The sequence below is a fragment of the Rhododendron vialii genome, chromosome 5a (assembly GCF_030253575.1).
Source record: "Rhododendron vialii isolate Sample 1 chromosome 5a, ASM3025357v1".
In the NCBI taxonomy this organism is placed as follows: Eukaryota; Viridiplantae; Streptophyta; class Magnoliopsida; order Ericales; family Ericaceae; genus Rhododendron; species Rhododendron vialii.
Window position 1 is genome coordinate 29759629 of NC_080561.1, and position 72089 is coordinate 29831717.

Here is a 72089-nt window from a genome sequence, read left to right on the forward strand (position 1 = left end):
TTTCTCCAGTATTAGAAGCATGATTCAGATTAGGGTTTCTTTTGCTTCTCGTTTAATAATGAGTGAGTAGTTGTATAGGTAGGGTTGCGGGGTGATTAGCACACCGTAGCCAGTCCAGGTACTGCTTCTATTTTCAAACAATGAAAAAGATAATTTTAGATTGGAAAAATACTTCCCGCAGATAAACCCGGGCATTGTCGGAGCCCGTGTGAACAGAGAAATGGGGGTCCAAGACTTATTCTCCGCTGTGCATGGGTATACGGCGACCCTAAGGTTTCGCATCTTGCAGGGTATCTTTTCAACCCAAAATTGAACGTTTTTAAGAACACCAAATGGAGCATGTTGATCTGGACTGGTTACGAGTGCTACGAACCCTACGACCATACCTTCTTTTAATTATCTAAAAAGTTCAATTATTTCGTAAGTTTAGTTAATCTCAGCATCAAACTACAAGGGGTGGCTACCTAAGAGCCCGTTTAAATAATAACTACCCAAGTTTTTGTTCATCACACATTACCGTCCTTAGTGGATTCGACTCCGGTCTTACTGAATATTGTGCTGCATCGGTTTCCGTCCTACGCTTGGGGCAACCCATTATTTTAGGATTAGGAAATCGCCAAGCAAAAACAAACTACATATTTCATTGCATTGCATTAGTGTACAAAAGTACAATGCATTACCAAAAGTACAATGCATTACAAAAATTCATGGCAGGTACAACATCCTCTTAGAGGTGGATTTCCAATTAGCCAGCCAAACTACCAAGAGTAAGCCTATGACTACCATACAAAATACATTGTATTTCCACATCATTTCATTTGTCTTCTTCAATTCATGGTTCATTATCCACAAATTGTATATCTTCTTCATCATTTTTTCCTTGTCCATTTCTGAAAATTCATTGAACCTCTTCAGATCCTCCTCCTTCCCTTGCTGGTCTTTGACCTTGTTTTGTAGTTTTCTACCATACTCTAGTCCTTTAGGACAAGTAGGATGATCAACCCATATGAAAAAATTGCATACATTCTTCTCCTACAAACCCATTATAAAACTAGAAATTAGGGCAAAGATTTCAGAAAAAAATGAAATTAGGGTAACAAATTCATATATATTTTTTGATTATTGTATGCATTAACCCAACTTGTAGTTCACACAGCCTAAGAATCTTCTTTCGGGGTTGGCATTTGTTTTTGAAGTCCTCGATGGGGCTTTTTCTCCACAACCGCAATAAGCATCATCCTAGTTCTGGGTTTGGCTGTAGCTGTGGTTGTTGGTATTGTTGCTATGGCGGCTGTTGTTGCTGCTATTGACAGATGCCATTGTTGGAGAGAGAGAGAGAGGGAGAGAGAGAAAGGATCATTGGGTTTTTCTGAGGAACAAGATGGATATAGTACTGAAGAAGGGCATTTATGTCCAAAAAAGGCTCATGTGACTGACATGTGGTCATCCAACTAACGATTCTGGGACGGAAGAGTGTCACATGGGTAACGGGAGTAGTTGAGGGGTCTCCATGGGTGCTTTTAAATATGAGAGGGTGTTCACGAGAAAGAGTGATAGTTGAGGGAGTGTTTATGTACTTTCATCCCCGAACAACTCATATTGACAAAGTGAAAAAAATACTACAGTATATCCCGGTGAAAAAATATGGATAATCTATTTTATTTCACGACCGTGACTACTCTAGATGCAAGAAATCTCATCTAGTAAAAGAAATGAAAAGACATTTGCGTCGGAGTGCACGTATTGCTTTTAAAATTTTATTAGCATTTGAAACTCAAGTGTCAAAAATCGAATTGTAGACCATACAAACCGAATTGAAGGTGTAATTTCCTTTTTGTTAGAAGTGTCATATACAGTTTATTATTGAGTTAGGCTGCGTTCTCATAAACTTAACTTAAATCTGAAAGTTTTATTTTTATTTAAATTTTTTTTCACATTTGTTAGTTTTGTGTTAAACTTTTGTTGGTTATTGAGACTGCGTTTTTATGAACTTAACTTAAATCTGAAAATTTTATCCTTATTTGAAATTTTTTTTTTGCATTTGTTAGTTGTGCACCAAATTTTTGTGGGTTATTGATTCGTCTCGACGAATCGGAAATGTAATTTTTTTTTTACTTTTACCCTAGTAATTTGAGAAATAACCACTTTTTAGCACAAAAAGTGACTTTTTTTTTTGCTAAAAAGTAGTTATTTCTCAAAGTACTTGGGTAAAAGTAAAAAAAAATTACTTTTCCGATTCCTCTCGCCTAGACAAATCAATAACCCACAAATGCTTGGCGCAAAACTAACAAATGCAAAAAAATTCAATAAGGACAAAATTTTTAAATTTAAGTTAAGTTTAAGTAAAGTTCATAAGAACGCAACCTGATTCGTCTTGATGGGAGGAATCGAAAAAGTAAAATTTACGCAAGTATTTTGAGAAATAACTATTTTTTAAGCAAAAAATTGAACAAGGGCAAAAAAATGAAAAAGTCTAAAAATCTTATTGAAACTTAGTCTAACAGAAGAGAAGAAGTTTCTGGTCGGATATGTGTGCAAGAAGCACCGAGACTTAAACGTCTCGGTCAAACTCATAAATTAATTGAAGCACATCTTGGATATTTTTAGATTATTTAGCGTCTTAAGCACTGTCATGTAATATCTCACGCGTCTTAAAAAACCACATGCGTTGATGTAGATTATTCTCCATGGGTGTCACAAATCTCTATGCGTTTTCTATAACTTGGGATCTAGGCAAAGTCGTCAAAACTTCTTGGAAATTCTATATCATCTAATTAAAAGTATTCATTGACCCAGGTCGTTGAAAAGCATAAGACAAAAAAAGTACTCGTACAAAACGAGGGAAAGTTGTTGAAATTATTCATTGACGACTCAAATATTGACTTCATATACTATGTCTTCTCCGATTAATGTTTAAATTGGAGAGAGAGAGAGAGAGAGAGAGAGAGAGAGAGAGAGAGAGAGGAATTAGCGACAAAAGGGGCTTAGGAATGCATGCAAACGTAAGACGAGTGACGGACCCAGTGGACAGTCAATACGTTAACTTGATTCTTGTAGAGGTGCGTTTGGAACTGTTGAGATTAAAGACACATGCAAATTAAGAGAAATTTTAATTCAAGCAGTTGTATCCTTTCTTTGATTTTTCAATTAAAAGTGCAAAGTTCTTGGGAGTTCATTGGGGAGTTCATACTTAGGTGGAGTGCATCTGATCGTCTGGGTATTTGGTGTCTTTTGTCCTTAATTTTGCACTTTTTCTTGTTTGAGACTCCTAATTAGATATTAGGCAGTTTAAAAGTGTTGCTATTACGCCAGGTTATGTCTGGGTTAGAACGAAAAACATCGATTGCCTTGTGATTTACTTGTTTTCTATTTGTTAGACGATTAGTTTGGCTTTGTTCAAGTTCTTTGTAATGATCTCTGTTTTGTAAGTGCCGTTGGGCGTTTATCAATACAATCTTCTCACTTTTGACAAAAAAAAAAAAAAAAAAAACTACAAACGAGCGGAGAAAAGGAAAATGCGAAATAATTTTTTCCTTGGTTGTTTTTTAAAGACAAACTATGAAAATACTTAAAAATCTGGAATTAAAAATCCAAGGAGAGAGACTCATTATCACACGGTTTTAATATTCAATTTATAGGGTACATATATACCTTAAACACCTAAATATGGGAAGGGTATTGTAAATCTCTTCTGCGCCATTTTCCTCCGCTTTGTATGGCCTAGACAAACAAAATATCTCATATTTATCTTAGTCTCTAATGCATGCATGTGCAAAACCCAGAATTATGCTTTTTGGTTAGCAACTTTGGGTATATATGATGAGTACTGTAGATTGTATAATATTCTTGTACCAAAATAAGTCCTTTCACTTAAAAACCAACGGGCATGACTTACTATGCGGAGGCACCATATATGTGATTATTAATGTTAGTGATTGATAACGATTAAGTACACTTATTATAGTTCTTATAAATTACAAGACCTGCTCGTTTTGAAAATTAAGCTTGTTTTAATCTCTAACGACGAGCATGGTACTCGTGCTCTGCACGAGGCAGCCCACCTAGTAACACATAAGGAAGAGTTTTTGACTTAATAGACTCACAAAATCACTTTTGGAGGCTTCCTACGGTTGTTATTGATTGGATTTTACACCAATGCTAGGATGAGTTCTCTATTTCTACCCTTTCCCCCTGAAAAATGTCAAGCCTGACCCATCACCCGTTCAGACGTGTTTTGTGTTAATGGACCCGATTTTGGGAATCCTTCACGCTCATACCAAATGTTGGTGGGAGAAAAATTAGAATTTCACACAAATTTAAACACTCTTTATATATAAAATTACAAACAATACAAATCACTCAACCCTCAAACACTCACACACATGACACAGACCCCTCTCTCTCGCTCCCAAAACCTTTACAACACTAATTCAATACCAATATAACCATTAATCAAACACATTCATAACATCTGATCACCCACTAACTCGTAAGCACCTCACTCATTTCTTATCTGTCTTCTCTCATCACTACCACAATCAATCTTATATTTCCTACAAATGCAAATCATGTTAATAAAAGGGCTGATCACTTCGCTTGCCAAAAATTCCAGGACCATACGTCGACGATATGAGATCCACAAGGAGGGGAAATTGGAGTGACACGAAAGACGTGACTGGTAAACTGGCTAATGCGGCCACCGGAATAAGTATCCACAACTTATCATGCCCAAATGCAAGATAGAGTGTGGCACTAAAGGCCACAATCATGGTTGTTATGGATAAGAACAAAGTAAACAGACCAATTATCAATCTCTTGGGAAGAACATGGAGAAAATCTGATTCAGCATAGCGAGAAGTAAGGATGGACAAGAACATCAACAGAGAAGTGGTGGACGTGAAGAGAGAGATTGCATCTGAAACCGCAAAGGCAATGAATGCTGTCTTTTTAGAGAAAATGGAGAGCCCGGTGTCATAGTTGCCGCCGGGAACAGTGATTGCGGCTGCAAACACAATAGTGACGATGAGTGCTGCCGCAATTGTGCATGAGTTTGCAGTGTCTTTCATCCATTTCTGTCCTGCCACTATTAAATCCCTGTGCTCTCTAGTGAAGACCATTGCAGCTGTTTCTTCAGCATTGTTTCGCACCTCTATGTAATTAGGCGGTAGTAGTTTTTTCACTTCCTACATGATAGCACATAAACTACAAAGTAATACAAACATATATGAATGACTAATCCATCAAAGAAAGAACATATAGACATATTAAAACTTTAATTACACAACCCATTTGGGTATCACCTGTACTTAAGTATATACATATATAGGTGTGTACGGTATACAGTCTGGATTAAGTTAGGATCTCCCCTTTTCCGATCAAATTTTGATGATCTGAGCAACTCAATGTGTTCAGAACGTGATTTTCAGGGTACTCGTTTGAAATTGGAAAAAAAAATGACCAGGAAGGGCTTGAGTTGAACAGTTTTTTATTGAACCGTTCAATAAAAAATTATTGGGATGAAGCCTTTCCGGTCATTTTTTTTTTTGCCAATTTCTCGCGGTACCCTTAAAATCACGTTCTGATCACATTGAGCGGCTCGGATCATCAAAATTTGATCAGAAAAGGGAAGGTCCTGACCGTAAGAGGTCATTACTTGAACTGGATTGTAGGCACATATATATGTATGTAAATGTATGGATGTATAAGAGTTATAGTTAAAATTGTTGGGCTTGGACCCGGAGTGCCTTCGTTGGTAACTTGGTAACATAATGTCCTTTTTTGCGACCGCACTAAAAATAGACTTGCAATTGCAATGTTGAATGCCATAAAATACTTGATTCATAATAGATTTGACCAACTGCCTATCTCATCTCCTCTACATTATTGGTAGTTAGAGTCTGTAACTTGCATGTTTTAGTCATCTTCCCCCTTAAATGATCGGAGATACCGCCGATATTCATGTACTAGTCAGATCATACTATTCAACTGATGTGGGATTAGGTTCGAAAAGGACTATTCACGTGGATGGTAATAGCAGATGCATATCACAATGATTACCATCAAACAATCTGCAATTTTGGCTCAAGGGAGCGTCAATCAAATCAACGATGAAAGAGTCTAGCCCAAAACCTTTTCCAACCTAGCTCTGTTATCAAAATAAACAAAACATCTAAGCCAAATGCGATTGACAAAAATGAAAGGAAGACTGTCTAACATCAAATACTAGTTTTACTCGTGTTGTTTAGCTAAGCAGGACGAGCAATTTCTTAGAATGCTCCATTGATACGACATGCTATTTTTTCCATTCATTCCTCTTCAGGATCAGTCGTGATGGTCTCAATTCGTACACGCACAGCTCTACAGACACACACATGTATGTATGTTTGGCTCATAACGGTTACGCATGCATGCATGTTGAAAGGATTAAAGGAATATTATTTTGTAAACACTCCTTAGAAAGTAAGATGCCGCACCTCAAACCATTGTAACTCACGTTGCATCCGCAAAGCTGCACCAGGAACAAGATCGAGTTTTCTTCGAGGTGCCAATATTCCGGCTAAGTGCAAAATAGTGTCCTCATGATTGTCTCATAAACTTTGTAACCCATTTTTTTTGATCAGTCATTTGATATAAGAGGTTGAACACATTTTCATGGCGATCTAAAACTTCTCGTTGAAATAAGTTATGATTGTTATTGTCCCTCGTCCAAATTAACTCGGGATATGAATCCACGATCTCTTCTATAACCTCGTGAATCCCTAACCTTGTTGCAAGAATAACTGCATCTTCGGCAAATTTGTAAGCGTTAGGGTCATTTGAAGATCTAATTTCCTCGCATACACATTTGAGTAGTGTAAGTGCTTCAAGATGCATTTGTTTTTGCTCTTGGATGTGTTTGACTGGAGGCACTGCAATTGAGAAAAGCCATAGATGTGATAATTCTTGAATGAGTTATAGTTTAAACACAAAAACAAATAAGGATTAACTGCTTAATAGTTGTGTGTTAAATTAATTGGCACTACTTGCATTACCCATAAATTTAAACACTTTCCAGAGCATGATCTGCAATTGTTGGCTTCCTGTACATCCAAAAGTTACGTCGTTTAATTGAAATAAACATAAAGAAGATGCTAGTGCGAAAGACATCCGAAATAAATTGAATACTCAACAGATAAGAGAAAAGAAAGCATAACACCCGACTCATTGTGGGAGTCTACATATACTATGCCAAAAATAGCCTTTATTGGCGGTTTTTTTTTTTTACCTGTGATAATAAATCCGTCGGTAAAGGGCGCAATTACCAGGGATAAAGACAAACCACCGTACAATAAAATCGCCGGTAATGGTGACTATTAACGACAACAATATGAAACCACAGGTAAAAGTACTATGTACAGCTGTAAGCCAAAAACCGTGGTAATAATGTTGTTGTATAGTAGAAATATTATAATTTTCGTAATAAACACATATTTTTGTGTAGCTGAGTGGTTAAGTGCTTGGGTACTATCCAAAGGGTTGTGGGTTCAAATCTCATTTAACTTTTTTTTTGGAAAAACCTTTAGCGGCAATGGTAAGACTGCAGTTAATAGTATGGAGCTTTTACCGATGGTCATTTATTGTTGTTTCGTTAAAAAACGGCTAAGTATTGGGAGCTGGGATTGGATCACGAAATTGGCCAGGCAGCCCTGAGTTGGCTCGGGCAAAACGGAGGCAGATCGACTTGAGTTGGCTCAGGCAAAACGGTTATTGACGGTTAACAGCATTCTGCACATGTTGCTGGAAGCATGGGACAGGTGTCCAAGGTAGAAACGGGTTGCACATGTTGCTGGCAGCATGGGACATGTGTCCAAGGTAGAAATGGACAGTTATCGGCAGTTATCTCCAGGCAGTTTCATATTTCAGTGTGCTGGCAGATTTTGGCAAAGCCAACACAACCCTAGGGCAGTTGGTGGTGTCAACTGCAAGATCATGGGTTGGCCCACGATCTCATGTACTTAGTGGCCACGTTTTTATGAATGTAAGCCTATATAGGCAAGACATTTTAGTAGCCTAAGGCAGAGGGATGTTCTGTCTAGACTCTTGAGTGTATTCTTTTGTAAGTCGGTGCTTAATAAAGGTTGGGAGGATTACCGTAACTCTTATGTGTGTTCTAGAGTAACAACTGACTCGTTTTACTCAATAAAATAGCACAAGATTTATGGAATTGTTGCATTTCATTTGATATCAAATAGAAGTAATGCTATCATTTATTCAAGTTTGGCTAAAATAAATAGAAGGATATGTAAATGACAACCGGAAATGGAGAAGTCCTTCAAAATTTGAGCCCAAATACTCCAATTGTACTTCTGCCCAATCAATGCTTGAGATCTTCTGTTGCTAACAGCTGGATTCTCAAGGTCGCCTCTACTGGGGGGATATTTGATGGGGTTCATCTCCAATTTCACGGGAACATCTTCCAAGGGAAAAACATTTGTAAATATAAGCTATTATTAAAAAAAGAGAGAGTTGGGATTACTAGAAACTTACAACAATAGATAACGCGTTGCCAAAAGTTCAGGTGACTACCACTGGGGAATGCGGATCCCTTTCTAGCTATGCATTGCAAGAAACACTCATTGTGGTCGTCTTTTGATTTAGCTAATTGGGGATAATGTTGCACCAGATTGAGGGCTACATCTGTTTGGTCACGGACAAAAAGATACAATAAGTGAAAATAAAAACACAGTAGACAAGTAGGAGTATTTCTCATTTATACTTGTTATAGATTAATTTTAAGTATGTACTTGTCATTCTCGTGATTTTTTATTTAGCATGGGCGACTTACCATAGAATCCGGAGGAGATTGCCAAATTGACAAGCCGAACAACATTTTTATTTGAGAAGGGCCTAGACACGTGATCATCCTTGGTAACGGTCAATAAGAACAAAAGGGTGTCTTTACATGCATATAGAGCAGCACAATGGAGCGGTAATAGGTCAAGATAGCCGTGAATGTAGAGTAAATCGGGATTTTTTTGCACCAACACAACAGCGGCCCTCATATTGCCAACCACAGCAGCCACATGAAGGGCGGTATAACCAACACTGTCACGCAATGTCAAGGCCTCCATTGGCATCAACTCCACCAACTTCTCCATAAAATGTATAGCCCTTTCTCCAGTCCCGACTGCTATGTGGAGCGCTGTCTCAGAAAAGCTAGTGATTGGGGCTGTGATCGCATTTGCATCTTGGTCAAAGAATCTTTTTGCTGCATCCCAGTCGCCTCTGAGTGCAGTTTTATTTAGTGGTATGTATCTCCAGTATTCATTCTTCACACCCTCCAAGTTGTTGTTTTGATCTGCAATAAGTCGAATAATATTGGATATCTAACAATGACAAAAACATCCATCACTACTACTAGCTAGTCGTTAATTAGTTTCTGATCCTGTGTGAATGACGCAACATTGATTTCTCCAAATTATTTATTTTTCAGCAAAGCTACATATCCACAACCCAAGGATTTAAATATCTAGTCACGGTACAAAAATTGTAGCGACAATATTAGGAGAATTGAACGATATGTTAACTCAGTTTTGACGAGAAAATAATATTTTTAAAAGTTCCTAATTAACACACCCTTAACGATCAACTATCGACTATAACGGCCATGAACCTGTACAGTAGAAACTTATGTCCAATTTCGTAACGATGAGAAATATGCAATTCTGGTCGGGATTTTAAGTTGGTCGTGTACAAGTACTCAGGTGTTGAGAGGTTTTAGGTTTGAGTTGATGGAACAATAACCAAATCTCTTGTGGTAATGTACTTAATTAACCACCATACAACTTCGTCTTGTCTGGCAGGAAAAAAAAGAGATAAAACTTGCAATGTTTAAAAACCAAATCCAAACAAAGACTATATAGATATTTGAAAATAATTGTGGTTGTTTGTTCTCAAAATTTCCAAAAGCTCATTAAAATGATCAATACATCACTAAAATAGAACGTGATGTTGAAAATAGGTGAATTGAAAATTGACTCCAAAATTATACCATTTGATTTGGTTGTAATTTATTTGTCCTGCGATGGATAAATAAATATAGAGTAATAGAAATTGTTTGGTTTCCGCCGAAACAGGCCATGCGTGGCAGTGGGGGTTCATAAAATTCCAAAGCTTAAAGTTTAGTGGGAACTTGTAATTAATTTAATTAGTTACTTCATCCTTTAAAAGCTTTTTGAATTGATTTTAGTGTTGGTTCATAAACCAACATGTGGCAAGCTACACCAATGGGTGCCAATGCTTCATTTACCTTGGCAACATGAAGTGTCTCTTCATTTGGAACGTGGGAATTTAATTAAGTGTTGGTTCGGCCAAGATGATTTCGGACAATGGTGTCTCTTCGGCTGATACCATTCTGAACATTTGCGTCTTTTTCCTTGCACTATTTTGAATAGTCATCGTCCCTCCTCGTTGGGATGCCTACTTCTCTATAAATAGGACCCATCTCCTCCCATTTTAGTTATGAAATTTTTTGCACTTATAGCATACATATTCTGAGAGAATTCTGCACAGTTTTTTGGTTCGCCCGCTGAACAGATTGGAGTGTAACTTCCGTTCTTCGAAAATCGGGTAATCCTGGGAGGCAAACGTTTAAGAGACCTGTGGGCTACCCGCCCGGAAGGCTTCGGTTTTGAAAAATAGAAAGAGTCACCACCCGGATTTGAGATTTGCCACCTGAGAAAACGTTTTGGTTGAAAATGATTCCAGAGATTGTTTTGGGTTTGGAAGCCATGTTACGAGAGGGGAAGGGTTTTACGGCACCTCTCTCGCTTGACACAGGGTCAATCTCTACTCAATGTTTGTGGGGTTTATCGAAAACATTTTGTTTCATAAAAGCAGCTAGTAGGTATCCACAGGTATATTAAATAAAGGGTACATGCATGTGCCAGTGTACATATATGATAATGAAATGAAGCAAAGTGAAAAATGACAGAAAATCAACTACTGTCACTGGAACCACTCTTGAGCGCTCGGGACTGCACTCCTGAGCGCTTAGGAGCTCTGCTGAGCCACCCTGCAAACCTTGGTTAGAACAGATGCAATATGAAACTTAAAACAGAAACACATAACTACTAATATGCACCAGTGCTCAGTAAAGGGCTTAAACAGTTAAGAACTGGTCCTAATCATCTGAGCATTTCTTCCTTGCAACTGAAAATAAAACTAATTGGGCTCTGGAAGGACCAGTGCGCACCTAGTATTTACTGAAATACAGCAAAAGCAATATTTAGTGACAAAACAAGATTTTGATGACAGCAGCACTCTTGAGCGCTCAAGAATGGTCCTAAGCACTCGGGAGTGAACACAGTGCCTAGAAAAAGTTTTATTTCTTTGTGCTCTTCTTGCTCTTCTTGCTTAAACTAAGATCAAATGAGCTCACAACCAGTATGAGAAACTGGTATGGGCCCTTGATTCCCCTCAGAAGTTTGAAAATAATAGATTTTGAAGTATAAAGTGAGCTTTTACACCTTTGCTTGACTTGAACTTGGCTCCTTGGACTGATTTGGATGCTTGAAAATGGGTAGAAAACAGTAGAAAAATGGAGTTCTAGACAGACTAGAGATTTGAACAACCTTTGAGATCTTTTGAGTACGTGGAGATTGTTTGAAATTTTTCTTAGAAAACACAAGTTTTGGAAAACATTTGAGGGAGGTTTAGAGACTGAAACTTTCAGAAACTAGCAGAGGGAGAGAGTGATTTTTCGTGTCCCTTTGAAAGGTAGAACATGGGTGTATTTATAGGGGAGGTTTGAAATTTGAAAATAAAATGGGAAAATAGTTTTGGGGGAAAAAAGGCATGATGACATTCCTGCTAGTCTTTTGAGACGTGCAGGCTTAAATTGCAAGTTGAATGAACAGAAAACTCTAAAAAGGCCATGGTCAAAGGTCAAGTTCATCATCCATTTGCTTGTCAGAGTTACCGAGCGTTCAAGAGTGGAGTCCTAAGCGCTCACGAGTGCCACTCCTGAGCGTTCAAGAGTGGTACTCCCGAGCGTTCAAGAGTGGCTGCCCAACTTCAGAGGGCCGCCACGGACACTCCCGAACTCGGATTTAGGTGTTTCTTGAAGTGTTGGAAAGCTAGATGAGTCCTCTTTCTAACCTAGTTGGTTTCATTCAAAGATATTTTATACATTAAAATGTGTGACCATTTTACCCTCAGGGTGTTGAGAAAAAAAATGCGTTTTAGTTTTGAAAAAGACCAAGAAGCATTGTTCAAGCTTTAGCCGAATCCTATTTTGATTCCGTTTCATCATCGGGAAGCCTTGAGGGCACAAATTAAGGATAATTAATATGTTCAGATTGGGTGTTCTACAAGACCTAAGAGCACCAGCATGGGGGACGAATTTGCTTTGAGGATATATTATTAGTCATAAAAATACTAGCCTCGATTGCCAATTTTCGAACGCCTGCAATTGGTCCAGTAAATTTCTAATATGATTTACTTTTTGGTGTGTAGCAATTTTTCAACGAATCCCAGTTCCAACATGTGATTCCATTCCCATTTGAAATGGAATCTATAAGCTCTGTTTCTCTGATTCCCTATACTTCATCTGGAAACAAACAAGTAACAATATGTGAATTCAGTAGAAACTTTAGATTTTTTTATAAAACTTCCACTAGGTAGCTACAACATAAGCCAAAAAGGATCAGAATCAACTGATATGGACAAGATTGTCAGAAGTCGATCAAGCCTTGAATGGAATTTCGGGATAAATATATATAAAGGCAACGTACTCCACTCATGGAAGGAATCACACATCATTGTTTGTTTCCCTAATTTGAGTGACATTATTCGAAGTTATATGTCTAAATGCCAGATCATGCATGAAAGAAATAACCAGAAATTTCAAGTGGTTTTCATTAGGTGGTTTGAATAATTACCTGGTTCCATGGTGTCTGCAGCCACATTATTTTGCTTTTCGGAAGAAGAATTCCGGGACAGTTGTTGGTCCATAACTACTGCTCTCCTCTTGAGTATGATGTGAGAGAGAGAGAGAGAGAGAGAGAGAGAGAGAGAGAGAGAGAGAGGTACTCCTTAGTTCTCCTTGGAGATCTATATTCTATATATAGGGGTGTTTCCACTATTTTTTGAACGACATTTCTATTTTTATTTTATTTTATGGCTGGAGTGTTTCCACTAGTCCACAACTTTTGGGTTTTGTCTTTACTCAATTCTTTTTTTGTATTTGTTAGTTTTGCGCCGAATATTTATATATTATTGGTTTATCTCGATGAAAGGAATCAGAAAAGTAAAAGATTATGACTTTTACATAAGTATTTTTTGAAATATCCAATAAAAATGTATTTCTCAAAATACTTGTGTAAAGTCATAATTTTTTACTTGTCCGATTCTTCTCATCAAAATGAACAATTATTACATAAAAGTTTGGCACAAAACTAACAAACGAGAAAAAATTATAACTTTACATTGAAAAGTTGTAAGACATGTTTGTCTAAAGTTGTAAGATATGCAAATTCAAGCAGAACAATAGAGTACAAATTCACTATTTATTCCCGATGCTCGCCAAATCTGAAAATCCCTGTAGGTTATTTGTTTTCTGCGAAAACCCTTGCCCACATCATCATTTAATATTTATTGGCCCATGATTGCCCAAACCACTTGGGCATTAGGCGCATTGTGAGTAGAATCGCTTAACCATGCATCATAGTTGGAAAAACGAGCACCATGAAAATACATGCCACTCAGCCAAAGAAAGATGATGGAGAGTTGACCAAAATGGGCACTAAATACTTTTCACAAGATCTCCAAATCACTGGTATGGCTATCAAAATCGTGAGCATTAGCATGTAGGTTCCAGATCCAAGTGGTAGTATCCGGGTCTTTAGCTATTGTTCTTGAGAAATGGTTTGGTCTGGCCTATTCTTTTTTCTTGTTTGTTAGTTTTGCGTAAAAATATTGGTATAAAAGTTAGTGACTCAGTGCATGAAAGAAGGGAATAAGAATCTAAACAAGCAAGGAAGTACTGTGTAAAAGTCAGTTTTTTGGCAGTAAGGAATTTCTATTGGCATGGGATTCCTCCTTAATGGAAATCACTTCCAAATCAAACACCACCCTTAGTGGATTCCCATGACAATAGAAATTCCTTGCTGCCCAATATTCACGTAGGAAAATTATCCGACGTGGGTGAAGCACAACTGTAAAATATGAAGAGAAGTTAAAATATGAAGAGAAGTTTTATTGACTTCGATATATAAAACCTTATAATGAGCCCTCTATTTATATACGAGAGAGAGCCTAATTATGGAATGAAATCATACTAATTAACTATGGAAGAAAATCATCCTAATTACAATCAAATCACAATCTCAAGATCACGATTTTATTTGTTATATATATATATCTATTTATTCTAACATCCCCCCTCAAACTCAAGTAGATATACTAATTTGAGTTTGAAAAAAGTAGAAATCAGGAGCACTGAAGCCAAAAAGAAACCAGGAACAACCAAGCCAAGCCAAGAGAACCAAGAGAGCCAAAAGGACAGCCATAAGTGAGAACCAGGAGCAGCCACGCCAAGCCAAGCCAAACTCAAGTAAGTCTACCAACTTGAGTTTGAAAGAAAAGAAATGAAGAATTCATGAATCAGAAAGCCACGAGTGCTAGTGGTGAAGAGGCACGGTGGGTGAAGTAAACTATGAGTGCTTGGCGGATGACAGTAAGGCTTAGGCCGCCCGCCAGGAGCAAAAATTCCATAGGGCCTAAATCTTATAGCTCTGATACCATGTGAAATATGAAGAGAATTTTATTGAATTTGATATATAAAACCTTACAATGAGCCATCTATTTATATAGGAGAGGGAGCCTAATTATGGAACGAAATCATACAAATTAACTATGGAAGAAAATTATCCTAATTACAATCAAATCACAATCTCAAGATCACGATTTTATTTATTATATATCTATTTATTATAACAACAACAATTATGCTTATCTTGATGCTTCTCCTTATGTCTCAAGAAGAAGCCCCTGATGCTTGTTATTTTGTATCTAGACTTGTTTGAAATAATAAAACCTGTGTGCTTCTTTCATAGATCGTTATTCCCTTCCTACTTTGTGTTTGTACCTACTTTGTGTTTGCATTTGTGCAAAAGAAATTACGAGGCCATCGTAAGTCAGATCATTGCTATATTTGCAAGAAAAATGGTTACTATGCAAAGCAATGTCCACAAAAGTCTACAAGAGACAAAATGGTGAACTCGCTGGCCCTTGTAGTGATGACTTTGCTCAATGACAAGGTTTGGAGGTAAAGGATCTATTGCCCCAAGGGTAGGTTTGCCAATCCCATAGGTATGAATGGAACTTGTGCATGAAATATTTAGAGAGTTAGTCCATAGTATATTCTGTGCATGAAATATTTTTGAACTTGATTACATGGTGTCAATGTAGGGATGGATGAGATCCACGAGGGTAGGGAATGCCATTTTAATTTATGGCTTAACCAGCAAGGTCATCTGCAGCCTCATGTGGCAGCGGTAGTGCAAATGGCATGTGGTTCACTAATTCTGGGCTGCCTTATTTCTAAATAGCTTGGTTTGGTTTGTGAACTGGTGCAATGGCTTAGTTCTGGAATTATATGTTATGCTTCATTTGTGGCTTGGTTTGTGTAAGAGTCTTAGTAGCATGAAGTGGGGGCGGGTGCCCGAGAGGGTTTGGGGGAGCAGAGGCACCTAGAAGCTCGATCTTAAGAAAAAGTGATATTGAAAACTTTTCCAATCTTAAAGTGTAATTATTGGAAGTTAAAGATTCTCAATTTGCAAAACTTCTTAACTAATATGATTCTCATATTCTTATTTTCAAAATAGCATAACTCCCTTAAAAGTAAGAGAATAATTGCCTTAACGGCCCGATAAGCTCCCATCTTAGTTAGGAGCAAGCCCCTGTCAAACTGCCATCTTGGTAGCACCGATTCGAGCTCCCATCTAATGATCGCACCCATTTTAGAAAGATCCTATAACTAAGGTAAGAGTTATGATGCCATCATTCATTGTTCTTGAATCTTTGTAACAATTTAAAAAATTATGAAATTTCTTTGCTGTTCAAAAAAGATGTATAAGAGTTATAATTAAAATTGTTGGGCACGTACTTGGAGTGCCTTAGTTGGTAACATAATGTCACTCTTTGCAACTGCTTTCAAAATAGACTTGTGGTTGCAATGTCGAATGACAAAATACTTAATTGATACTCCACCTAACACTAATATATTGGTCTTAGGAGAGATGTGGAAAAGCGATTCGATGAAATTTCACTGATCTATAATAGATTTGAGTCATTTGCCAACTGCCCATCTCATCTCCTCTACATTATTGCTAGTTAGAGTCTGCAAGTGGCAAGTTTCGATCATCTTCCCTATTAAATGACCGGAGATGCTGCCCATATTCATGTACGAGTCAGTTAGTCTAAGTACTATTTAATTGCCCGTCCACTACAAAATGACGTGCAATTTTGGCTGTGATGAAACAAAACAGGTCTGAAAAAGACTATTCATGTGGATCGTAATAGTAGATGCATATCACAAGGATTACCATCAAACGACTTGCAATTTTGGCTCCAGGGAGTGTCAATCAAATCAACGATGAAAGAGTCACACAGATTGAACCTTTTCAAACCTAGCTCCGTTGCTCCGTTACCAAAATAAACAAAACATCTATCCCAAATGCGATTGAAAATATGAAAGGAAGACCGTCCAACATCAAATATATACTAATTTTAGCTGTGTCGTTTAGCTAAGTGGGACAAGCTATTATCAATATGTCCATATGAGCACGGCTTGCAAACACACACACACACATGTATGTCTGGCTCATAATTGCATGTTACACATGTATGCATGTTGAAAGGAATGTGTATTTTTGTAAACAATCCTTAGAAAATTAGAAAGTAAGATGCCGCACCTGAAACCATTGTAACTCACGCTGCATCTGTAAAGCTGCATAGGAATGAGATTGAGTTTTCTTTAGGGTGCCAATCTTCCTGCTAAGTGCCAAATAGTGTCCCTACGACCTTGATACTCATGAACCCGATCACCCATTTGATATAAGAGGTTGAATACATTTTCATTGCAATTTATAACTGCTCGTTCAAATAAAGTAAAATTGTCATTGTCCGTCGTCCAAATTGTCTCAGGAAATGAATCCACAATCTCTTCTATAACCTTGTGAATCCCTAACTTTGTTGCGCTAATAACTGGATCTTTGGTACATGAACTAAAAGTGCCTGAGTCATTTAAAGATCTAACTTCCTCGCATACAAATTTGAGTAGTGTAAGTGCTTCAAGATGCATTTGTTTTTGCTATTGGATGTGTTTGATGAGAGGCACTCCAATTGGGAAAAGCCATAAATATGATGATTCTCCAATTAGCCATAGTTTAGACACACACACACCAAAAAAAAAAAGGCGCAAAAAAAGAGAGGGTTATTTACCTAAACACCCCTTAATGTTTACCCGTTTTTCACGGACACCTCCTCCACGAATTCTCGCTACGGCCAGACCCCCTCATTAAAGTTTTTTTTTCCCGTCGACCCCTTCTGTTAGCCTTCCATCCGAAATCGTTACTTTTTTCACCAAATACTGGTACAATGTTCCGATATTGCCCTCAATTGGCCATCCTTAACCCTAACCCTAATTTTCCCCCCCAAAACCCTCCTCCTGCATTTCTTTTCCCCCCAAAACTGTGAAAACCTCCCCAATATCACTATCTGTCACTATCACTCCCTCAAAACTGTAAAAACCCTCCCCTCCTCTCCATTTCTTCTCCATTCATTCCATTCCCCTCTCTCTATTTCTTCACTCTCCTCCTACAACTCTCCCTGCAATGTCTTCTTCTTCTTCTTCTCCTTCTCCCCATCCCAGGTCTTCTTCCACCACTCTGAGCAATGCACGAAGTAGTACACCAAAACATTTCAATGTTCTGTATGGGTGCGGATTAAGGGCTCCTCTACGAACAGATCTGACTAAACCGAATGTGGGTAGGAGATTTCTAGGATGTCTAAACTACAAGGTACTACTTTTATCCTTTACCCTTTATGATATGCTCTATGAGTCGATTTTATGTATTAATAAGTCCATTTTATTTGAGAAATTTAATTTGTAGGGTGACAATCCTTGCAAGTTCTTTGATTGGGTTGACCCCCCAACACGTGACAGAGGGAAGGAGTTTGGGAACTCGATAGTGAAAAAGAACATGGATTTGCTTAAGGATGTTGAAGACCTGCACAAACAGATTATTGATTTGAAAAAGACAGAAATAGAATTGAAGGCAGAAATACGAGATTTGAAACAGAGGGAAAATGGGTTTGGACTGGAGATTGAACAGTGGCAAAAGAGGGAGGAATGGTTTAAAGTGAAGATCAATTGTATGACCAAAAAATTGAAGGAGATGGAAGATGGGTTTACACTGAAGATGGAAGAGTGGAAGATGAAGAAGGATTGGAATGCATTGGAGATGGAAGACCTTGAAGCAAAGAATAAGGAGTTGATGCTGAGGATAGAAGAGGTTGAAGTAAAGAATGAGGAGTTGAGGCTGAAGATAGAAGATATGGAAGCAAAAAATGTGATTTTCAGAGGTAGGATCAAATTAATGAAAGAGAAGATTGAGTTAGCTAATTTGCAGGTGAAATGGTTGATTGCAATTGTGGTGATTTTAATTGGCATAGGGATTGTTTATTTTGGTGGTAAAGGATGGTTGAAGAAGAAGATGTTGGCATTACCTTAGTTGTACTTAATCCATTGTACTTATCGGAATGGTGATGGCAATGTCAATGGTAATGCCCTTTTTTTATTTTGGTAATGGAAATGATTTCAATGGTTATGTGTTTAAGATTTTTGTGTTTAAAAGACCATGACCATATATAACTCAAAACCTGGCCATTTTACTCAAGACTTGGCATTTACACTTGTGCAACAATTAGCCAATGTATTAACTCAAAACCTAGCATATAGAAAACCTGTGCAATAAAGCCAACAGAAGCAGCATAAAATTCAGCAACAACAACAGCAGTAATTACAACTTGTTCAACCTAATTTCCAAAAGAACCAGTAGCATTATCCCATTACAAACCAAAAACCTGTGCATTTGCAATCCAAAAAGAAGGCCATTTACAAACCCAAAATAAGGCCACATCCTAATGTATCAGAAGAGTCATAAGTGTCCATAATCTATCTTCACATAACCTAATGCCACATCCTAAAGTAGTGTTCAAAGTTTAAAGTCTTAGTCATTAGCCATTATCTATTACAACTTGCTCAAATTGTCCACATCCAAAAGACTTAACAGTGGACAAGCATGTCATTAGTCTCATTAGTCACTATCCTTAACCATTATTTACTGGGTTGATCCCTTAGTGGATCCTTTTGTGGTTTGTGATGAGAATACACCATCTCCAATTCTTTCTATCTTCCAGCCCTGTTGACTTTGGTGACTCTTCAAGTAAATTTTTTTCCCATGCCTAATCATGGTACCAACTTCAATAGTCTTTGCACCACCACTTGTTCCACCTATTCTTGTAGCACCATCTCTATCACTCCTTGCACCACTAGCTTGAACAGACCTGACACCACCAAATGTTGTACTACGTGTGGTTCTTGCACCACCAGTCCCCACAACACTTGCACCACCAATTGTTGCACTAACTGTGACAAGGTTTCAATTGAAATACAATTATAATATGGCCAGTGTAATGGATAGTTGTTATTGAAGTACATAAATAAGGCCAATAATAGAGAATTGTAATGACAAGTTATGTCATTACCTGCTAATCCTCTTGCCACTCCCCTCGCTCTTGACACACCTGTTCCCACAGTCTTTGGAGCACCAATTGTACCTATGACAAGGATACAATAGCAGAAGATACAATCAGGTTACAATATAGATTGTACAATTGAAATACAATTCATAAGGATACAATTGAAATACATTTTTAGAAAGATACAATTGAAATAGTGTCCATTACCTCTTTGTCCTCTCCCACTTGCCACTCCTCTTGCAACTCCCATTTCAACATTTTCTAATCCTCTTATAACTACCCTTTGAGTAGTACCAATACTAGATGGAATCCCTCTTGCCACTCCTCTTGCAACTCCCCTTTGAGCATTTGCTAATCCTCTTGTAACTACCCTTTCAGTAGTACCAACACTAGTTGCCCCTCTTGCCACTCCCCTTTGAGCAGTTTTCAATCCTCTTGCAATACTTCTTTGTAGTCCCCTCCTTTTTGGCACTCCCCTACCTCTTGGCATTCTTTCACCAATTGGAATCAAAGGACAAGGTGATGTTTCTCTTATCTGAAGCTGCAGTATGAAAACCAATTACAAATTCAAGTGAATAGGTTATATAAATCAAACAACAAAAAGTACAAAATAAAGTACATTATATAAGTTGACCAACCTCAAGACTTGTAGAAGATTGACGGACCTCAAATTTGCATGACCTAGCATTATGGTCAGGTTGGTTGCATTTTCTACACTTGGGCACAACACCCTTGTTAATTTGGATAGCTAAAGACTCCTCTGCACTGCACCTTTCCTCCTTGCCTTTTTGGGTCTGCCAGACTTCCTTCTATATGGTGGGGGCATAATGTCATCATATTCTATACGAACCCACATGGATTTATCTGGGATTGGGTTTATGAGATAGGCATAACAGTTCCTAAAAGTTTCAGTCAGGTAGTATAGGGAAATGAAGTCCTTGGGTTTTCTCCTATCCTTGATCATTGCTGCACAAGCATGCCTACATGGTACCCCAGACACATCCCATTTTCTACATGTGCATGTGTACAAATCAATGTCCACTATCCAAAACTTGTAAGGTGAGCTTATTTCAGACTTCGTTGTAGAACATTACATGACAGAATATCCCTTTGCATTAGCCTTTTCCATCTCTAATTTCTTGGATATGTTAGGGCATATGTTGGTCTTAAAAGTGTTACAAAACTTGGTTCTCTCAACATACCTCTGCATAACAGACCTCCTAAAACCTTCCATCATGGTTAGAATGGGTTGGTCTCTCACCTTTTTAATGGCATTGTTGAAGGACTCACTCAAGTTGTTAACCATTCTATTGGTCTTGGTCCTTGGACTGTAAAAACACCTTGCCCAATATTTAGGTGGTTCTTTCAAAAACCACTCATGTGTATTCACATCAATTGCCCTTACCTCCATCATCTTTGCACGAAACTCATGTAGAGTTTAAGCACTTGCTGCCCCCCACATAAGGTCCTTCAACTTCTTCCCTTTATGCACTTTCTGGAAGATGGATTACATATGCCTCATGCAATACCTGTGCTCCACACTAAGAAGTAACAGATCCATAGACTCTGTAAGTCCCTGCATAAGAACCACAAATTACAAGTGGATATAGACAAATAAATGGCTTAAGTAATTGTTAAAATGTGTATAACAAACAACATGACACTTCCTTTTGTTTGTCAGAAATAAAAATCCATCCTTTATCCTCAGGCTTGCCAATGACATTTGTGAGAAGTTCAAGAAACCAAGTCCAGCTATCCTTCAGCTCAGATTCCACAACTGCCATTGCAATGGGGTACATTTGGTTGTTACCATCTCTCCCAACAGCATGCATCAACTGGGCCCAAATGGACCTTTCAAGAAACAAGCATCCAAACCAATAATGGGCCTACAGTTGCCTACAAATCCCTTGGCTTAAGCATCAAGCATAACGAACATCCTCTGAAAAATAGGGTTTCTATCTGGCCAAGGTCTATCAATCTTAAGTTTTGCACAACTTCCAGGGTTCTCATTTCTTATCATCTCACAGTAGTCCCACAATCTATGGTATTGTTCACCATGTGCCCCATCCACCATCTCTATAGCTTTCCTCTTAGCCCTATAAATTTGCATTTTTGAAACATCCAACATCCATTTTCTCTTAACATCATTTTGCATTGCTGTCACCTTTCAATCAGGGTCATTATTTATTTCATTCACATACTTCTTGGCCAACCACTTTGCAGATGCCCACTTGTTATGGTAAACCCTGGGACAAGTATGTTCTCCTCTAAGTCTTTTAATTTGGTAAGTTATTGTGTCACCTACCCTAGATGCATGAAGTCTCCATGGACAAGGAGGTTCCCCTTCTTCATCTTTGCACTTCACAGTTATCCTCCTAGATTCATTTTTTAGGTACTTGTATTGACAACCATTTCTAAGATGAAACTCTTTCAGGAAAGCCCTAAAAACCCTGACATTGGGAAACAACATCCCTTCCACCAGTTTGGGATTTTTCATATCTCTTTATGCATTGAACTCAGGGCATTTCATCATCTTCTTTTTCCCCTTCTTCTTCTTCTTTAGATTCTCATCATCTGATGAGCTAACCACACTGACATTTTCATCACTATTGTCACTTTCCTCAACCTCAGTAATTACCACACCTTTTCGCAAGTCCTCCTGCAAATTCCTAACTGGCAGACACCCTCCTTCATCACCATCCACACCCTCATTCTGTACATATTCTATGTCATCACCATTAGACGATGATGAATCCCTTAATCCACTGCAGATAAAATCACTATCACTATCACTATCACTATCAATATGATTGTCCCCACCATTAAATTGTCAGTAACACACTGCCCCCCCCCCCTTCCTTATCTTCTCCTCCTCCTCCTCCTCCTCCTCCTCATCATCATCATCATCATCATCATCATCACCAGCATTCCTCAAGTTCTGAAGACCAAATTCTTCTCCCTCCCACCCTAACCACTCTTCATCATCCTCTTCAACATCGAGATGGGTAACAAAACACTCAATATCCTTATCCTCACCCTCATAGAGAACAAACATTTCTGTCATATCTACATCACTAGTAATCTCAGATAACCCATTCTCTATACCATGACCTGGTCTTAAATAAAAAAATGAGCGCCATGGGTAACACCCTATTTCTTGCATTACAGTCACTAAGTCAGCATAGGAAAACTCATAAGGTATCGCTCTTGAATAACATATATCCCCATCAATGTAGCTGTGGAATGGATTTCCTTCAAATTTCCCACCAAATTTAATATTTAATTGAATCCTTCCATCCCCTATCTTCGATTATTAAATGCAATAAGCCCAATAAGAAAAAAAAACAAAAACACAAAATTAGTGCCCTGTATGGCAACTGTACATAAACAGTAACAAGCATGGGGACCACAAATCCATAAATCCATAACAATATTGCAGGGGACCACAAATCTAAAACATGTCAAAAATAATTTAACAAAATATTTAAAAAAAAATTCCCTTTACAGGGGCCATAACCCACACGACAAAATGAATTGTACACCCTAATTTTTTGGACCATAAATCCATAAATCTATAACAATATTACAGGGTGATCACAAATCCAGAATATGTCAAGAACGTACAAAAAATTCCCTTTACAGGGGCCACAAATCCACACGATTGTAAAAACCCTAATTTTATTGACATTGCAGAGAGAGAGAGAGAGAGAGAGAGAGAGAGAGAGAGAGAGAGAGAGAGAGAGAGACCATGCAGAACCCGACATAGAAGACCCAATTTTTTAATTCATTACCTATTTTATATTCCTCGTTAGATCCAAAACCCATTTTTAAACTATGAAAAACCCTAAATTTTAGCATCAACTTCTTAAACTCTAGTAAAACCCTAAGTTACGAACGATATACGAAGAGAATACATATGTATTTACCTCGCCTGCTTCAGAATTGTCCTTAAAATTGCTGTCAAATTTGTCTTTGAAGTCGTACTGAATCGAAATCAAACCCTAATACGTTGGTCTTCTTCTGGTGTCGATCGATCACATAGGATGCTATTTGCTGAGATTTCGATGTTAGGGATTGTGCGAATATGATGGGGGATTAGGGTTTTTGGGGTTACGGGTTGGCTATGGTAGAGAGAGAGAGAGAGAGAGTGTGTGTGTGTGTGTGTGTGTATATATATATATATATATATATATATATATAGTAAGCTTCTAATGCGGACCTCCGCATCTAAGCAAAGTGCAGACCACCCCATTTCTCCCCTTTCCCGATTGAATTTTTATGATCCGAGCCGTTCAATGTGTTTAAAACATGATTTTAAGGGTACCCGCGAGAAATCGGCAAAAAAAAAGACCGAAAAGGGCTTGATTTGAGCAGTTTTTATTTGAATCGTTCAATAAAAAATAAACAAAAATTGCTCGGATGAACCCATTCCCGATTTTTTTTTTTGATGATTTCTCGCGGGTACCCTTAAAATCATGTTCTGAACACATTGAACGGCTCGGATCATAAAAATTCAATCGGGAAAGGGGAGAAATGGGGTGGTCTGCACTTTGCTTAGATGCGGAGGTCCGCATTAGAAGCTTACTCTCTCTCTCTCTCTCTCTCTCTCTCTCTATATATATATATATATATATATATATATATATATATAGAGAGAGAGAGAGAGATACATATATATATATAGAGAGAGAGAGAGAGAGAGAGAGAGAGAGAGAGAGAGAGAGAAGTTGTTGTGTGTAAAGAATGGGGCATGGGAAGGAAAAGAATAAGTATTGACTATATATAAGAGAGGGCAAATTGGTCTTTTCAGCCATGCCGTCCAACGGCGTTAGGTCCCTCAAATGAAAACTTTAATGAGGGGGTCTAGCCGTAGCGAGAATTCATGAAGGGGGTGTCCGTGAAAAACGCGTAAACGTTAAGGGGTGTTTAGGTAAATAACCCAAAAAAGAGAAGAATTAACTGCTCAATAACTGTGTGTTAAATTAACTGGCACTAGTTGTTCATTACCCAAAATTTCAAACATTTTCCAGAGCATGGTCAGCAGTTTTTGACTTCCTGTACATCCCAAAGCTAAATCGATTAATTGAAATAAACATGAAAAGAAGATGCTAGTGCTAAAGACATCCGAATTAGGTATCTCCAGTTCAAACAAGTACAAATAACATGGAAATAAATTGAATACTCAACAGATAAGGAAAAAAAAAAATAGCTGACTCATTGGGAGTCTACATATATAAACTACACCAAAAATAGCCTTTATCGGTGGTTTTTTTTACCTGCGGTAATAAATCTGTCGGTAAAGGGTGCTCTTACTAGCAGTAATGACAAAGCACTGCAAAAGGTATAATTATGAACGATAGGAGTAAAACTGCCCGTAATGGTGACTATTAACGGCGACAACGTGAAACCACCGGTAAAAGTACTATGAATGGCGGTAAGCCAAAAACCATAGGTAATAATATCGTTGTATGATAGAAATATTCTTATTTTTGTAATAAAAATAGAATTTTATGTAGCTGAGTGGTTAAGTGCTTGTGTACTATTCAAAGGGTTGTGGGTTCAAATTTCATATTTCATATAACTTTTTCCCCAAGAACCCTTTAGCGGCGGTTGTAAGATTGCCATTAGTAGTATGGAACTTTTACTGGTGGTTATTTGCCGCTAGTTTTAGTTTCTCAAAAGTTGCTTTGGCGGCGGTATAAATTCTGATATTATTATTGCTGGAAATACTTTTACTGGCAATTTTGAGACTATTGACAGCAGTTATTTAATGCCGCTAAAGCCAAAATCTGGCAGATATAGGTGATCTCGGAATCAAACCAACCATGTAAACTACTATATGTTACTTATGTTTAAGTATTTTGAACTCTATTGGGTTTTAACAAGTTGCTAGGTAAGAGGTCTACATGAGGCGTTAAAGTACAACAGAATGAAGTATTAGAAGTAACTATCCATTTTGTGTTTTGTTTATATGTAAAAACTGGCTCGTTTTGCTCAATAAAATAGCACAAGAATTATGTGATTGTTGCATTTCATTTTGGTATCAAACAGAATTAATGCTAGCTGACCTTTAAAATATTCAAGTTGGTCTAAAATAAATAGAAGGTTGTGTAAATGACAACCGAAAATGGAGAAGTCCTTCAAAAGTGGAGCCCAAAAACTCCAATCGTACTTGTGCACAATCACTTGAGATCTTCTGTTAGCAAAAGCTGGATTCTCAAGGTCGCCTCTACTCGGGGGATCTTTGATGGGGTTCGTCTCCAATTTCACAGGAACACCTTCGAAGGGAAAATCATATGTAAATTTAAGCTATTAGATATAAGACACACATAAATCCAAAATTGAAGGGAAAAAATGAGTTGGGATTACTAGAAAGTTACAACAATAGATAATGCATTGCCAAAAGTTCAGGCCACTACCACTGGGGAATGTGGATGGCTTTCTAGCTATCCGTGCCAAAGCATACTCATTGTCGTCAACTTTTGATTTAGCTGCTTCGGGATAGCGTTGCATCAGATTGAGGGCTACATCTGTTTGTCACAGACAAAAAGAAACAACAAGCTAGTGAAAATAAGAACACGGTAGACTTCTTAGTATTTCTCATTTATACTTGTCATAGAATATTTGAAAGTACTTGCCATTCTCGTACTGATCTTTTATTTAGCTTGGGCGACTTACCAAAGAATCCGGAGGAGATTGCGTAATTGACAAGCCGAACAACTCTTTTATTTGAAAAGGGCCTAGACACATGATCATCCTTGGTAGCGGCCAATAAGAACAAAAGGATGTCTTTACAAGCATATTTTGCAGCATTATGAACCGGTATATGGTCAGAACTGCTGCTAATGTAGACTAAATCAGGATTTTTTTGCACCAAGACAACAATGGCCCTCTTATTGCCAACCAAAGTAGCAGTATGAAGGGCGGTAATACCAAATCGGTCATGCAGTGCCAAGGCCTCCATGGGCATCAACTCCACCAACTTCTCCACAAAATGGATTGCCCTTTCTCTCGCCCCGACTGCTGTTTGGAGCGCTATCTTGGAATGCATGCCGATTGGGGCTGTGATCGCACCTTCATCTTGGACAAAGATTCTACTGGCCTCGTCCCAGTTGCCTTTGAGTGCATCTTTAAGCAGTATGTATCTCCAGTATTGTAGAGACCCGTAAAATTTTTATAAGTGATTTAAAGGAAATAAAATGAGGAAATTGGTTTGGAATATTGAGATTTGGGGTTAATGTGTTAAAATGGTGTATTGAAGGGAAAATGTGTGAATTGTGCATAGTGTGTATATCATGTGTGTGTGCGTGTGTGTAAGGTAGGGAATAACTTTCCCATTTTCCTCCCATCTCACTCTCCCGTTCTTCTTTCCCTCTCTCGGCTCTCACTCTCTATCTCTCTCTCTCTCTCTCTCTCTCTCTCTCTCTCAAACTTCACTCAAAATAACTCAAAACCTCCACTCAAAATAACTTAAAACCTCCACAAAACAACCTTCAATCCTTCACGTAGTAGAGCTCGTTTCTTGTTGGTTTGAGCTCTGTGGAGGCGTACTCCATTAGGTTTCAAAGTTTGGGGTTTCAAAGTTTGGGGCTAGGGCTTGGAGAATCTTTGATTTTGCACTTCAACCTTCGAGGTATGGAGTTCTAACTTACAATATATGTTTATGACATGTTTCTTGTAGCTTGATTCTTGCCATTGATCGTTGTTGATATTGTTGTTGTTGTTAAACCCATGAAAATCTGCAGAAAATCTGCTTGAAGTGAACTGTTATCGATACCCTTAGTATTGTTATCGATACTTTTGTGTTCCAAAACCCATAAATTCGCTTGTTATCGATACCCTTGCGTCTGGAATGCTTATTGACCAAATGGTATCGATACCATTTGTATTGGTATCGATACCTATTGCTTATCTCCAGTTTTTACTATTTTGCTTTGTTTTTCACCATTTTGATTTCTAATCACTTCCAACCTATTCAAATACTCTCCGAATGATCCCTACCTTATTTACTTGTATTCAAAGACCTCATTGAACGTTTCCATGACTCAAAAGCTCGTTTGGACATGATTTCACTAAAATTGCTTTATGAACCAAAGTTGGATTGAATAGTATGAACGTGAGAAAAAAAAAAAGCTTCTGAAACTTTACGAATGCGACGAGAACATTCAGGACTCATCGACGGGTGAGTGCCTGGCAGAGGACATCGGGATCCTTTAACTGGCCCGACGGGAGCTACATGCTCACATTTGATACTTCAGGACCTCCCTATGGGTAAGGTGCTTGGCAGAGGACATCGGGATCCTTTAACTGGCCCCGCAGGAGTTTCGGCTCATGACACTTATACGAGACACATATGGATGTATGGTATTTTTAAAGATTACTCATCGAGGATTTGGTTGGTTTTGAAGTTGAAATGTTGGAAACTTGCTTATCGCTACCGTTTGTTCTTTGAATCCCACGTTATTGGATCATCCCCACATTTTATTTGCATACATTTTTAGATTAGAGCTTTCTACTGGGCTAGTGTAGCTCAGACCTTACATCAATTTCAGGCACTAACCCAGGGCAGTAGTTGCATGCTTGGAGTGCTTGGGCGTGGACATGGTTTTGAAACTAACTTGAGAAGTTACTTGTCCATCTTTGTAAGTTTCTTTTGAAGATGTATTGGTAACTTAAGTGATAATTCTTTTGATTATGGGATATTTGTGAACTCTTAACTTTCATGACACTTGATGTTTATGTCGATTTGAGGCCGTTGAGCCGAAGATGTAATACTTTGAAAACCTTGGGACTCGAAGCAGGATTTTGGAAATGGAGATACAGTAATCTTTTGGGTATCGTACGGATTAAAGTGAGATTTCTATTTATGAAATTCCTTTATATTTAAGTTGAAAATCGAGGGCGCGACAAGCATTCCATCTTCACACCCTCCAAGTTTTTGTTCCCTGCAATGAGTCGAACAATATTGGATCTAAAAATGACAAAAGCATGCATCACTACTACTAGTTAATTAGTTTATGATCTTGCGTGAATGATGCAACATTAATTTTTTCCAACAATGCTACATATCCAAAATCCAAGGATTTAAATATCAGTACCGGGACAAAAAATTGTAGAAGTTACTATGTAACAATACGTAAAGGGAATCTGTTGTAGCCGTTGAATTTAAAAATCAATTTTGACAAGAAAATAATTTTTTTAAAAGTTCCTAAATCACCCTTAATAATGGACTATCAGCTATAATGGCTGTGAGCCAGTATGTGAATTGAAAACCGACCGAAACATAACGGGAACTGGAGATACACATGTGATTTTCCATCTCATTGGTATATAACTATATATGGATGTTGGAAGGCTAAAAAACTGTACCGTATTGCCTCGTATGATATGTATGGCCGAGATTTTAAACCTTGTTTAGAAACCTTGTCTAGAACAGTATTGCAAAAAAAAAAAAAGACAAATTTTCGTAGTCGTCCCTCTAGTTTTACGGTTGTCTCAATATCGTTCATCTAGTTTCAATTGCTACCAAATAAACCCTGTAGTTCGTTTTATGTTCCAAATTGGTAAAATCGTTAACACCGTTAATGAAACTAACAGAAAAATATGATTAAAAAATTAAGTGCTTCAATTTTCAATCCGGTTGAACCGGTGCGAAGATCTTATTTTTTTGATCATTTTATCCTAGATGGTCGTAATGAAATTTTGGCTTTAAGGCCTTTCAAGGAGCTCCCGAAAATTCTTTATTTAGTTTTAGGGCTCTTTTAGGGTGCTCATTGAAATGTCTTATAATCAAAAATCCATTATAACCATTTAAGATAAAATAATCAGAAAAATAAGATCTTCGCACCGGTTCAAACAGATTAAAAATTGGAACACTTAATATATAAACGGTGAACAAAAACAAGCGTTCAATTCATTTGAACCGGTGCGAAGGTCCTATTTTCTGATTATTTTATCTTAAATGGTTATAATGGATTTTTGGCTTTAAGGCCTTTCAATGAGCACCCTAAGAAAGCCCTGAAACTAAATAAGGAGTTTTCGGGAACTCCTTGAAAGACCTTAGAGCCAAAAATTCATTATGACCATCTAGGATAAAATGATCAAAAAAATTAATAAGATTTTCGTACCGGTTTAACCGGATTGAAAATTTAAGCACTTAATTTTTTAATCATATTTTTCCGTTAGTTTCATTAATGGTGTTAACGATTTTATCAATTTGGAACGTAAAACAAACTACAAGATTTATTTGGTAGCAATTGAAACTAAAGGGACGAAATTGAGAAAACCGTAAAATTAGAGGGACGACTACAAAAATTTGGCAAAAAAAAAAATTAACAAAAAAATTATGAAAGATTCAAAAGATGAACGGGAACTCATGATCCCAAAACTGGATTACTCTCTACTATAGAGATGGATTTCTTGTTGGGCAGGTGGTGTTGAGCTAGCTAGAGCTTCCACTATGGGTAAACATTCATAAATGCCCGAAAAAGAAATAACTAGAAATTTTTGAAGTAGTAGTTTTTCATTACGTAGTATAAATAATTACCAGGTTCTATGGTGTTTGCAGCCACATTATTCTGCCGCTTCTGTGTTCGGGATGAAGAATCCTGGGGCATTAGTTGGTCCATAACTTCTGCTCGATCTCCTCTTGAGGATGAGAGAGAGAGAGAGAGAGAGGGGGTACTCCTTAGTTCTCTCAAGAGAGAGAGAGAGAGGGGGGTACTCCTTAGTTCTCCTTGAGAGATCTATATAGAGGGGGGTGTTTCCACTATTTTTTGAGCGGCACTTTTTTTTTAAACTGTAGGGGGTGTTTCCACTGGACCACAACTTTTTGGTTTTATCTTTACTCAATTTTTTCGCATTTATTAATTTTGCACTAAATTTTTATAAATTATTTGTTTGTCTCGATGAAAGCAATTGGAAAAATAAAAGATTGTGACTTTTACACAAGCATTTTTTTAAATATCCGAGAAAAAGTTTTAAAATGGACTTTTTGAGCTTTTGGTTAGATATTTCTCAAAATACTTGGTAAATTCATAAGTTTTTACTTTTCTAATTTATCTCGTCAAGACGAACCAATATTTACATAAAGGTTTGGCATAAAACTAACAAACTTTTTTTTTTAATGAGAACAAAACCAAAAAGTTGTGGTCCATAACTTATTCGTTAGTGGAAACACCCTCTGAGACATGAGTCTGAAGCTTGCTCTTTCGACCGCTTTGAATGGAAGGATTTCATGAGAAAATAAAAGAAAAGAAATGGTTATGGTATTTTGTCAAATCACTCTTTTAGATTGATTATTTTGGCAAGCAATGAAGAGAAAAGTAAAAAAAAAAAATTGATTGTCCCTTTTCCTTTCTTATCTCATCCTTTCTCACCATTCAATGGGGCTATTACATATAGAAGATGAGATATGACCAACCTATCGAGTTAATAATGAAGTTGTTTGTCTATTATGTAAATGAATATTTGCTTGTCTAAAGTTGCAAGATATACTTGTCTAAAGTTGTAAGATATGTTTATCTAAAGTCAGAAGTTATAGAAGTTATGCTTGTCTTGATGCTTTTCCTTGTGCCTAGCTTACCTCTGATGTGTGTATCCGAACTTGTTTGAAATAATAAAACCTGTGTGCTTCTTTCTTAGATCCTTATTCCCTTCCTACTTTATGTTCGTACCTATTTTGTGTTTACATAAGAACAAAACAAAAAAGTTGTGGCCTACAATTTGTTGGTTAATGGAAACAGTACCCATGAGACATGAGTCTGAAACTTGCTCTTACGGCCCCTTCGAATGGAGGGATTTCATGAGAAAAGAGAAAAAATGGTTATGGTTTCTTGTCAAATCACTCACTTGGATTGATTATTTGATTGTCCCTTTTCCTTTCTCACTCAATTTCTACAAACGTGGTGAGATTTGGTGAGAAAGGCTCCCCTTTTTTATCTCATCACTTCTCACCATTCAAGGGGCTATTACAGATAGAAGAGAAAATATGACCAACCTATCAAGTTAATAATAAAGTTGTTTATTTATTATGTAAACAAATATATGTTTGTCTAAAGTTGCACGATATACTTTTCAAAAGTTGTAAGATAGAGATTAAATTCTTTCCACCTTAGGTAGAAAATCCACGATTTTCACCATCTGTTGTGGGCCCCATCATGCGTTTGTTGTAGAGATCTCAACCGTTCATCTTCTAGGACCCGTAGTGTAGTATATCGATGCAAAAAGTAAGCTTGATGAAAAATTGATAGGTGTATCAAAAATTGAATTTTGGTTTACAAAATAGAAGGCCATGGACAACTAAACTTTAAAGAATCATACCATCCATTTTACAAATCAAAATTTAATTTTTGATATATCTATCGAAATCTGATGAAGCTAATTTTTTGCATGGATATACTACTTTGCGAGTCCTACAAGATGAATGATTCAGATTAACGTAACAAATTAACGATGGGGCCCACATATTGCGGTGGTGGAAACTTGGAGTTCTTAACCTATGGTGGAAATAATTTAATCTCTGTAAGATATACTTGTCTAAAGTTAGAAGTTATGCTTGTCTTGATACTTCTTCTTATGCTTGTAAAAGGAGGAGCCCCTGATGTTAGTATCTAGACTTGTTTGAAATAATAAAACCTGTTTGCTTCTTTCTTAGATTCTTATTGACTTCCTACTTTGTGTTTATATCAATTTTGTGTTTGTATTTGTGCAAAAGAAATTCCGAAGCTATTGAAGTCAGATGTTGCTATATTTGCAAGAAAAAGGGTCACTATACAAAGCAATACCCATACAGTCTACAAGAGACAAAATGGTTATTGATGCTCCTCCGACAAGGGCATCACCGCACAGTTTGGACGGCGTTGGAATGGTAAAGGAATGCACAGCTCGTTAGGGACTTTGTTGTGTACTCGTTCATGTGGACACTTCCATGGCTAGAGGTGTCTCCACACGATAAAGAGTGATGAGTGATTAGAGTTGCCACTTGATTTTTAAGAAACCAAAAAACCAAAAAGGACAAGATTCTGAGTTCGGAATTCATGGGTACGGTGAGGGAAAGGTGTTAGGCACCCCTCCCTGCCCAACCAAAAGGTTGGCCTCTACTTGTTTGTTATAAAACAGTTTAATGCACTTTAGCTGATTTCACAAATACTGATTGATTAAGTTTTTACACAAAATATGGGTGAGAACCAAACCAAACCAAACCGAGCCTTATGTCTCAATCACTTGGGGTCAGCTACTTGAATCATTTTCTTCTATTAAGCTCTGACAATGGCCACTTGTTCACACAAAACTATTATACTCATATCTTTGTGCACAACAGCATCCAATGTCAATTTAGGTGTACCCCTCCCCGTAGCATTGATACCCAAAGATATCCTATCTACTCTCTTAACTACTGCATTGCTTGGTCGACGATAGATATTGATCAGGTGCTAACCAACTCACCTAAAAGCAATTGTTGTTAGAAAAAGACACAGCTTAATCTTTAAAGAGCAGTGTATAACCCTACACTTAACGGCAGGTGGACATAAGGGGCTTTGCAATGATGCCCATACAACATCAACGGGTGAAGGCGGTTAGTCCTTCCAATACGCTTGACCCGCACCAGCACGGGGTGTCTTGATTATAGGGTGGATGTTGGCCCCCATAAAGCCAACAATCTCCCTCCCAGCACCAGCCTAGGACTCGAACCCGTGACCTTGCTCTGATACCACTTGTTGGATAAGGTACTAACCAACTCACCTAAAAGCAATTGCTGTTAGGGAAAGACGTACGTAACTTAATCTTTAAAGAGCAGCGCAGAACCCTTCACTTAGCGGCAGGCTAACATAAGGGGCTTCATAATGCTGCCCATGCAATATCGACGGGTGAAGCTGGTTAGTCCTCCCAATACGATTGCCCCGTGCCAGCGGGGCGTCTCGAGTACAGGGTGGATGCCGAGGTCATCTTCTCTCTTATGATATTTGCTCTTAATCCTTTTTATTGAATATTATTGTTGCGATATTTGTCATCATAAAAAAGGGGGAGATTGTTAGCCCCAAGGTTCTAGATTTTGATGATAACAAACACAACCTAATTGGAACTATACTAGTCAATTGGACTTCATTGGTAAAATATGTTCTTACTGGGGTAATTACGTTATTCCTTGTTTATTAAGGGAGTTATGAGAAATTCCTACAAGTATTGGAGTCTTCAAGGTGTGCTTTACATAGGTAATTATTTTCCCTATCCTAGGTTTCTACGTTTCTGTACAAGAAAGAGGCGATAGAAGGAAAGGAAAGTATACAAGTACGTTGAAGAATCAAAGAGGATTTCAATGAGTTAATTGAAGATACAAAAGGAAAGGGCTTCACAATTCCTATCTCCAATAGTCAAGGAAATTGAAGAAGGAAAGAGATTAAGGAAAATCTCTCCTTATTTTCTAATGGCTGGAAGGGCTTTGAAAAGGAAAGAGGAAATCTTGTGCCGGAATTATAGAGATTGAAGGAAGATGGAAATTAGTCAAGGGCTGATTTTATGCAACAGCTAAGAGGAATCATTCAACATTCAATTGGGGTTTAAGAATATAAAGAAGAGAAGAACAAGTGCAGAACACTACAACTCTTGAAGAAAAACTGCAGTGAGCTACATCTTGAATATCTATTAATCATCTCTAAAGCTTTCTCTTGAATATCTTATTACACTAGTTTGAGTGTTGTTCTTGAGCCATATTCATAAAAGGGATTGTACACCCTTATTCATACTCTTGTGAGAGTTTATCTTTTTGTGAGTGGTTTTGGAGAGAAAAACACTTGAGGGCTAGGTCTTATTAGCACCGGAGTCAAAACTAGTTGGGTTAGGTGTGACTAGCACCGGAGTCAAAATTAGTCGGAGCGATTAGGGATGATTGCTCGTTGTAAAGGTTGTCTAGCTCCCGCGAAGTTAGAAGATTTAACTATTGGAGATAGTGCAGCAAATCCCAAGTTGGACACTTGGGGGAGTGGACTAGGCCGTGAAGTAGCGGACCAAACCACTATAAATCCTTGTGTTTGATTTCTCGTTCCCTTGCTCCTTTAATTTCCATTTTGCATATTTATATTGCTCCACTTTGCATATTTATATTGCTTGTGTAATCTAATAATCTTTGAATCTCACTTGGGGCAAGTTAGCTTGCTTAATTAGTTAATTACGTCCATATATTAAAGTCCTAAAAATCTGCTAATCAGTTTTCTATATCTGCTGTGTTTTTGCTATTGAGCTAGCTCCATCTGTTTTGTTTACAATATTGATGACTGGTTTGAGTCGACTCAATTGTGCTATAGTGTTGATTTGTTTCTATCTTGTATTTAGTTTTTTAATTTGCTAAAATTCAGTGAGAAACCCAATTCACCCTCCCTCTTGGGATTCTTTTGGGCCAACAATTGGTATCAGAGCGGAACTCTAATTAATTTTTACTTAATTGTCTTAGGGTAAGATCCATGACAACCCCTTATGGCTCCTTTCTTCCGAAGGGCCAATCGAGCAATAGACATCCTTTATTTAGCAGGTCTAACTATAATTATTGGAAGGCTAGGATGCGTATTTATATTCAAACTGACTACAAGTTGTGGAGAGTTATTGTTGATGGGCTGCACTATCCTACCAAAACCGTTGATGGGGTAGTAGTTTCTAAAGAGGAAAAGGAATGGAATGCTAATGATATTAGTGGTATTGAACTAAATGCTAAAGCTGTGAATCTGTTATATTATGCTTTAGATCCTAATGAGTTAAGTAGAGTCTCTGCATGTGAATCGGCTAATGAAATTTGGGATAACCTAGAAGTTACGCATGAGGGTACTAGTCAGGTTAAAGAATCTAAAATAGACATGCTTGTTCATAAGTATGAATTGTTTTAAATGATGCTTGATGAATCCATCTCGAACATGTTTACACGCTATACTGATATTATTAAAGCTTGAAATCTCTTGAAAAGTCTTACTCTAATGTTGATCTTATGAGAAAGATTCTCAGGTCATTATCAAAGCAATGGGAGCCAAAAGTGACAACAATCATTGAGGCCAAACGAGACCTCACAAATTACACTCTAGATGAGCTTTTGGGTTCTCTTATGACTCATGCAACCATGATGAACTTGGAAGATAATGGAAGCCGTAAGAAAAAGGACCTTACTTTTAAAATTTCTACTTCAAGTACATCAAGTGAAAGTGACGATGACTCCGAATCAAGCGGTGATGAAGATCTAGCGGTATCATTAGAAAGTTAAAAAAGTTCATGAAAAGAAAAATGCGAAGGGCAAAAAGAACTTTCAAAAGGGATGGTTCTAAGGGAGAGCATAGCAAGAAAAGTGAAATCGTATGTTATGAGTGGAATAGGTTGAGCCATTTGAAGACACAATGTCCCGAAGTCAAAAAATCAATGAAAAAGGCAAAAAGAAGAGCTATGCTTGCTGCATGGGATGAAGTTGATGTGAGTAGTTCCGAAGAAAATAGTGAGCACGAAATTGCTAACCTATGCTTGATAGCACATGGTGAGGAAGAGGTAAACTCTAGTGATGATTTTGATGAGCAATTTACTTATGATGAACTATTAGATGCATTTGGAGAATTGCACTCCGAGTTTAAGAAGTTGAGTTCTAAATATAGTGCACTCAAAAAGACTAATTTTTCGCAACTTGTTGAGAATGAATTTTTGAAGAATGAGAATGATGCCTTAAAAAGAAAAATCGAACAAAGTTCTTCTCCAAATGAAAATGCCAATGATTTGATACTTGAGAATGATATTTTAAAAAATGAAGTCGAGGATTTGAAAGCATCTCTTTTTTAAGTTTGTTCAAGGAAAAGAAAATTTGGATATGATTCTTGGAAAACAAAGATGTGTTTTTGATAAAGCGGGCATCGGTTTTAATCCTACTAAAAAGCAAAAACTTTATCAAACTTTGTTTGTAAAAGCAACTTCTTCTAGTCGTCCTCTCATTACTTTCAACTATTGTGGAATGATTAGGCATTTATCATATTCTTGTCCTGTTCGTAAAAATATTTGTGTTGGAACAAAAAAGATGTGGGTTCCTAATCATCTTGTTACTAATCCTCACAGACCCAAGCAATTATGGGTACCAAAGAATTGCATATGAATTATTTTTGTAGATTGACGTGCGCTCAAAGGTAAATGTTAGAAGATGATTTTCAGACAACAAGAAAAGCGACTTTCTGTGATGGAGTAAGCTCAACAGATTGGTTGAGTCAACTCCGACTCATATGGTATGATTTAATTATCAATTTGAGTTGTCGAAGGTTCAAATAGATTTGAAGGTATTGATTTTAATGAGTTATTTCGAAATACATAAGTGTTTTACAGTAACTTGACATGATTGATTCTCCTCATCTTTATTGAATATTGTTAATATGCTCCTATTGCTAACAAGTTTTTTAACTAGAGAGCTTATGAGTTATTCATGAAGCTCGAAGTTTTTGAATTGCAAAGAAGGCTTAACAGGTGTGGATTGACATGTGCATCATATTAGTTTGACTAAGAATCCTATTCAGCATTCTAGAACCAAGCATATTGATATTAGACATCACTTCATTAGAGATCGATCATGTTCAAAGTGGAGATATTGTTATTGATTTTGTGAGCACCGATAATCAATTAGATGACATTTTTACAAAACCTCTTAGCGAGGATAGATTTTGCAGCATAAGAAGAGAATTTGGTATGTCGAACCCTTGTTGATATTTATTGCTCTCATTATTTGTTATGATTCTTGATCTAATTCTCTTGAGTTATTTATTGTTTCCAAGCAATTATCTACTTCGATATTTTTTTTGGAACAGTCGATTTTATAAAGTGACTAAGCCTAAAACTCAACGAGATAGCCTTGAGAACATTAAAACATATACAACCAAAAAAGACTCAACAAAACAAAACCTCAAACTGGACAAGCATCAGATACAAAGAAACAAGACTTAAGAAGCTTTAAAACCAAACTCCGAGAACCCCCATATTGCACAAAACCTAGAAGTTTCAGATGACTGTACCATCCTTCGCCAAGAGCACGCACATGCCTTGATTTCACCCATGATCAGATTCACAACTGAAGAAGAATCACTACTAATTTGTCTAAAGATTTTAGAATTCCTCTCTTTCCGAAGATAGCAAATTGATGCAGACAAGCAAAGCTTGAATGTGGTAGCTTGAATCGACTTGGTTCTACAGTGCAACACTCCCCACTGAATTTCAGAAGCCAAGTCCCAGTCATGAGGGGGCACCTCGCACTTCTCCCTAACCTGCAACCAGACGAAAGCAAAAAAGGGGCATTCAAAGAACAAGTGAAGATGAGACTCTTGTCCTCCATGACATAATACACAACTTGAATCAGCCTGCACTCCTCAAGCGAGTAACCTTTCCTTTGCTGTTAATCGACCCAGAAAAGCTACCCACTGAATAAAAGACCAACTAGGAACTGAATATTTGTGCCAAACCAAATAGGACCAACCCACCTCAGGAGAGCATGACCTAAGAGCAGAATAAGCAGATTTAGCAGAAAAATTGCCATTAGAGTTCAAAAGCCAAACGATAGTATCCTCCCTGTGAGCATGAGGAACAAGATCTTGAGCAGTCCCAGCAACACTATCCCTTACTAAAGAACTTCTTTCACTAGGCCATCTCCAAGCACCATTATAGATAATAGAGTCCACTTTTGCAAGGAGGGACCTTCCAAAAGTAGTATTCACTCTATCACCAAAAGTCAGATACAAGGGCCCAAGAGTGTGCCAATTATCATACCATAATTAAGAAGGTGTTGGATCCATTCCCCATTAGTGATTTAATGAATTTCTATCCAACAATCCTAAGCCCAAAAATTTTCCTAATAGTCCAAGAAGAGTCACTAGGAAGCTTCATGGACCAAAATAGTATTGTTTTATAACATAAACATGCACCCACCTAACCCAAAGGATATCCTCCTTTTTGCACAGAGCCCACAAATGCCTAAGCATAGAGGCCTTGTACCATACCCTGATTCTTTTAAAATCCAAGCCACCTTCTTTCTTAGGAACACACAGAGCAGACTAGGCTACTTTAGCCCCACAAGACTTCAATTCTAAACCTTTCCACAAAAAGGCACTGAGCATGCTTTCAATTTCCTTTATGATCTTTGGGGGCAAGATAAAGATGGATGACCAATAAACTTGAATAATCTACTTCGATATTGTTTATGCTAATGTTTGAATTGCAATTTGGCTCATGATACAGAGGGCCATTCCTTTTACTAATTGTAATACCCCGTTCCATATCGGAAGTCTACATGGATGATCTTGGGCATATAACAAATCTTGTGGGCTACTACTAGTACCTTGGGCTTAAGCTTTTGGGCCATGTGGTGTGGCTTGTGGATCAAAATTAAGGTATTGGGGCAGTGGTCTGTTTGGGGCATTACAGGTGGTATCAGAGCCATCCATGTACACGACCATGTGGGCCTTGGAGTTTGGTTTGATTTGGTTGTTGGTTTGATTTGTATTGGTGATTATAGTGCTCAACCCTTTGTGAGGGTGTGAGGCTATAAAGTTGGGAAGATTGTAACACCCCGTCCCACATCGGAAGTCTACATGGATGATTTTGGGCATATAACAAATCTTGTGGGCTATTGTCACACCCCAAATCCGGGAGCATGACCTGTCGTGTACCATGAAGCAATCATGGGACACGAAACCTAATTAAAAATATTTTAGCAACTTGAAACAAATAAAGAAAAACTGGATATTTTATTACAATAAAATGTGCGACTCCAAATCAATATTTTTGTTAAGCAAATGACACAATGAACTACCAATTAATAAAAGTGCGGAAGCTAATAAATAAAAGTGCAAAAGCGGTTTGACACGATAAAAGAAATAAAAATGCAAACGTCCTAGAGGTCCAAACACAAGGTCCTGACAATGCCGCAGAGTCCACTATAATGCTCCATGAACTAACCTGAAAAATAATGTTGAATAAATCCGTCAACTGACGAGCTCAGTGAATAGTTAAGCATGCTAAGGATGAAGAGTACAACGTGGCATACTTTTAAATGAATGATAACAAGGGCTCCAAAGAAGTAGTCTTAAATAATAAGGATCAAGGGTTCAACGAATAATATCAACAAACTAATGAAGTCAATGGCTCAACAAATAGTATCGAAAGATGAATGACTGAATAACGAATTATCACAACAACAATCGAATAACGATAACAACCATTTTGTACCATAACCTACTGAACAATATCGGAACGAGGAACAACAATAATGAGGTAGTCCAAACCAAAGGGGGAACCATAATTACCAATTACCAATTATCAACTGCCAAATATGTTCTCTGGGCTTCGCCCATTGGATCCAACATTGTACTTAGAGTCACCTCAGGATGGCGCCTGGGACCTTTTCCCTAAGCTGATCCGGAGTAGGGTCACAGGATATTTCACAAGTCTTTAATTTCCCTATCCGTTGAGCACTAGAGTCACATGGTATTTCACAAGTCTTTTCCCTAGCGGCCAAAGTCGCCACGATATTTCATGGGTCTTTCCCTTGGACTTTCACAAATATAAACATAATCCATAGTCCCAAACACATAAGAACAACAGTGAACCAAAGTCACCTGCACCGGAAATATTCTCTGTGTCGTTGCAGAGTCACAATAATATTATGAAGCAACAAGAAAAATATGGGCAATCCAACAATCGAAAATATCATCAATAAACCTTGTATGCCAAAGGGTATGTCAATTGTCAATAATTATGAGAGCAAAGAATAAGAATAATCATCATCGGATCACAACGAATAACGAATTGTCAAGAATAGACTGGCTCACGAGGATTCCAAAAGAAGGGATCACATGCTTAACCACTCACCTCGGCCCAATGATAATGTAACTCGAACACGCAAAAAAGATTAACCTGTACAAAATCACAACGTATGAAGTCACTGCCTATTTGAATTATAATAACACTGCCTATACAAACCTAGCAATACCATTTAATACGTACATGAACCTAGATCTAAACCACGTAACAGCATCACACCATTTGTCCACCACCAACTTCTCCTTCCTAATTCACACACAACATGCACACACAGCACCACATTGTACGCACACCTCTCTCTCTCTCTCTCTCCACTACAAATAATAACCCAATCAAACCTATAAAGATACCATGACAAGAAAAGGAATTTATAAAATACAATATAAAGGATTACTAGTTCTTCAGAAGCCAACTAGAAGATTTGTAAAACCATCGTGGTATCTTCGACTGCCACAGCTCTTTTGTTATCTCACTGGCTTGAATAAAATAACCCTAGTTGTCCATATTAATAAAATAGAGGGACCCTCTCTTCTTTAACCAAACTTCCGGCCCATCCAGCAACTTAAGAGATTAAGTCTAACCCAAATAAAACTAAGTGGCCCAATGATATAATATATACACATACACATACACATACACATAAAAATATAAGTTACGATTCGAGATAAGAAGTATTTTGAAAAAAATACATTTCATAATAATTAACATTTTTTTATTAGAAAGAAGTTTAAAAATAAAAATTAAAGAATTAAATATTTGTGTCAAAAATATTTCTTTGTCTTTTTAAAAAAAAAAGGGGATGTCACACTAATGCTTTACATATGTCTACTAATTAATTTTCCTATAAGGACATCCTTGTTATGAGATTCCAAGTGGCAGTACTTCGTTTAGAACAGATTGACTCCTTTTAAGATCTTTTTATTAATGACAAAGGGGGAGAAGTATTGAGAAAGATTAAAAAGAAGCTTGAGCAAATGCGGCATAAATTAGGGGTAGCAAATTGAAAGAGATTGATCTCAAGCAAATTATGCATCAATTAAGGGAGAGTCATCTTCTCTCTTATGATTTTTGCTCTCAATTCTTTTTATTGAGTATTATTGTTGCGATGTTTGTCATCATCTGTCACACTCTCGATTTTCAACATAAATGTAAAGGATTTCCACAAATAAACCCTCATAATTTTTCGTACGAAACCCAAAGATTTACCATACTTCCATTTCCCATAATTACATTTCAAAGTCCAAAAGTCTCCAAAATATTACATCATCGATCGGCTCAATAGCCCCAAATTAACATAAATATCAAGTCTCAAGAGAGTTAAAAGTTTACAAAGATTCCTTAATCATAAGAGTTATAACTTAGGGTAAATTTTACAAATGATCCCTCTAGTTTACATGATTTTTTATTTTCGTCCCTCTAGTACTAATTGTGTTAATTTTAGCCCTATAATTTACATTCCGTCTCAATTCCGTCTCTCTCGCTTACGGCGTCAATGAAACAAATGGAATTGAAGGGTAGAATTGTCATTTCCCCTCACAGAGGGACCAAATTGAGATTTTATGAAAACTAGAGGGACTATTTCTAAAATTTTACATTTTACATTTGTTTTTGAAAATAAAATTAAAAGACACCATACATAATATCATTCTCATCTCATTTTTTTATTGAATAATCAAAATATGTTGAAAATTTTAAAACTTTTATTATATTCCATATCACAAAAATATGAGAAAATTCGAAAAAGCAATCCTTATGTTAAATGTCTAGGTATTGTATTTTTTTCAATTGGATTTTCAATCTCGTTATTTTTCTTGTCACACGATTAAGAAAAAAGTTGTTCAATAGTATTTAAGTATCTTGTAATTTTGTTTAATTAAGCAATGAAACACTATTGAATATTAAGAGATTGAATGCATTAAAACATGTACATGGGTATAGTGTATTTATTGTGGAGCTTACTCATGACTCATATAACAAATAAACATGGATTGAATATTGATAGCTACATGATCAGCTTATATGAGTCTTCAAACAATTTAACGACCAATAGCTACATAATGAAATACGAAGATAACCTCTTCATATCAATATAAGTTAGCAAAGCTGTGACTTGACTTGCAACATCACTTCCAAGTCGAAAATTCACTTGCTTATTTATTATTCAAAAGTGCTCAACTTTTTAATCAACTATTACAAGATTAACTAAATAATTTTGAATATTTTTTTTAATCAAGTGAAATAATAAGGAGATTATAATTTTTTTTTTTTGAATAGCGATTTTTTTTATTAATCTTTGAGAGAGATACAAAGACTAAAAGGAGCAAGAAAAAAGCAACAAAAGTCCATTGGAGACCCAATCCCTTGATTGGCAAGATGCCAACCAAGGACATTTAACTAAGGCGTTGATTTTTGAATTTTCCAATATATTTGTAATGTGTAATGCAATATAAATATAAATTTTCTCAAATATTTTGACTACCCAATAAAAAATAACTGAGGTGTCAAATACATTACGTATGGTATTTTTTTTTTTTATTTGCAAAAAACAAAAGTAAAACATAAAATTTTAGAAATAGTCCCTCTAGTTTACTTAAAATCTCAATTTAGTCCCTCTATGAGAGAAAATGACAATTATGCCCATCAATTCCGTTTGTTTCATTGACGGGGTCAGGGAGAGGGATGAAATTGAGACAGAATGTAAACTATAGGGTTAAACTTGACACAATTAGTATTAGAGGGCCGAAAATGGAGGTTTGTGTAAACTAGAGGGACCATTTGTAAAATTTGCCATATAACTTAAGTTACAAATACATTTTTCAAAAGAAATTTACAAAGATGAATAGGTAACTCCTTTGGTAAGCTTTCAAAAAGGTATGTTCACTCTCCAAGCATTCCAGTCATGTAAGCTAATGATCCGGATTAGCACCTGAAAATGATATAAGGCTTCAATTACACTACACCAGTAGAAAAGTCTACGCAAACTCTATATGCAAATGAGCAACACAAATGAACAAATGAAGGAAATTAAACGACAACGTATATAAGCACAACTTATCATGGACAAAGTGTCCAACTATCACCAATCCTACATCTCGACATACTCTTATATCCTGTTCATTTCATTCGTGTCCTAATAACTCATATCATCAGTGTGTCCGAGCCGAAACTCCTGTCGGGCTAATTATGAGACCCCGATATCCCCTGCCAAGCGCCCACCTTGAAGGTTAGGCCTTGAGTGTTCAATATGAGCGTTAGCTCTTGCAAGGCTAATTATGGGACTCCGATATCCCCTGCGTGGCGCCCACCCGTCGATGGGCCACGAGTGTTCGCACGTCGTTCACATGCTCATGTGTATCATACGTATTTCAATGCGCAATAACCAACATTTCACATTTCTTAACTCAACTAGTTCATTCAAGTCCATTGGATACCACTCTTGTGTGAAACAAGTAACACTCTCCAAAACACTTGAAAGAATGCATAAACAAACCTATTAGAGTCGATGAGAAGCTTCAAAAAGTGATTTGGAGGATGTAGGAAAAAACAGCTCCAAGACACTGTGCCTACGGGTAGGTGAATGCGAATTCTGCACTTGTCATATCAGTAGGTGAAAGTTCCTACCGGTAGAAATTGGAAACATAGAGGCCAACATTTTGAACGTAAAAATCTGATACTTGGCCTACCAGTAGAAGGAAAGTTCCTACCGGTAGGAGATGAAGATTTTGAGCTGCTGCAGTATGGTTGAGCTGGTTATGAAGAATTTATCACTTGTCCTATCGGTAGGTGAAAAGTTCCTACCGGTAAGAAGAATGTTTTTCAGGCGATTTTGACAGGATTTTCAAATTTCGATCCAATCTCAATAACAGCTAATACAAGATCAAAGATGACACAAGAACACTCATATAATATATAAAGAGAGGTAGAATTGCCTACCTTGAGTATCCAAGCCGAAACTAAAGAGATTGAGTAAGCCCTAACTTCCGGAATCCCAACCAAGCCAAATACACCAAACCAAGCTTTATCCAACCCGATACGAGCCCCAATACACAAGTAGAAGCTGGAGTTGAGGTTGTTTGTTATGAATTTTGAGTTTGGAGGTGAGTTTTTGGGTGTGGGAGAGGAGAGATAGAGAGAGCTGAGAGAGAGAAAGAACGGGAGAGAGAGAATGAGATAGGGGAAATGGGAAATAATTTCCCCTAGCACACACACATATACACACATGCACTATATTACACTAACACCCATATTTTTCAAACTCTTGCACATTTAACCTCCATATTCACATTTACATCATTTTCTACCATTTTTCCTCTATTACAAACATTAAAATTAAATAAAGAAATTTACGGGTCTCTACATTCTTCCCTCCTTAAAGAAATTTTGCCCTCGAAATTTAAATAACCATGCTCATTAAGTCATGCACCACCTAGATATGCAACAAGTGTAACCATCAATATCATGCAACAAGTTAAACGCATCAAAACACTTCAATCTCGAGTACTCACATTGGTATTTATGCAGAAAATAAGTGCGGATACTTCTCTCTAATCTCACCTTCTCGTTTCCAAGTTGATTCCTCGCTACCCTGACTTCTCCATAAGACTCGTACTAATGGTATCGTCTTACCTTTCAGCACTTGATCGCGCGAATCTAGGACACGTATCGGTTCCTCGCTATAAGACGCATCGACCTCCAACTCAAGTTCGGACCACTCTAACACATGCGACGGATCCGGTTCATATTTCCTCAACATAGACATGTGAAACACATCATGTATACCCGATAACCTCTGCGGCAAAGCCAAACGATACGCAACCTCCCTAATTTTCTCAATAATGTCAAACGGCCCGATATAACGCGGCAATAGATTTTCCCCTTTTCCCGAAATAAGACAAACCTTTACGCAGCAATACTTTGAGGAATACATGATCTCCCTCTTCAAATGACAATGGGTGATGACGACGATCGGTATAATTCTTTTGCCTACTTTGCGCAGTCAACAATCTTTGGCAAATCATCTTAACTTGTTCGGTTGTTCTCTCTTGAACTTCCTTAAGGCATGGACGAATTTGCTTTCATACTCTCGGAGGTCTCCTTAATCATATCCGGCCCCACTAACGTAGCCTCTCCTAGTTCAGTCCAACAGATAGGCGATTTACACGGTCTCCCATATAAAGCCTCATACGATGCCATTTCGATACTAGATTGATAGCTATTGTTGTACGTGAACTCGACTAACGGCAAGTGATCCTCCCAAGTACCCCAGAAGTCCATAACGTAAGCCCGAAGCATATATTCCAAAATTTGAATCGTTCTCTCGGATTGCCCATCGGTTTGAGGATGATACATGGTACTAAACAAAAGATTTGTGCCCAGAGCAACTTGCAAACTCTGCCAAAACGCGCGGTAAACCTCGGATCACGATTGGACACGATGGATATGAGAATTCCATGAAGGCGAATAATCTCCCTAATATATAAACGGCTAAGCGTATCCATAGAATCGGTAACCTGAATAGGCAAGAAATGAGTGGTCTTAGTCAAACGATCCACGATTATCCAAATAGCATCATGCCCCCTCTGCGATCTCAGCAAACCCATAACGAAATCCATGGTCACATTTTCCCACTTCCACTCGGCCACTAGTAATGGTTGTAGCTCCCTACAGGTCGTTGATGTTCTGCTTTCACTTGTTGGCACATGAGACACTTGGACACGAAAATCACAGCATCCCTCTTCATTCTGGACCACCAAAATTGCGTACGCAAGTCGTGATACATTTTTGTCCCTCCCGGATGAACAGCTAACGGGGAATGGTGAAACTCTCGCAAAATTTCTTCCCGACACAAAAAGGGTGCGAACAACTTCCCTTGATAGCCCAAACTTTGATCGGCATGGATCATCCACCCTTCTTGAGCGTTTCCACTAAGGAATCTAGTACGAAGTTCCTCCGATTCTTCATCATGTTGTTTGAGCCTCAATTACTCGGGCCGACAAAGTCGATTGCTCCATCAAATTGCATAGTGTGACTCCTTCCCTAACTTCCTCAAAGTGCATGGCATAGAAGCCCAAATTGTTCATTGCTTTCCACTCATGAATCGCTAAACTCGCAAGGTGTGTCGGTTTCTTACTCAATGCATCCGCCACAACATTCGCTTTCCCCGGGTGATATTGCAATTTGAAATCATAGTCTTCCAAGTGCTCCATCCAATGACGTTGACGTAGGTTAAGTTCTTTTTGAGAAAACAAATATTTCAAGCTTTTGTGACCAAAAAAGACTTCAAATTTTTCACCGTACAAATAATGTCGCCAACTTTTCAAAGCAAATACAACGGCTGTAAGTTCTAGATCATGTGTCGGGTAATTCCGCTCGTGAGTCTTCAACTGTCGTGACCCATACGCTACTACTCGCCCCGCTTGCATCAACACGCATCCCAACCCTTCCTTAGACGCATCACAATATACGGAGTAGCCAACTCCATGTTCGGGTACAATTAAAATAGGTGTTGTAGTCAATCGCTTCTCTAACTCCTCAAAAGCTGACTCACACGAGTCACTCCAAATGAAATGGGTCCCCTTACGTGTTAATATGGTCATCGGTGTCACTAAGCGAGAGAAATCGAGAACGAAACGATGGTAATATCCGGCCAAACCCAAGAAACTACAGATTTCGAACACATTATTCGGTCACTGCCAATTCATAATCGACTCTATCTTTCTCGGAACCACGAACACTCCACCTTTCGAAACTACATGACCCAAAAATTTGACTTTGGATAGCTAAAACTTGCACTTACTAAGTGTAACGTATAGTTGATACTCTCTCAAGAGTTCAAGAACAATGGTGAGATGAGATTGGTGTTCCTCCTCCATAGGCAAGTAAATCAAGATGTCATCTACAAAGACAAAGACAAAACGATCAAGATAAGCACGAAAAATACGGTTCATCAAGTCCATGAATGTAGCTAGGGCATTCGTTAGTCCGAAAGGCATAACAATGAACTCATAATGGCCATAACGAGTACGAAAAGCGGTTTAAGGAATATCTTCCCTCCGAACCCTCAACTGATGATAACCAGACCTCAAATCAATTTTGAAAAAACAAGTCGCACCCCAAAGTTGATCGAATAAATCGTCGATTCTAGGCATGGGATACTTATTCTTAATGGTGCTCGGTTTAGCTTATGATAGTCGATACACAAACGGAGTGAACCGTCCTTCTGTTGAGCGAAAAGATCCGGCGCTCCCCACGGAGATGTACTTGGACGAATGAATCCTAAGTTCTCCAATTCCTGCAATTGAATCTTTAACTCTCTCAATTCAGCGGGCGCGAAACGATATGGAGGTACGGAGATAGGAACGGTACCGGGAAGTAAATCAATAGAGAATTCAATCTCATGCTCGAGAGGTAAACTTGGTAACTCTTTCGGAAACACATCCGAGAAGTCGTAAACTAGTAAAGGTAACTCCGCATGCACGAAGGCATCCTCATCTAACGTCAAACTCGCCAATAATGAGTAGGCTGACTCTAGCTCACGAGGCCCACACAAATATGGTTCCCGACGCTCCCCAAGGAATTCGAAACAAGAACCCTCAGGTGGACAAATACGAGCTTGACGCTTGAAACAATCAATAGTAGCATGAAATGTGGATAGCCAATCTATTCCCAAGATGAGATCAAACCCCGACATTCCCAAAACAATAAAGTCGAACACGAAGCGACGATCACAAATAATCAACTCACAATCTCAACAAATACGATATAGAGGCATTCTACCCCCTAGAGGTGTTTCGACAAACAAAGGAGGACTAATATTTTCCATTTCCAGTTCCAAGGCATACACAAATGATGCAGCAATGAAAGAATACGATGCTCTAGAATCAAAGAGTACTTTAGCAAGAGAGTTGAACAAAAGAAATGTACCCTTAACAACAGAAGTCTCCAGAGCCTGAGTAGAGGTAGGTGGCATAGTAGAAGTGATGCTGTAAACTCGCCCCTGGGTACCCTGACCCTGCACAAAACCTCCCCTCTGACTTGAACTCTGAGTAGGCGTGAAAGAACTCGCTCCCTTATCAACCCTATAACTCTAAACCGACGCAGTCTGGCGGAAGTAAGGCTGCTGCTACCTCTGAGTGCCCCTGAACTATTGGCCCATATTATGCCCTGTTCCCAGCTGCTGCACAGAACTTGACTCACTGCGCACTCCCGACCTCTGAGGATAACTCCTAGCAAGATGATCCGCTTTACCACAAACGTAACAAGCCTTCTCGAGGTGTGGACACTAAGTACGGATGTGTCCATGTTGATTACACTTATAGCACATGGTCGGAGGTCTAGATGAGGCACCCTGAGTTCCCGAAGAAGTAGGCACCTTAAAGTTGGGTTGGTCAGATGGTTGCTGAGATGGTTCCCTCTGCCTCTTCTGTCTTTGACTCCCGAAACTTCCTGACGACGAACTCACACTTACAATTGGTTGTCTCGGTTCCCAAACTCCCCTATTCTTTTGCGCTTCTGTTGGTATCTCAATACTCGCACACTCAACAACCTCGGCGTATTTCATTTTGCATTCCACCATTACCATCCTCCTTAAGGTATTATGCAGCCCTTTCTCAAAATGTTTACATTTTCTCTCTTCCATCGCCACCAGCTATGGCGCAAAATGAGATAAGGATTGGAACTTCTGTGCATACTCCAACATGGTCATGCTTCCTTGCTCTAACTTCTCAAATTGATCGCTCAAATTTTCACGTCAAGTTTCTGGAAAATACTACTCCTCAAAACGCACCTCAAACTCAGCCCATGTCAAATTCTCGACATCCGGTTCATCTGCTTGAGCCGTGGTCCTTGCCGCTCTCTTCGCATCCTCCCTTGACTCTAGGACAGATTCCCACCACTCGCTGGCCTCCCCAACCATTTGAACAGCCACAATACCTACTCTGATGTTGTATTCGATGATATTGAGAGCTCTAAAGAGTTTACGAATTTGAGCTAACCAGTGGTCAGCTACCAAAGGGTTGCTACTAGTCCCATCGAACACCAGTGGATTCCTACAGCTAAACTCTTGTATCGCCACCATAGCTCGATCCTCAACATTCTCTTTAGGTGCTTGGTTTAAAAGATTTGCAGTTGTAAGTGCCGCAACGAGATCCCTAACAAATTGGTTTTGAGCGAGAGGTACTGCTCCCCGACCGGCCCAAGCCCCCGGATTCCCACCTGGGTTCTCCCCATGCTGACTAACCTCATCCTCAAGAGGTACCCCACAGCCACGACCACCCTGGTTTCTAGCCCCACCTCGTCTATCACGCTCCCTCGGAGGCATCCTACTACATGATATAAGAAAGGAAAAACTATTAACCACAACATTATTACCATGAGGTCAAAGCCCCCAACTTCCCAACACAGGTTAATAACTCTACACCACTCTACGATAATGTAAATGCAATACCAAGTAGTCACATGAATACTAGTCACACAAGCATGCACAAGTTACGTTAGAAGGCGCGACATTTTGAACCCATGAGATAAAACGTCTCCCCATGGTCTTTAGGTGTTCTAAACCTATGCTCTGATATCAAGTTGTCACACCCTCGATTTTCAACATAAATATAAAGGATTTCCACAAATAAACCCTCACAATATTTGGTACGAAACCCAAAGTGTAACGACCCTGATTTTTGGTAAATAAAAATTTTGTTAAATATTTGAATTTTATTTTAATTACTTGGATTTACTTCTAAAATTCCTTTTTAATTTTAACAATTCGTCATAATTAGATTTGAGACTTATAAAATTATATCTTTTCGCCCGGACAATGGTCATTTTCTAAAGACAAGTATGCTTGTAAAAACACCTGTGTATTTTCCTAAGTGAGTAAATAATATTTTTAAAATTATATTTCTTAACTAGAAATGCTACTTGGCAAGTAGCATTAGTTTCTAACCAAATTAGTTAGAGAAACCTAACTACCAATTCATCTAGTTACCTTTCCCTAACCCTAGATGAACCTTACGAACCCTAATGGAACTCTTTGGACCGAAGTAGTTATTATATATATATATATATATATATATATATATTTGTATATATTCACACGACTAGTCATTTCAAGACTTATTTACTTCTTGCAAGTATATCTTTATCTCTTTAGCCATTGGACAATATTTTGTAGGGAAATCTTTATCCTTTGAGTAATAGAAGTAAGGCTAGCCATTATCCAATGAGTACCCACATTATTCAAGTATATCTTCTCTCACTTCTTTACCCATTGAACAATAGTTAGTAGGGGAAATGTTATCCTTTGGGTAATAGAAAAACCTAGATTTGCCATAGACTTGTAGCACTAAACCTAGATTGACCAAAGTTACTTTTCTAGACTTTCTAAGTACACTTATATACTTATATATAGGTATATGTACCTTATAAAGTATTTTACTATATTTCCTAGGTACACAAATGCTTGACCGATTCCTAGACCTAAAATAATGGGTTGCCCCAAGCGTAGGGCTGAAACCAATGTAGCACAATACCCGGTAAGACCAGAGTCGAATCCACAAAGACGGTGATGTGTGCTGACTAAAATCTCGGGTTGTTACTAATTTAACGGGCTCTTAGGTAGCCACCCTTTGTTGATTTGAATGAGATTAATTAATATTAACAGATAACTTGCTCAAATGATTAAAAAGAGAGGCACGGTCGTAGGGAATCCGCCGCTCGCTACCCAATCAGAATCCGCTCGCTTTTCAAAGTTCTAAAAAAAGATTAAATTTAGGGAGAATTGGAAACTCCGAAGGATGCGAATCCTAAGGTTGCCGGTCCCGTACACTGCAGCAAACAGGTTTTGGTCCCCTGTTCCTGCTCACATGAGCCCAGGCAATGCCTCAGATTCGTCTAACGGACGTAGTTTTCACCAACTAAATTTATTTAATTAAATTAATGTACGGAATAGCTACGAGACAAAAATCCCAATTGAGTTGCGGCGCGCCTTTACCCAGCGACCAAATCTCAGAAAAACTACTCACTCATTATTAAGCAATAAGGAAAAGAAACCCTAATTTGAAACATACTTCTAAATACGGGATAGAAAATAAACAAAAGATCTAGGTTAAACAAGAACTAACAAATAACTTTTATAAAGAACAGAAATTAAAAGAATTACCGGAGTGCGAATAATTGAACAAAACTTGAAAACTAAACAATATTAATGATGGCAGCCCCGTTCTTCGTCTGTGAACTGTGATCGATGCCCCGTCCTTTTTTTCTTTCTTTTCCACGGCTGGTACCTCCTGACACCAGTAGGGTTAGGTGCTTATACAGGGAATTAAGACCATAATTACACAAAGGCCCTTTGAACTTCATGAAATAATAAATCAACCATTCAATTTTGAATCGTTTTGCATTTTAACCTCAAACTTCTTTAAAATCTTCTTTTTATCCAAAGTCTCGGACAACGGGCTCGAGCAACCTATAAACATAAAAACACATAATTAAAAAAAATTAACAAACATAAAGGACTAATAAATGTAGATTGGAGGGCCAAAATATGTATATTTTGGCACTTATCACGCCCCCCAACTTACACTTTGCTAGTCCTCGAGCAAAGAAAATAAAAATAAATAAATAAATAAATTCTAGTTATGCCACTTTCGTAGGATTCACGATTGCACTTAGCCCGTGCAACAAGCCTTTTAAACCCCTAGGCGATCTCCAAAGAACGAGTGGAGTCTCGTGAGGGTTTAGGGTTTTCAGCAGTGATCACCCACAAAACACCGTGAATCCTGTCCACATAGAACCCAAAAACTGCAATGCAACTCATTGATACACCAATGCCAAGAATATAGCATACGCAACAGTAGTTCTAGATGCTATCAAAACATAGAAATTAATCATGGCATCCAAACTTAGCGTGAGTGAGTAAAGACCTTGACCACAAGTGAACCACAACCAAGTACTCTCTCCGGACCGAGTCTCGACTTCAATTCTCACCATGTCATGCACTCAACAAGAGAAAAAAAAAAGCTCGAAACAAGGTGCATATTATATACTCTCAATATGTGCGGATGGAAGTTATGTAAATGAAAGCAAAATACTTCTGCACATAATGACACGAAAATAACGTTTTATATAGTGGACACACGATCTCATGAACGGAATGTCAAGTATTGGAAACTCTCTCTATCCATCAATCCACAACCCATTGCCCCTAAGATCAAATAGGACTTCAATTCCAGTGATAACAATTAGGGTAGGGAAAATATTTCAAGATTAGGTAAGATATTCACGTGTCCGAGAATGGCTTACAACAATTCACATAGGGCAAATATAATAACGTGTGCCCCTTTTCTTCACTTTTTTCAACTCCACCACATCTCTCTTTCCTACCTTTCTTTTCCAAATTAAGACCAAGTATTTCTCCTATCCCCAATAATTTGGTGTCTCCACCCCTTTCTTTTTCTTTTTCTTTTTCATTCTTTTTTTAAATTTTAAATGGGAAAGATCACCACCAATAAAATTCAATTCTCAACTTCATTCATCTCCTTATTTTCTCACTAGTTCATCTTCATATCATTAACCAGCCCTTCTCAAGACACAATATAGATGATGTAGCTCAACAAGAAAAAAGGCTAGTATGCAAGAGGCTCAAATGGGCTCATAAGAGATAAATATATGAAAGGAAGAAACGAACCGGCTCAAAATAGCAAAGATGACCTATAATCCTTTCTAAGGGGCAATACAACTATGTAACTTTCCATTTCCAAAGGAAGAAATAATAGGCATTCAATAAGTCCCAATACTTGATGACAAAGATAATGAGATCGACAACGATTAAGCTTCTTTCTCTTTTTTCTTTTTTTTTAAGACAAACGAAGAGTTTATGTGACACCGCTCCAAAGAAAGATAAGGCACTAAAGCTCACATGGGCATAAGTCTCCACTAATCTAGCCATTGAAAGCACTCAAGTCACAACTCACAAACAATCAAGGTCCAAAAAACGTGCAGTGCAAAGATGCTAAGAATGTATGCCAAAATAAATTTCTATCGCCAAGTTAGCAAAAAGAACTACCATGCAATATCATATTCAAGTAATGCCCAATAATTCTCAACACTAGCAACCAACAAGTAGATATCGCAATCTCCAAGACTCAAGCAAACATGATCCAACAAATTTTTTTTAATTTTCAATTTTTTTTTAACATGATAAAGAACAAAGTGATTCCTCCCCCCAACTTGAACTATTCAATGTCCGCATTGAAAGCATGAAAAATAACGATAGGACATAAACGTATAAGAGAGGAGAGATATCACCTCGAAAAGGAGGGGCTAAGCAGAGTAAACAATAGAGAGAGGGAGAGAGGGAGACCCCCCAACTTAGATTAAACAACCTGCAAAACGTTAGCCTCCAAGATAACAAGAAAAACCATGCAAGAAATAAAATGAAATACAAAAAAATAAAAATAAAAATAAAAAAAATCATCCACTTTCTTCACGCGAAAGACACGGGTACTACTTTTCTCCCTATTTCTCAAATGAGAAACGGGTGGCTATACCAGACCAAAAAAAAAAAAAGTTTATGTACGAGTAGCCAAACGAGGGTACCGAACATTTATCATGTTAACGAGAGCTAAGACAATGAACATAGCACTCCATTCTACACCTTTTATCAAAAATTGAATTCGACCATGCCACAAGATACGATACTTCGAATAGCGCATTTGCCGAATTCGATTTAGACACTTAAGTTCAACCAAGTGCTTAGCCCAAACTAGATCAATTTTCAAGGCGTTGACAAAGTCCACAAGATATGAATGACAAACTAAATTAAATTCATCAACACAAAGAAAATCAATCTGCTCCACATTTAAAACCTCTTGCGTAAATGGAGACTCAGAAGGAGGAGTGACACCATCTAGAGCTGAGAGTATTTGATTATTTAGGGCAATTATTGGGAATGACTCCTCAAAAACTATTGGCAATGACTCCTCAACAGCTATTGGCAATGACTCCTCAAAATGCATATAGCCTTCACTAATGACAAGCGGCTCAATTTTCTCTTTTTCCCTTCCATCAGAATTCGTCTCCTCAAAAAGCGGCTCTATTTCCTTTTTTTCCCTCGCATCAGAATTAATATCCTCAGGAAGCGGCTATATTTCCTCTTTTTCTCTAGCATCAGAATTGGTATCATCGGGAAGCAGCTCTATTTTCTCTTTTTCTCTAGCATCAAAATTGGTATCCTCAGAACTTTCAGTCAACTCACAAAATTAGAGCTTTTGGATTAATTCATCTAAGAAATCCCAAGCATCTTCAGGGTTTTTATCCAGAAATTCATCAGTGAACCTAAAATCCACCTCGCATATCTTAGGATTTAAAGCATGGCAAAAGGTAGCCAGAAGACTGTCAATCTCACAATTAAAACTCGACCAAGAGAATACGATAAATTTAAATCGCTCCCAACACTGTGACAAAGACTCGTCATCTTGTTAAGAGAAATCCGATAGTTCTTGTAAAAGCATATGAGTCTCATATGAGGGATTGAAAGTTTTGAAAAACTGTATTACAATCTCACTCCATGTCAATGTTGGACTCAAACAATTAAACCAATCTAGAGCACTATCACGCAAAGATGCTGAAAATACATGGAAAAGAGCCACTTCATCGCTAGCAAAAGCTTCCTCAAGGTCATGAATATGCGAAAAAGAATTTTCTGAGGCCAAACCATAAAATATAGGCAGTGACACTGAATAATCAAATTGGTTTGCATAACCTCCATAGCGCCTTGCAAAATGGGCCATTTTTTTATCTTTTCAACAATAAATAAAATTAAAAATTAAAAGAAAACAAATAAAAAATAACTACCCGAATTCTTAACACACGTTACCGTCCCCGGCAAGGGCGCCAAAAATGCTTGACCGATTCCTAGTCCTAAATTAATGGGTTGCCCCAAGCGTAGGGCTGAGACCGACGTAGTACAATACCCAGTAAGACCAGAGTCGAATCCACAAAGACGGTGATGTGTGCTGACTAAAAACTTGGGTTGTTACTAATTTAACGGGCTCTTAGGTAGCCACCATTTGTTGATTTGATTGAGATTAATTAATATTAACAGATAACTTGCTCAAATGATTAAAAAGAGAGGCACGGTCGTAGGGAATCCGGCGCTCGCTACCCACTCAGAATCCGCTCGCTTTTCAAAGTTCTAAAAAAAGATTAAATTTAGGGAGAATTGGAAACTCCGAAGGATGCAAATCCTAAGGTTGCCGGTCCCGTACACAGCAGCAAACAAGTTTTGTTCCCCTGTTCCTGCTCACATGAGCCCAGGCAATGCCTCGGATTCGTCCAACGGACGTAGTTTTCACCAACTAAATTTATTTAATTAAATTAATGTACGGAATAGTTGCGAGACAAATCCCAATTGAGTTGCGGCGCGCCTTTACCCAGCGACCAAACCTCAGAAAAACTATTCACTCATTATTAAGCAATAAGGAAAAGAAACCCTAATTTGAAACATATTTCTAAATATGGGATAGAAAATAAACAAAAGATCTAGGTTAAACAAGAACTAACAAATAATTTTTATAAAGAACAGAAATTAAAACGAATTACTGGAGTGCGAATAATTGAACAAAACTTGAAAACTAAACAATATTAATGATGGCAGCCCCGTTCTTCGTCCGTGAACTGTGATCGACGCCCCGTCCTTTTTTTCTTTCTTTTCCACGGCTGGTACCTCCTAACACCAGTAGGGTTAGGTGTTTATATAAGGAATGAAGACCATAATTACACAAAGGCCCTTTGAACTTCATGAAATAATAAATCAACCATTCAATTTTGAATCGTTTTGCATTTTAACCCCAAACTTCTTTAAAATCTTCTTTTTATTCAAAGTCTCGGACAACGGGCTTGAGCAACCTATAAACATAAAAACACATAATTAAAAACAATTAACAAACATAAAGGACTAATAAATATAGATTGGAGGGCCAAAATATGTATATTTTGGCACTTATCACGCAAATAACGTTATTTTTCCTAGATTTGCTAAGTACACCTATATATTTATATATAGGTATATATACCTCATAGCCATTATTATATTTCTAAGGAATACTAGACCATACTCATAACCTTTACCCATTGGATAATAAATATTAGGAGAATTTTTACCCCATGGATAATAGAAAACCCGGCCTAGACTTGCCATTGACCTCCAAAGATATTGTCCTAAGATTTTTAGGTACACATATATGTTTATATATAGATATATGTACCCTATAAAGTTATTGTCCTAAATTCTCTAAGTACACATATAGGATTATATATAAGTACATGTACTTCTTAGTCTATTTGTTTATTCTAAGGGAATCTTGACCATTTTTTTTAATTGATACTTGCAAGCCTATCACCCATATTTTTTCTAGACTAGACCACATAGTACTTAAAAATACTTGTATAAGCATAGTTATATATATAGGTACCTTGTACTGTGAGATATGAGAGAGATTTGGAAGGTACTTGACATGATCTCTTACATCCTTACATTGTCCTTATATATATTTACTTACTAACACAATCTTGAACCATCACTTCTTCTTCCAACAAATCTTTCAAAAATCTAACCCAAGTACAAAATCTAGTCTTTCAAGCCATATCTATCATCATTATCCCTTTAACCATTGGTTAACAAATGCTCGGAAAAATACTATCCATTGGATAATAGCAACTAGACTTGCCATTATGTATATATATTTGACAAGACAAGTCATAAAGGAATCTTGGATCATAGGAAGTCATTACTTTACTTTCAAAAGAAGTAAGCCTAGTCATATCAACCTTACTTTCTTCTTTGCCCATTGGATAACAAATTTTGGGAGAATTTTTATCCCCTGGATAATGGAGACTAGACTTGCCAAGGTGTATATAATTTGACAAGACAAGTCAAAACCAAATCCCATCATTTTGCTTCCAATAGAAGCAAACCTAGCTTTACTCTTTCTCTCCATTGAAGGGTCACTTTTAAAAGAATAAATATTCCTTCCAAGAATATTCTTTCTCATTATTTTCACTTTAACCTTTGGGTAATAATTTCTAGGGAAATTTTTATCCTATGGGCAATAGTGTGTGCATGTGATTTTGTACACTACATCAAGCTAACTCTTTAGCCAACTTCATACTCAAGCTTGACAACCCATTTCTAGTCAATTTCAAGCATAGAATCCTAGCCTTAGTCATCCTAGATTTGCTTCCAATCCTAGCCTTTTTATTTTGTTCTTTCTTGCAAGCGACCCCTCTTAGGACAAGACAAGGCCATACCTATCATAAATGCCCCTCTACATTGGACAATAATTGCTAGGAAAAATTTTATACCTTGGGTAATAACCAAGACTTTTGGCTATAAATAGCACCTCCCTCATGCCATTCAACTCACACCTTCCAATTCTCCAACTTCTCTCTAGAAAATCCTTGTGTTCTTACTTGTTCTTCTTGTTCTTGAGTGTTCTTGGAGTTCTTCCTAAGTTCTTCAAGAAATTCATCCTAAACCACCCTTTCGATCCATAAAATTTAGTAGTTTTAGTCACAATCTAGTTTCGAGAGAAACTTTTCTCTTTCGAAGCTCCCGGAAGCATATCGTAGGAAGTTACTCCGCCCGATCGTCAACTTACTTTCTGTAGTCACCACTACCGCCAAGAAGAAAGGTAGAATTACTTGTTCACTAACTCCACGTATATAATAGAATCGAATGTTGGAAAGTAGAATGTCCTCACCCTCTAGTTCAAAGTATAATATTGAGTTTCCTTAACCGTTTTCTCTAAGTATATAAGGTTATCTATTGCTTAAAATGTTGGAATGTATGGTAGCTAGTAAACTCGTTTTGATAATGGTGGTATGAACATGTTGAATAATTGACTTTTACTTCAATAAACATATGTTGTTTAGAACTTGCCAAAAAAGAGGAAAGAACGGTTTTCGAAAGATAAGACTTTATCGTTGATAGAAGTATTCGTATTTTGATATTTAAGATGGTTATGAGCATGCATATATGAATTGCTTGTATTACTTATGGCGTGATAAAGCATAAGTGATTTTCACTCCAAGGGCGTATGTGTGTGTAAATATGATTTTAAAAACCCAATGGGAACCCGGAGCGGCGGAACCATTGTGGTATACTTGGGAACCTGGAGCAACGGAACCGAGGGATGAATCGTGGTTTGGTTATCCACGGAGAGGAGCCAACGCAATTGTTTTAATGATTTTTGAAAACCCAAACGGGAACCCGGAGCGGCGGAACCATTGTGGGATACTTGGGAACTCAGAGCGGCAGAACCGAGGGTTTTGAATTGTGGATTGGTTATCCGTGGAGAGGAGCCAATGCCAAATTCAATATTTGTGTGCCAATGGGATTCCAGCGCGGCAGAACCATTGTGAGGATACTCGGGAGACCGGTGCGGCGAAACAGAGGTTGGGTGTGTTAAACACGATTTTGGAAATGTTAATCGGTATATGAAAAATGGTGACACGGTCTACGACGAGTAGCGTAGGAGAAACTCAAAAAATCATCGACACCAAGGTTAGTTTGAATAGTGAATGTGGATGTGTTATTGTTAACTACTTTATTAAATAAGCATGTACCATGTGGAAATCGTTAATTTCTATGATCTTCTGTTTGTAAGTTAAGGGTTAGTGGGTACGGATTATTCTATTGAGCTTTTGTAGCTCACGGTGTTACCTTTAGTGATCTTGACATATTATATTGATGGCGACGCCGGTATAATGTGTCAGACTTTATAGATGAACAAGGTGAGCTATACACCTTAAAGACCTTTGGAGTTAAAGAGCTAGTTAGGATGGAGGAGTAGGCGAAGCTGTAGATAGAAACCCTAGTTTCGCTCCCTTTGTAATAAAAGTACTCTTATGGAGGTTATGATGTAATAATGAGCTCGATTCTCTTTAAATATTCAATAAAATTGTCTATTTAACGTTCCCAAAATTCGGAGTGTTACAACTTGGTATCAGAGCTCTAGGTGCAAAACCTCGGCCATGGGTAGAATGGGTAGAACCGTAAGATAGTTTGACCATTGCACAAACGTGAATTGAGTTTAAGTTTACCGTCCCAAATTGGGTGGAATTCTGACAAAACAATCTTCGGATTGAAGCAAGGTGTGGAAATTGGCAGTACCACCGAGCTGGGAATTCTCGAACAATTGAATGATGACTTAAATCAAGGATCGAATGTGGAATTTAGAAACTCATAAGTTTTCTTAGAGTTAATAAATCCTTGTCTTAGAATATTACTAATTGAGGTTAAAACTCTTCCTTGTAAATGAACCACCTAGTTGACCTATTGGTTGGAGCTCGCCAACTCAAGGACGCCATAGAAGCTATGACAACTCAACTAGTGGAAAATCCCGACTTCGTCACCGCTGTACTCGCAGAAAAGCGACATTTTGCGAGAGTACAGCAGAATACCCCTATCCCCGTTGAGGAAGACCCTTGGTTCCCTGAAATATTTCCAACCCTGTATGCCTTCCATGAGTTCTTCGATGTCCTCCCCCCGATGCAAAACTTTGAGGTTGGTGATGAGGAGGAAGAAATCGGTGACGAAGGGGTCATAAATGAGGGGACTAAGGAGGAAAACCTTGCGAATGAAGGGAATCTCGAGAAGGACGAGGCCCTAAAAGACCCATGAAGGCCAAAGAGAACACCTAGGTGCACCCGAATAAAACCAATAAAGTTCTAGTATTAGATTAAAATCCTGATAGCTGTCGTTGCCCTTGCAGTACGCTAAGGCAAAAAGGACTAAGTAGTAGAAGTATGTAGGATCGTTTCAATTTGTTTAGGATCACCGTTTCAACTTGTATTAGGATCACCGCTAGCTATTTAGTATTTCCTAAGTTGTACTCTTCTTATGTTTGATAATAAAAGCCTTATTTCATTTACTACCTGTCCTTATATATATGATACCTTTAGTATTTAGTCACTATTCACGTATGTGCTTATCCTTGTGTCTCTACTTGCCATTGTAATGGGACTTTATGCTTATGATTGTACCTTTTGCTTATCTATTAAAAGCTTGCTTTATTAAAGGATACTATTGCATACTACTTGATAAACTGCTTTTGATCTTTAGAAAGATACACCATTTGCAAAAAGAAAATTTGTTTTAGTGGACTAAAACTCCCTTCCAATTTTCCCCCGTAGATGGTGAATACGCGCCATGGATTAGGATACGATAATGGAGGACCTTCTAACCCAAACCCTGACCTAACTCAAATCATGCAAGCATTCATAACCACCTTGAACGCTAACCGCCGAAACCAAAACCATGATGATGGACTAATGACCTGAACCCAAGCGATGAACGAATTCTGCAAACGGCACCCCCGACCTTTCACGGAGATCCTAACCCTGTTGTGGCCGAAACATGGCTTAACGAAGTCAAAATGATCCTTAGAACCTTAGGGATTAACCAGGACGGAGATCGTGTGGCCCTAACCACTTACCAATTGAAAGGAGAAGCCAGCTATTGGTGGGACCTAATGGAGGCAACCCATACCATAGCCACCATGACCTTCGCTGAGTTCGAGACCCTGTTTCTCGACAATTATTTTCCCACGCCTCTTCACCTAGCCAAGGAATAGGAGTTCCTGAATCTCAAGCAAGGAATGCTGATCGTCACCCAGTACGCAGCCAAATTCGAGGAACTATCTTGTTACACCCTAAACTCCATACCTATTGAAGACAAGAAGGCAAGGAGATTTGAGTGAGGGCTAACGACTGCTAGAAAGGCTGTGGTGGCATAAGCTTTTACCACCTAGGCAAAAGTGGTGAAGTGTGCACTCCGGCTAAAGAGCGAGGGAATGGGCTTCAAAACCCGATGGAGGAAAGCTATTGGCAGCACTGGTGGACTGATCCGAACCCAACCACCCAAAGACAATTGTGGACCCTACCCCACCAAACCCTCTAACCCGCCTCAAAGCACCCAACCCTGGAGGACTGCTATTCCTGGAAGTGGTCAACCAAAGAGAGGTGGTTGAGACATAGCGACAGTTTAGTATTTCAACTGCCAGGCTATGGGTCACTATAAGTGCAACTGCCCCCAACTTCAAAGCAAAAGGAATGGGAACTTTGGACATACAAGTTTTGTGAAACAAAACCCTGAATGCCCATCGCAGCAACAAAACAAGGGAAAGCAGCCCATGGGAACCCAGTAAGGCATTGGAGGGCGTATCTTCGCACTGCAGACTGAGGAACAAGAGAAGGGTCCTGTTGTGTTCCAAGGTACGCTACATCTGCATGCAAGCTTTGTTTGACTATGGAGCATCACATTCATTTATATCTACTGCCTGCAAAAATTGCACTAGCACTAGAAACAGAAACCCTAAGTACGAGTGTGAAAGAAATATCACCGTTGGGGGGAAGTATAGTTGTTAGTCTAGTGTGTAGAGGGTGCGAGTTAGAAGTAGCCAACTTGCGCCTGACCTGCGACCTCCGAATGATCGACATGGCAGATTTTGACATAATCCTGGGGATGGACTGATCATCAGCACATCGAACAGTCATAGATTGTCACCAGAAGATGGTGACAACTTACACCCCAGAAGGAACTTGTTTCTAATTTAAGGGGGATAGACAAACGGCGAGTTCATTGACAACTAGGTCAAGGTGACAGAACCAATTGTTTGGATGGCTAGCTAGTTTCCAAATGGAAGAAGCCAATAGAATAGAAGTGGGATTAACACACATCGTTTGCAAGTACGCCGATGTTTTCCCTGAAGAACTTCCTGGCTTACTACCCTAAGGAGAAATAAACTTCTGTATAGAACTCCAAGCGGGAACGGAACCAATCTCTATAGCGCCGTACCGAATGGCCCCTGCAAAATTAAAGGAGCTCAAGACCCAATTACAAGGGATATTGGACAAGGAATTTATTAGGCTATATGCATCACCCTGGGGAGCGCTGGCGTTATTTGTGAGAAAGAAAGAAGGGTTGTGATAAGGAAACGTTTGTGAGACGCGGGTTTGCATGATGATTTGGTAGAAATTTTGCATTTGAAGTTGGTATTTACGATGGAAACTTTAACAAAGGTCGACAACAAAGCAAGTTGTTCGACGGCTGAAGCAACTTCAACCACATCTTGTTAAGCAAGTGATGAGTCTTATTTCGAGTAACAAAACATATAAAGGATTCATGGTGACCTACTCCTATTTTTAAGGGGAATAGATGATGATTCAAGGACCAGTATAGTGACAAGGTATAATCCGTAGTCACGCGCTAATTTTGAGGATGAAATTATTTTAAGGGGGATAGGTTGTAACGACCCTGATTTTTGGTAAATAAAAATTTCGTTAAATATTTGAATTTTATTTTAATTACTTGGATTTAATTCTAAAATTCCTTTTTAATTTTAATAATCTGTCATAATTAGATTTGAGACTTATAAAATTATATCTTTTCTCCCGGACAATGGTCATTTTCTAAAGACAAGTATACTTGTAAAAGCACCTGTGTATTTTTCTAAGTGAGTAAATTATATTTTTAAAATTATATTTCTTGACTAGAAATCCTACTTGGCAAGTAGCATTACTTTCTAACCAAATTAGTTAGAGAAACCTAACTATCAATTCATCTAGTTACCTTTTCCCAACCCTAGATGAACCTTACGTATCCTTCCAAACCCTAATGGAACCCTTTAAAAGCACCTGTGTATTTTTCTAAGTGAGTAAATTATATTTTTAAAATTATATTTCTTGACTAGAAATCCTACTTGGCAAGTAGCATTACTTTCTAACCAAATTAGTTAGAGAAACCTAACTATCAATTCATCTAGTTACCTTTTCCCAACCCTAGATGAACCTTACGTATCCTTCCAAACCCTAATGGAACCCTTTAAAAGCACCTGTGTATTTTTCTAAGTGAGTAAATTATATTTTTAAAATTATATTTCTTGACTAGAAATCCTACTTGGCAAGTAGCATTACTTTCTAACCAAATTAGTTAGAGAAACCTAACTATCAATTCATCTAGTTACCTTTTCCCAACCCTAGATGAACCTTACGAATCCTTCCAAACCCTAATGGAACCCTTTGGACCGAAGTAGTTATTATTATTATTATTATTATTATTATATATATATATTTGTATATATTCACACGACTAGTCATTTCAAGACTTATTTACTTCTTCAAAGTATATCTTTATCTCTTTAGCCATTGGACAATATTTTGTAGGGAAATCTTTATCCTTTGAGTAATAGAAGTAAGGTTAGCCTTTATCCAATGAGTACCCACATTATTCAAGTATATCTTCTCTCACTTCTTTACCCATTGAACAATAGTTAGTAGGGGAAATGTTATCCTTTGGGTAATAGAAAAACCTAGATTTGCAATAGACTTGTAGCACTAAACCTAGATTGACCAAAGTTACTTTTCTAGACTTTCTAAGTACACTTATATACTTATATGGATGATGCTATGGTGTCCCCGGTCATTTTGGGGACACCGTAACTTTTGGCATAACAAAACCATTATAAGCATAACCAATACCCAATACAAGTATAACAAAATCCAAACAATGCATAACCAAGGAATATCCAAAAAACCAATCAAAGTATAACCAAACCCAACCAAGGCATAACAAACAAGTTATGCCTAAATTATGCCTTGCTATGGTTCTGTTATGCTTGTAATGAGTTTTGGTTATACTCATAATGATTTTGTTATGCCAAAAGTTACGGTGTCTCCAAAATGACTAGGGACACCAAAGTCATTCCCTACTTATATATAGGTATATGTACCTTATAAAGTATTTTACTAGATTTCCTAGGTACACAAATAACTTTATATATAAGTACATGTACCTTATAAAGTTATTTTTTCTAAATTTGCTAAGTACACCTATATATTTATATATAGGTATATGTACCTCATAGCTATTATTATATTTCTAAGGAATCCTAGACCATACTCATAACCTTTACCCATTGGATAATAAATATTAGGGAAATTTTTACTCCATGGATAATAGAAAACCTAGACTTGCCATTGATCTCCAAAGATATTGTCCTAAGATTTTTAGTACATATATATGTTTATATATAGATATATGTACCCTATAAAGTTATTGTCCTAGATTCTCTAAGTACACATATAGGATTATATATAAGTACATGTACTTCTTAGCCTATTTGTTTATTCTAAGGGAATCTTGACCATTTTTTTTTAATTGACACTTGCAAACCTATCACCCATATTTTTTCCAAGACTAGACCACATAGTACTTAAAAATACTTATATATGCATAGTTATATATATAGGTACCTTGTACTAGTGAGAGATGGAGAGATATGAGAGAGATTTGGAAGGTACTTAACATGATCTCTTACATCCTTACATTGTCCTTATATATATTTACTTACTAACACAATCTTGAACCATCACTTCTTCTTCCAACAAATCTTCCAAAAATCTAACCCAAGTACAAAATCTAGGCTTTCAAGCCATATCTATCATCATTATCCCTTTAACCATTAGTTAATAAATGCTAGGAAAAATATTATCCCTTGGATAATAGCAACTAGATTTGCCATTATGTATATATATATTTGACAAGACAAGTCATAAAGGAATCTTGGACCATAGGAAGCCATTACTTTACTTCCAAAAGAAGTAAGCATAGTCATATCAACCTTACTTTCTTCTTTGCCCATTGGATAACAAATGTTAAGAGAATTTTTTTCCCTTGGAAAATGGAGACTAGAGTTGCCAAGGTATATATAATTTGACAAGACAAGTCTAAACCAAAATCCCATCATTTTGCTTCCAATAGAAGCAAACCTAGCTTTACTCTTTCTCTCCATTAAAGGGTCACTTTCAAAAGAATAAATATTCCTTCCAAGAATATTCTTTCTCGTTATTTCCTCTTTAACCTTTGGGTAATAATTTCTAGGGAAATTTTTATCCTATGGGTAATAGTGTGTGCATGTGATTTTGTACGCTACATCAAGCTAACTCTTTAGCCAACTCCACACTCAAGCTTGACAACTCATTTCTTGTCAATTTCAAGCATAGAATCCTAGCCTTAGTCATCCTAGATTTGCTTCCAATCCTAGCCTTTTATTTTGTTCTTTCTTGCAAGCGACCCCTCTTAGGACAAGACAAGGCCATACCTATCATAAATGCCCCTTTACCTATTGGACAATAAGTGCTACGGAAAATTTTATTCCTTGGGTAATAACCAAAACTTTTGGCTATAAATAGCACCTCCCTCATGCCATTCAACTCACACCTTCCAATCCTCCAACTTCTCTCTAGAAAATCCTTGTGTTCTTACTTGTTCTTCTTGTTCTTGAGTGTTCTTGGAGTTCTTCCTAAATTCTTCAAGAAACTCATCCTAAACCACCCTTTTGATCCATAAAGTTTAGTAGTTTTAGTCACGATCTAGTTTCGAGAGAAACGTTTCTCTTTCGAAGCTCCCTGAAGCACACCATAGGAAGTTACTCCGCCCGATCGTCAACTTACTTTCCGTAGTCGCCACTACCGCCAAGAAGAAAGGTAGGATTCCTTATTCACTGACTCCACGTATAGCATATAATCGAATGTTGGAAAGTAGAATGTCCTCATCCTTTAGTTCAACGTATAATATCGAGTTTCCTTAACTGTTTTCTCTAAGTATATAAGGTTATCTATTGCTTAAAATGTTGGAATGCATGGTAGCTAGTAAACTCATTTTGATAATGGTGGTATGAACATGTTGAATAATTGACTTTTACTTCAATAAACATATGTTGTTTAGAACTTGCTAAAAAAGAGGAAAGAACGATTTTCGAAAGATAAAACTTTATCGTTGATAGAAGTATTCATATTTTGTTTTTTAAGATGGTTATGAGCATGCATATATGAATTGCTTGTATTACTTGTGGCGTGATAAAGCATAAGTGATTTTCATTCCAAGGGCGCCCCGTACATGTGGCGTTATGCTTTAAGTGTTGATTTGAGCATGATTAGCAATATAGAGTTGGATGATCTTGCTAGTTTAGTTTCAAAATTGCAATGAATGATTTATGTGTTCGTACAGGAAAAGTCCTACCACGGAGTCTATACATGTAACGAGACACAAAAATTGAAAACGTAGAAACATGACACCTAAAGTGTGTTAAAGGCAAGGCGTGGTTTTTAAAACCCAATGTGGCCGGACTTGCCCATTGTGTGGTATGTGTGTGCATAGAAATGATTTTGAAAACCCAATGGGAATCCGAAGCGGCGGAACCATTGTGGTATACTCGGGAACCTGGAGCAGCGGAACCGAGGGATGAATTGTGGTTTGGTTATCCGCGGAGAGGAGCCAACGCAATTGTTTTAATGATTTCGAAAACCCAAATGGGAACCCAGAGCTGCGGAACCATTGTGGGATACTCGGGAACCTGAAGCGGCGGAACCGAGGGTTTTGAATTAGGGATTGGTTATCCGTGGAGAGGAGCCAATGCCAAATTCAATATTTTGTTTGCCAATGGAAATCTGGCGCGGCGGAACCATTGTGAGGATACTCGGGAGATTGACGCGGCGGAACCGAGGTTGGGTGCGTTAAAACGATTTTGGAAATGTTAATCGGTATATGAAAATTGGTGACACGGTCTACAATGAGTCGCGTAGGTGAAACTCAGAAAATCATCGACACCAACGTTAGTTTTAATAGTGAATGTGGATGTGTTATTGTTAACTACTTTATTAAATAAGCATTTACCATGTGGAAATCGTTAATTTCTATGATCTTCTGTTTGTAAGTTAAGGGTTAGTGGGTACGGATTATTCTATTGAGCTTTTGTAGCTCACGGTGTTACCTTTGTTGACCCTGACATATTATATTGGTGGCGACGCCGGTATAATGTGTCAGACTTTATAGATGAACAAGGTGAGATGTACACCTTGAAGGCCTTTGGAGCTGAAGAGCTGGTTTGGATGGAGGAGCTGGCGGAGCTGTAGATAGTAACCCTAGTTTCCCTCCCTTTGTAATAAAATTACTCTTATGGAGGTTGTGATGTAATAATGAGCCAAACTCTCTTTAAATATTCAATAAAATTGTCTATTTAACGTTCCCAAAATTCGGGGCGTTACACAAAGATTTACCATACTTCCATTCCTATAATTACATTTCAAAGTCTAAAAGTCTCCAAAATATTTGATCGTCGGCTCAACGGCCCCAAATTAACATAAATATCAAGTCTCAAGAGAGTTAAGAATTTACAAATATTGCTTAATCATAAGAGTTATAACTTAAGTTACAAACAAAAGAAATTTACAAAGATGAATAGATAACTCATTTGGTTAGCTTTCAAAAAGGTACGTCCACTCTCCAAGCATTCCAGTCATGTAAGCTACTGATTCGGGTTAGCACCTGAAAATGATATAAGGCTTAAGCTACACTAGCCCAGTAGAAAAGTCTACGCAAACTCTATATGCAAATGAGCAACACGGATGAACAAATGAAGGAAATCAAACAACAACGTATATAAGCATAACTTATCATGGACAAAGTGTCCAACTATCATCAATCCTACATCTTGACGTACTCTTATATCCTGTTCATTTCATTCAAGTCCCAATAACTCGTATCATCAGTGTGTTCGAGTCGAAACTCTTGTCGGGCTAATTATGGGACTCCGATATCCCCTGCCAAGCTCCCACCTTGAAGGTTAGGCTTTAAGTGTTCAATATGAGCGTTAACTCCTGTCGGGCTAATTATGGGATCCCGATATCCCTTGCCGGGCACCTACCCATCGATGGGCCCCGAGTGTTTGCGCGTCGTTCACATGCTCATGTGTATCGTTCATATTTCAACGTGTAATGACGAACATGTCACATTTCTTAACTCAACTAGTTCATTCAAGTCCATTGGATACCACTCTTGTGTGAAACAAGTAACACTCTCCAAAACACTTGAAAGAATGCATAAACAAACCTATTATTGTCGATGAGAAGCTTCAAAAAGTGATTTGGAGGATGTAGGAAAAAGCAGCTCCAAGACACTGTGCTTACCGGTAGGTGAATGAGTCCTACCAGTAGAGGAGGAGAATTCTGCACTTGTCCTGCCGGTAGGTGAAAGTTCCTACCGGTAGAAATTGGAAATAGAGAGGCCAACATTTTGAACAAAAAAATCTGATACTTGGCCTACCGGTAGAAGGAAAGTTCCTATCGGTAGGAAATGAAGATTTTGAGCTGCTGCAGTACGTTTGTGCTGGTTATGAAAAATTTCTCATTTGTCCTACCAGTAGGTGTCGTACCGGTAGGTGAAAAGTTTCTATCGGTAGGGAGAGTGTTTTTCAGGCGATTTTGACAGGATTTTCAAATTTCGATCCAATCTCAATAACAACCAATACAAGCTTAAAGATGACACTAGAACACGCAAATAACATATAAAGAGAGGTAGAATTCCCTATCTCAAGTATCCAAGCCGAAACCAAAGAGATTGTGTAAGCCCTAACTTTCGGAATCCCAACCAAGCTAGATACACCAAACCGAGCTCTATCCAACCCGATACGAGCCCCAATACACAAGTAGAAGATGGAGTTGAGGTTATTTGTTGTGGGTTTTGAGTTTGGAGGTAAGTTTTTGGGTGTGGGAGAGGAGAGATGGAGAGAGCCGAGAGAAAGAAAGAACGGGAAAGAGAGAATGAGAAGGGGGAAATGGGAAATAATCTCCCCTGGCACACACACATATACACACATGTACTATATCACACTAACACCCATATTTTTCAAACTCTTGCACATTTAACCTCCACATTCACATTTACGTCATTTTCTACCATTTTTCCTCGATTACAAATATTAAAATTAAATAAAGAAATTTACGGGTCTCTACATCATCAAAAAGGGGGAGATTGTTAGCCCTAAGGTTCTAGATTTTGATGATAACAAACACAACCTAATTGGAACTATATCAGTCAATTGGACTTCATTGGTAAAATATATTCTTATTGGGCTAATTACGTCATTCCTTGTTTATTAAGGGAGTTATGAGAAATTCCTACAAGTATTGGAGTCTTCAAGGTGTGCTTTACATAGGTAATTATTTTCCCTGTCCTAGGTTTCTACGTTTCTGTACAAGAAAGAGGTGATCAAAGGAAAGGAAAGTATAGAAGTACGTTGAAAAATCAAAGAGTATTTCAATGAGTCAATTGAAGATACAAAAGGAAAGGGCTTCACCTAATTGTTTTGTAAAGCTACAAGTCCACACAATCTAAACCCTAGGGCACCATATGAAAGTGCCCAAAACTCTAAACCCTATGAAAGTGCCTAAATCGCTAAAATCCTATAATGGGAAAGTGCACCCTAAAACCCTATAAAAGTGCCTAAACCCTAGCTGTCACACCCCACCTCAGCCAGCACTCAAATGAGCCCAAACTAACGTGAGGGTACAACATCAACCACCAACCACCAACCCATTCCTATAACTGAATTCTAGCAATTAAGTTAACCAACGGTCACTTTATTGATATAGCAAAACATATCGTTTTTACAAACACAGCGGAAGTTTCAAAAAAGCATTAAACAATACAACGAACTAAATATTAACATAGGCTGCAACTAGATCCCTATCTACAATGTCTCACCAAAACTTGCCAAGTCTCCTTGTCACGCTACCCTAAGCGAGGGTACAACCACAAGACGATCAACAGTAAATATCTACAACGCCTGCAAAACTGGATTCCGAAACAGAATCCATGACTGTTTATCAAACATGAATGCAATTTCATATTAAAGGTACAGCTAAAAGATAATCTCAACTTGTCAATAGTTTATCGAGAAATTAAAAGCAACACTGGCACACAGCCAATAATTTAAGGCATCAGCCTTTTGGCATAATGCCAATCACAAGGCACACAACCAATCACCGGGCACTAAGCCAACAATTCAATTCAATTCAATATAGAACAACATCTATGAATCAAACACTCACCTTGTACTCCAAAAGAAAGTACAACTTATGGTTTTGGTGCTCCTTGATTCACCGACTCGTCACCTATCCACAAGCCAAACATTTAGTATAGAAAAACTTGAAAGGCTTAACAAATGTAAAACATAAGGTCACCAATTCGCACCCCAAACCAAGAATCTCACAAACACACACACACACACAATCTAACAAAACCACTAATCAAATTCTAACTATAGTATTCTATAGGTTTAGAGTTAGAACATCAATCTCGATATAAAATTTGCCTTAATCGGAGTCCAAATGACCAAGATACGCTCAACTGAAGTTAAACATCTAATGCAGAACTTATAGTTTTTAGCAAAACGTTCTGTGTTCAAAAGCTCATTAAAAATCACCTACTCAGTATTTTCCAATGATTCCAACACCAAGACATCACCAATTGATCAAGGTTTAAGACCCAAGAGAACCCATAGTCAGTAACACATTCAACTATGATAAAATTGATGAAAAAATATAGCTCCAAAAGCTGCCCAGATTTCCAAAATTACCAAACCATCAAATTCGGAACAAAACCTGACTTTGCCTAGAAGGAATTAAGGCACAAACCTTGCATATTCAAAAAGGTATGTAAGTCTAGTTTAAGAATCAAGAAATGGTGCATAAAACCGATACCCGAGCTAATAGATATGTTCGTTTCTTCAAGATGTGTCGGTGTTGTCAACACATACATGAATTTGATAGCAGTTTGGTGCGTGCTTTTTATCTTTTTCCACACTTCATATAAAATTTTGAAATTTTTATAGCATAAGCTACACACAGAGGCATCTACAGTAAAAAATACTAAAAATTTACAAGGTTGGTACGTTTATGCAAAAAATCCATGAAACACAAGACAGATTTAACTTGTTCAAAACACAATTAAGCATATTCATAAGATATACAAATTTTCTGAAATAAAAACCCAATTCCAACTTCTAAAACCCTCTCTCATGGATTCAATTCAGTGCTAGCTACATGCCAAGTATGGAATTGAACAATAAAATCATAGATTCAAGTATAGAAGAGCATGAATTACCATACAAAGTCTTCAATTCAACCTAACCCTAATTTCCCCTTTTTCTTCTTCTTTTTCTTCTTCTTCTTCTTTTCCATGGCTTCTCTCTCTCTCTCACTCTTTCTCTCTCTCTCTCTCTCTCTCTCTCTCTCTCTCACAAACAGTGATGATAAGAACAACAAGAATAAACGTGGAAGGTAAATGTGTTGCCTAGAAAATTATCCAGTGTGGACATCCCACATAACTCTCATAACCCTCTCTTTTGTTTTATCAGGCCATAAAAGAATTAATAGAGAGTATGCAAGTGCATGCACTCTCACGCTCCATCTCATCTCCACCAGTCACATTAACAACTAAATCACGATCGGGCATGTCAATTATGTTTAAGCACATAACTTAATTAAAAATATAAATTATGCTAATTACTCGAGGCCGATGTTACAACTCTCCCCCTCTTAGGAAATTTCATCCCCGAAATTACATACCATGT

The 72089-nt window shown here is 37.8% G+C and overlaps 3 protein-coding genes across 6 annotated transcripts; 1 reads left to right on the forward strand and 2 right to left on the reverse strand.

Moving 5' to 3' along the window:
- Positions 1-4335: 4335 nt before the first annotated feature.
- LOC131327400 (ankyrin repeat-containing protein NPR4-like) lies at positions 4336-17082 on the reverse strand. 4 transcript variants are annotated; one of them, XM_058360537.1, is made up of 3 exons: positions 7032-7252; positions 6474-6908; positions 4336-5183 (listed from the first exon to the last, which is right to left on the reverse strand). In XM_058360537.1, the coding sequence occupies exons 2-3, from the start codon at positions 6498-6500 to the stop codon at positions 4572-4574; spliced, it is 639 nt and encodes a 212-aa protein (XP_058216520.1). In that variant the 5' UTR covers positions 6501-6908; positions 7032-7252; the 3' UTR covers positions 4336-4571. The 4 variants fall into 4 exon arrangements, 2 of the variants coding, with proteins under 2 accessions (XP_058216520.1, XP_058216521.1); XR_009200292.1 differs by lacking the exon at positions 4336-5183 and adding an exon at positions 5649-6357 and having other exon boundaries at positions 7032-7610; XM_058360538.1 differs by lacking the exons at positions 6474-6908; positions 7032-7252 and adding an exon at positions 16956-17009.
- A 6-nt stretch (positions 17083-17088) lies between these two features.
- Positions 17089-26955, reverse strand: LOC131327399 (uncharacterized). Its single transcript, XM_058360536.1, has 5 exons — positions 26485-26955; positions 26187-26336; positions 25929-26084; positions 24814-24861; positions 17089-17379 (listed from the first exon to the last, which is right to left on the reverse strand). The coding sequence occupies exons 1-5, from the start codon at positions 26855-26857 to the stop codon at positions 17354-17356; spliced, it is 753 nt and encodes a 250-aa protein (XP_058216519.1). The 5' UTR covers positions 26858-26955; the 3' UTR covers positions 17089-17353.
- An 8869-nt stretch (positions 26956-35824) lies between these two features.
- On the forward strand, positions 35825-36983 carry LOC131327402 (uncharacterized). Its single transcript, XM_058360540.1, has 2 exons — positions 35825-36324; positions 36930-36983. The coding sequence occupies exons 1-2, from the start codon at positions 36058-36060 to the stop codon at positions 36963-36965; spliced, it is 303 nt and encodes a 100-aa protein (XP_058216523.1). The 5' UTR covers positions 35825-36057; the 3' UTR covers positions 36966-36983.
- The last annotated feature ends 35106 nt before the right edge of the window (positions 36984-72089 follow it).

What these genes read in the sequence shown, in the direction of transcription:
- LOC131327400 (XM_058360538.1), bottom strand. Translation starts at nt 16,982, where the DNA reads ATGCAGCGTGAGTTACAATGGTTTCAG. An exon ending in GTGAGTTACAATGGTTTCAG is followed by an intron (nt 5,184 to 16,955) that starts GTGCGGCATCTT and finishes GCTATCATGTAG; the next exon opens with GAAGTGAAAAAACTACTACC.
- LOC131327399 (XM_058360536.1), bottom strand. Translation starts at nt 26,857, where the DNA reads ATGCATTCCAAGATAGCGCTCCAAACAGCAGTCGGGGCGAGAGAAAGG. An exon ending in AATCTCCTCCGGATTCTTTG is followed by an intron (nt 26,337 to 26,484) that starts GTAAGTCGCCCA and finishes TGTGACAAACAG; the next exon opens with ATGTAGCCCTCAATCTGATG. An exon ending in GAAAATGTTTGAAATTTTGG is followed by an intron (nt 17,380 to 24,813) that starts GTAATGAACAAC and finishes TCCCAATTGGAG; the next exon opens with TGCCTCTCATCAAACACATC.
- LOC131327402 (XM_058360540.1), top strand. Translation starts at nt 36,058, where the DNA reads ATGAAAAGAAAAATGCGAAGGGCAAAAAGAACTTTCAAAAGGGATGGT. An exon ending in TAGCACATGGTGAGGAAGAG is followed by an intron (nt 36,325 to 36,929) that starts GTAAACTCTAGT and finishes TTATTTTTGTAG; the next exon opens with ATTGACGTGCGCTCAAAGGT.